The sequence below is a fragment of the Agelaius tricolor genome, unplaced genomic scaffold, assembly GCF_023055355.1.
Source record: "Agelaius tricolor isolate 1412-34295 unplaced genomic scaffold, bAgeTri1.0.p SCAF_8, whole genome shotgun sequence".
Lineage (NCBI taxonomy): Eukaryota > Metazoa > Chordata > Aves > Passeriformes > Icteridae > Agelaius > Agelaius tricolor.
The window spans coordinates 845,951-906,898 of record NW_027269268.1 but is presented as its reverse complement, the minus strand read 5'-3'; the positions used below and the strand labels follow the sequence as shown (position 1 = coordinate 906,898).

Here is a 60,948-nt window from a genome sequence, read left to right as displayed (position 1 = left end):
GGTCATTGTTGGATAGAGAGCTGTGCAATGTTCACTCAAGTCAACCTATGATGGGACCTTGGAAAAGTCCAGCTGTAAACACTGATCCAGCTGTAAATACTGCTCAGCCTAATCACAACAGTCTGGCTCTTATTGACATCAAACCTCCCCTTCTGCCTCACCAGTGCCTTTGGAAGGCTCCAAGCAGCTTCCACTTACCTGGGAAAGCAGCCCATGGTAGCTCCTTGGCAGAACAGATAATGCTCGGCCAGTGATGTCACATTATAAACAGCAGGGGGAAAGTGTTGATTTTTCCATCAGAAACACCATGAAAGAGTCTTCCTCTGAAATATCTCTGTCTGACATCCCAAAACCAAAACCACCATGGCAAATGATTAACTGAAGTGCAGAGAATGGAATAATATGTTTCCTCCAGAACAGCAGACATGTTTCTCACCCTTTGTTCAGTGGTCCCAACAGATGTTGTTCCCTGAACTGGACTCCCCCCACTCTTCTGAATTTGTGGTTTCACTGAAGAGCTGTCCCACAGGATGACTCTGTTGATTGAATTGACAGGTTAGCGGTGATCTGAACTGAATCTACGTTAAATCAGCTGGTGATATCCTGGGTCTCAAAATAAAGAATAGATAAAATATTGGTGAAGGTAGGTTTTCATTAAAACATTTTAGAATAAAAGCTTTGTCAAATTAAAGCTTTGCACAATTTGTAGAACTGATCCTCTATAAATTGAACCTTTAGCACTTGTTTTAAAATATGCCTCTACTATCTTTTTTCATACTGTGAAATCTTCCAAGCAATTATAAACAAATTATCATTCAGCAAAAGCACTGATAACAAATCTGACCTGTCTGAAAGCCTAGGGACAGGTTCCCATGGCAGCTCTACAGGGTGCCAAAAAGAGGCAGAAGGAAAACAGACATTAAGGAGGAGCTTTCCCTATCCTAGAAAAATCCCAACAGGAGAGGCAGCACCCTGTCATTAACTGAAGGCATACCTGTGCTTTATCACCCTTCTTTCCAAGGTCTGGTTTGATCTCCATGTGATGGATCTTAAGGAAGGATGGGTTGAGCTGCTGCCTTTACAAGGGGAGATGAATGCAGCAGCTCCACCAGAGACAGATTCTCAGAGTTAGGGAAGTGTTTGGGGCCTGAGCAGCTGGAAGGGTTTCCTTGCCCTGTGGCTAGATTTCCATGTAGGAAAACCAGAGAAGAGAATTCACTTAAGAAGAGCTGCTGGTTGGAGAGTCTCCCTTGGAGGTGCACTCAGCAAGGCAGAAGCTGTGACAGAAATCAGCTCCTGTCTCTGTGGGCACTCAGCCTCCAGCCTTTACAGCCCATCTGTCCCTTCCAGAAGCAAGCACAGTTTTAGGAGATTTGTGTGACAAAAGCCTGCAAGGGAACTCCTGTCTCTTTTCATCTCTCTGTTCCTTCTTCCAGCCCTGCTAGATTTCCCCCATCTAATCTAATAATCTATTAACAAAGACTTTTTTATTTAAATTCCCCCCAGAGAATTTAGTTCTCAGCCTCTGAGAGTGGCAGCTGATCCCTAAACCTGCCTTCTGTTCCCTGAGCAAAGGCCAGGCTGATCCCTCACCCACCTGGCCAGGCTTCCTGCTGTGAAGAGGCTCTCCTTGGAGCAGAGAGCAAAGAGCATCTGGACCTTTGTACACAGTAGTGAACTTTGGGCTGGGCACAGTGACCTGACCCAGGAGCAGCTCAGGAGCAGCCTCAGGGGTGCTCTGCATCTCAGGCAGCTGTGGGAAATGTCCGTAAGTAAAAAAATAAAGCACAAAATGCTTACACCCAGAACTGAGCTAAGGCTCCCAGGAGTTCCCAGGTCACCAATCCTGTCACTGATTCCTGTGCCTGATGTCCCAGGCTGAAAGCAGCTCCCTTATTTCCCACCCAGACACAAGTGGGGCAGTCCCTGCTGTCTGCAGGAAATGCTCTGAGCCCTCTTCCCCTCTGCCACCACCCCAAATGTCCCACCCAAACCACAGAGCTCCTCTGGAGTCAGAGCTGCTTTGGGGCCAGGCTCTGCATATCCAACAGGAAGTGTGGAATATTTCTGAGGGATGAAGTGTCCTTGGCAAAGCCAACTTTTGTACCACTGGGTATTAACTGATTTTCCATAAAACTTCATTTGTTTCCTGTCTAATTCTGCCTAGCACAAAGAGTTTTAAACAACCTACTGCAACTTCTCTACTTGCTTGCCTTTCATTTTCTCCAGAAATTAAATACATTGCAGCAGCATATCCTTAATGTTTATTATAGAATAAATGACTTATTCAGACATAAAAATACTTTGAGCCCTGTTGTGATATGTACAATGGTATAATAGATAACCCAAATACAGACAGTAAATGTGATGCCAGAAAATAGCAATACATATTTTATTGGGAGAAACTTGTGCTCTTCAGATGTGGCTTTGATTTAATATCTCTTTGGGCACTGTAGTTTAGCTGATTTAACTTTTAGTCAAGAAGATGAGTAATAAGGATTTAAACTATATGGTTTTCAAACTGCAAATTAGTTATCTGACTGGTTTTCACTTACAACAATGTAAAAGTACTGCAGTATTTAATTTACTGGTATAGCAAACAGTGCCTTAATCAATTTAAATCTCTTCTTCTCTTTTCATTCTTTCAGTAGATAACAGAGTTGTATAAACTGATACAGTTCATTCTACTTTGAGCTTTTAGACTGAGGGAAAGGAGGTGACCGCTCAACGTAAATGTGGGGGGAAAAATTCTTTCTCAAATTACGAGCTCTTCACAGATCCTGATCTGATTTGTACTGTTGCTGAAATCAAGCCTTTGTAGACCAAGAACATTGTGATCACAAGATGAACTTCTGAGAAGATAGTAAAATTAAGGCATGCATATCAAAAAAATGAATCAGGCATGTCCTTCAGAATGAAGATAATGGATGAAACCTACAGTGATCATTGGGAAACCTCAGTGAAATAAGAATATTTTCATCCTGGAGCAACACATTTCTAATTTGATATTACTTTCTCGGTAACCTTGACTAAATATTACAGACTGCAAGGTGGACATCCTCAAACATTTGCCTGTAATATGGAGAACAGACTGTGCCCATTGGAGGATCTGAATCAGTGCAAGATCCTTTCCATTAGAAGCACATCTGGCATTCCCCATGGCTGCCAAGCAGATGTTTTAAGGAAGTCACTTGAAGGAAGGGTGAGAAGATCCATTTTGGCAATGGGAGCCCTGCCCAAAGGGTAAATGAGCTGCTGGGCAGCCCTGTACACACACTGCTGAGCTCTGCACACTCAGAGCCCTGCCAAGTACTGGCACCAGCCCAGGTGAAGGAGCCCCTGCTCCATCCTGCCCTGGTGATGGATGCAGGCACACAGAGGGGCACAGAGGTGAGAGCCAACAGCCCCAGAGCTGCATTCATCCAACATCCAAGCACAATTCCACTCTGCATTCCCTGCCTTGTTACCAACTGAGCTGCTGCGGGTGTAAATCCATGGGCATGGCTGATTCCCCAGGAACTGAAATAAATGGCTGCTCCTTTCCTGCCCTGCCAGGGCTGCACAGCCAATGGAGTCCTAGAAAAGGGAGCTGCTTTCAATTCTGGCCTACCAGCACTGGCATCAACTCAGCTCTCCCTACAAAATCTTCATGGCTGATGAGGCAGAGAGCAGCAAAGGCAGAGCTTTGGCTTTCAGACCACAGACGAAGCTTCCAAAGGTTTCTTCTCTTTCTTTTGTCTCTGACAATTAAAAATAGATTAAAGCAGAGTCACTGTAAGCAGCATATCTGCAAGCACAAACCATCTTTATGCTGTACACAGGCAGAATCCCACTTGGAGATGGAGCACTGAGACACAGAGTCCCTTCTCAGAGCCTGTGTATTTTAGAGAAGTGTTTTAGAGAGCTCTCTCCACCCCACTGATGGCATCTCTGACACGGCATCCACTGCCACAGCCTACTTTCCTGCTGCTCTCCCTCTACTGTGTCTGACAGCATTTTTAGCATTTCACTGACCTAAAAATGGCTTCTGCCTGTTCCTGAAAATGCAAAAAAAGGTTCCACTAAAAACAGCACTTAGGGGGAAATGAGGATTAAAGAGCAGGTGGCACTTAAACCATGTAAATGTGAGTGATGTCAAACTGACTGCAGTGACAGAGCTCAAGAGCAATCTAATGGTGCTTTCTGCTCTTTCAAGTGAAGCATTTAAACATTGCCATGTAAGGCTGTTTAAAATGCACATTTTGTGACACTTTAATTCAGCTACAGTAGTGGTTTGATAAATCTCCTATTTCTGATTGGCACACAGCAAAAGGTCTCCCACACCTCTATGTGTTGAGTCCTGTAAATTTAACAGCATTTTTTTTTACACTGTGTATCCTGCAATATTTCTGTGCTGGAAAACCTCAACTTATAAAATCAGTGTCTCTAAAATTTTTGCTGTACCCTGCAGCCAGACCATAACATGTGGCACATTTGAAGGCCTAAAATTTGCAGCTTTAAAATTTCTCTGACTGGAATAATTAGATACTGCCTTGTATGTCTGCTACAATGTTTTGCACTTAAATTACTTATAAACCACTGTGAGATTCAAAGATGAATTTGACAGGGAAAAATAGGTATTAACTCCTGTGAGTAATTCAGGCATGTCAAAACTATAAATTGTTGCCTCACTTTTTTCTTTTTATGACTTGTGACACAAGAATGGATTATCTCTGCACACTGTTTTCTATTTAGGTTATGATTTTTGTCATTCAAATAAAGGCAGAGCAAGAAAGAATGAAAATAAATTATTATGGCTCACTGTAAACTATTTGCTGATAGTCTTAAAAAGGAAATTAATAGAAAAAATATATTCCTAAATTTCAATTCTAGTATGAGAACTGTAACTTTAAGGGAAAAATCATGTAAAATTAACTAATGTATATCTAGTTTTGGTACAATTATTTAATTCTCCATGCTGCAACATCTGACAGCAACTCACATACAATGACCTTGAAGTTCTAAAAATAATGAGTAAAATTTTTACCTTTCCTCTCCATTGTTACAGTTCAGTGTCACTACAATTTACTCACCTGGTGCCATTTTCCCAGCTGGTTGTAATTCTTGTCACAGAAATGAAGAATTTGAAACCTTTTCCAGATCACTTTTAGCATTCTGCATTTGGTTCCATTGCTAATTCTATCCCCACATTCATCTACAGGCACAATCTCTGAATACATTTTGTAAGGGTTCACTGAGCCAACCAAGTGAAATATGGAATAATAACAAATTGAAACTTCTCTTTCCTTGCTGAATGGTGTGTCACCACATATCACTAGAAGACATCCCAATTCTTATAAATCACACTGCACTAGACATAAGAAAGGGGAATGACTCAGGAGAAAAGGAAAAATATCATTGGTGTGCTCTTAAAGTAATATCAGAGTCACTGATAGATGCCTGCAAGTGTGACTGCACTGTGACATACAGGTGTATTTCACTGGTTGTGCAAGAGATTGTATCAGGGTACTCTATTTTAACAGCAGAATGATGCACTCCAGTAACTCTGCATCCCCATTCTGAGCCTGACTCCAAATTCCATCATAAAGCCATCATTCCATGGATTCTGTTGTACAAAGGGTCAGCAAACTCACCATGCCAGTCACACAGCCTGGTAAGATTTCCTGAGGTGACTTTTCCTTCAAGTACTCAGAAGTTTCAGGAGGAAGGTCAAAGTCCTCTGGTTTGCCAGTGAATTTGTCCTTCAGCTCAACCTGTCCTTGCAGAGAGGTTTCCTGCAGCACAGAGATGCCCCGTGCCCCTCTGTGCCTGGCAGAAGGTCCAAGTCTCTCAAAGCCCAAATCTCTCAGGGACAGAATTAATAACAGACTGCCAGGAAGTACCACAGCCCAGTTCCCATCCCTTTTCCCTCCAACACACCTTCTCAAGGAATGGTACATGCTGCAAACACAAGCTGAAACATGGGGAAATGCAAAATGTGGGGAGCCTGTGCTACCCTAAACACAAATTTAACTGCCTGGGGCAGAACTCTCTGAGAGGGTTTGTGCTCAGCTCAGCACAGGGAGAGGTCAATGCTCAGATGAATTTTTTCCAGGCAGGCAGAGCTCAGTGTCCTTCCCTGTGTTCAATGGGTGCCCCCAGGCTTCCTTCACTCCCCCTATTCACTCCCCTGAATGCAGAACCCAGAATGATTCAGGGCCACTCAGCCACTCAAACAAACAAGGAGGTGCACATTGACATCTGGGAAAAAAACTCTCACAAGTGCCCCCCATCATTTTAGACCAGGATTTTTAACTGGAAGCTTCCCTGAGAATTGAGTTGCTTCAAGACATTTTCTCCTATTTAAAAATGTTACTCATCTTTTGTGTGGAAGAAGGACTTTTTAAACCCTGTTCATTTCTGGCTTCATTGGTAACTCTGGTGTGAGGGATTTGAGCAATGGTGTAATACTTGCCAACAGCCCTGTGGGTCCTGAACCCCACACAATTCTGCAATCTCAAAACTTCATGGACTCATTTCAGTATTTTCCCACCATCCCTCTGTACAGTGGTGCAAAGCACAGAGCATCTGAGAATTCAATCACACCAAGAGGTGTCATTTGTATCACAAACCAGGTTTCAATATTGGAAAGGTTTCAATATTGTTATTCTTCTACTTAAAATGCTTCTGGTTTTATGTCTAACATGAGATGCTGCTTCAATAAGCCAGAGAAGCATTTGCAGTTTCTCTGCTGCATCATGAACTTTTACGTGTACACAGATCTGTCCATCCAGGCACCTCCAAACCTGTGTAACAACTCTGTCATTTCTCATTCCATCAGAGCTCCACTACTTATTCAAAGCAATGTTACAAAACTGTTTTCTACTTTTACTAGATGGATAACTGCAGAAGGTAAACAATATGAATTTAACTTTCTTTTTCTAACAGGAGTAACATACACTGTTGTACTAAAACCTAAAAAAAATAGATTTACTGATATTTGAGATTCACTTGTAATTCTATTTCTCCTCTTAGCAAGGACAGAACAGAGCATCATGGGCTGGGAAGTTTGCCTTTCTTTTCCATTCCTAAATATTATCTTTGCAGTTAGAAAAAGTGTAGTGTTTAAACAACACAGCACAGTAGCTGTGAAATGTGGTATTGCATCTGGGCACCGTCCATTTTCAAGAAATGCCATCTACAGGACTGAATTTGGATCTATTTTGGGGAGAAGCCAGGATTTCCAACACTCAGTTTAATATTTGGCTATTTTTCTCTTCCTTTGGTTATAAAATCATGTCGATTTATGGGAAGAAAAAGCTGTTCTGAACGTGATGTGTTTATAATCAATAAGATGGTCTAGAGAGATTTGGACTTTCAGACATTTGGATTGACTTTCAGCTGTGTGGCAGCACAGTAATTGATTATCTCAAAAGTCATTCTACCTTCACCTCAAGTCTATCAGACCAGAGAATTTAAAATGTTTTTAAAAGCCAGGCTCTTTTAACCACTTTGCAGAATGCCAGTCTACCAGATGGAGAAAGAAAACCCTAGCAAGGAAATAATGGGATTATTACGTTACTTTAGACCGTGGAGGTCTCTCCATAGATAAAAACATCTGCTGTGTCTATGTGTGTGCATGTGTTTAACAAAAAAAGGCTGGCCTGTCTGTGTGCACATGTGTACATGTCTGCACACAGTCTAACAGCTGAAGGCTTTGTATTTGAGAAAGCTATTTCAGAAAAAAAACCAATTTTTTTTTTCATGGTTATATAGATTTCACTGATGTTCCCATGGAAAAAAAAGATATTAGAGAGTGAAAGAAGTTCTGCTAACACATGAATTAACAAAGTCCAGATTCTTCTGAGTTTAGTCTGCTTGTTCCTTATGTCAGAGCCAGAGAAGGTCTGGCCAACATCTTCCCAGCCATTGAGAACAAAAAGGGACCTCTCTCAACCAAGAGGGAACAACAGCCAGTGGCACAACAATGGGGTGACACAGACAGACAGATGGACCCCTTCCCTTGCTCCATCTCCTCTGCCATTGCCCTGTATGATTCCACAAGTCTTGTTTCCACAGGAAACCACTCTACAAGTCTGTCAGGCACAAACCTGGACTCACTGTTCCCCACGGGCAGCACGTCCCTGCAGAGCGGCCGGGACGCAGTGGGGCAGGGTCATCCTCTGCTCCACAGGAGAAACAATCCACAGCACAGGCACCTTCCCTTCTTTTTGTCCCCCACCAGCAACTCTGGGGAGAGGAAATGCATTAAATATTCATTTAATGGTGAGAGCCATCACCAGGATCAAGGATGTTCATTTAATGGTGAGAGCCATCACCAGGATCAAGGATGCTCATTAAATGGTGAGAGCCATCACCAGGATCAAGGATGCTCATTAAATGGTGAGAGCCATCACCAGGATCAAGGATGTTCATTTAATGGTGAGAGCCATCACTAGGAACAGGGACATTCATTTAATGGTGAGAGCCATCACTAGGACCAAGGGGAAATGAAGATTTAGAGCTGCAATCCAGGGAGGAACATTTTCCCTTCCTCTTCCCAGCCCAGCTGTGCTGTGCTGGCAGCCAAGCCCTGCCAGGGCAAGGCCTGGGCAGTCCCTGGCACACATTTCCTCTGCTCTGACCCTGGCAGTGCCCACAGCTGCATTTTGGCCTCTCAGGACACTGCAGGGACCCTTCTCAGGCAGGCTGGGCTCACCTCCCTGTTTGTGAGGAGAGCTAAGCTCCATGAGCCTGGGGGATCTTCTGCCTTTTGCCTGCTCCTTGTTCTGCCTCCTTGCCAAGGAGGCTGAAGTAATTTAATTTTTTTTTTTGTCACATATACAAATGCAGGCTGCAAGTCCAGCTCCTAAGGCTAACACCTTGTGAGAAAGTCCTCTTCTACCACAGGTCAAGTAAAGCAATTTGTTCTGTACTCACTCAGTTTTCGGAATGTTATTTTAAGCCCCAGATGGATCACTGAGATTCCAGGCTGTCCTGACACAGAGGCAAAACCACCCAAACCTGTGTCAATGAGGCACATATATTAAATCTCCTGCTTATGTGAAATATCCCTTTTGTGTAGCATCTTAAATCTCAGCCTCAGCCAGAATTTCAGAGGGTAGTTTCCTCTGCATCAGGGCTCTTTCTATTTCTTTATCACAAAATGTGCTCACCTTCACACCCTCTTGCAGTCAGAGCCAGCATATTCCATGGGGTTTAAGTAGCTGTGTAAAAAACAGATTTTTTTGGAGTAGCACAGGTGTGTCAGTTCCCCCAGACTGTGACACAGTTTATTTCAATTGAGCTGGCCTCTGCTTTGGGTAGGACTGCAGCTGGTGGGTCTTAATTCCAAGCTGAATCCAGCAATGCCAGCTCAAAAATGTGGCTGGTGAGGATTGCTTCACACAGACTCCAAAGTCATACACTGTGTATGGGACTCATCAACTCCTGACCATCCCAATTCTGGATAAAGCAGGTGAATGAAAAAAAAAAAAAAAGCCACTGGCAACACAAGAAACCGGGCAAGGCTCTGGTCCAAACTGATCTCCACAGACAAGACTGAGCCAAAAGTCACATTCTGTGGCCAGCACATCTACAGGACTCCAGAACTGATTGTAATTAGGGTCAGGCACAGATGTAAAGAACCCTACAGAATTAATAATACTGAAATGAGTTCCTTCAGTTTCAACTTTCAGCTGCAAAATATAGCTATTTAATATCCACGGACACCACTAATATTATTTTGCCTTTTCTTTCTGAAAGTCAGTGAAAGAGATGGGAAACAGAACACACATCCCAATCTAATGCTTGCAGTTCAAATAATCACAGGCAAACAGCTGTGTGCATGTCCACAATCACTACAAAAAATGTACAGAAAGAATCTCAACAATGTTTCTCCTGACCAGTATTACTCAGATTATACAGCTGTTAAAAGTAAATGTTATATTTATCTTTTACCTGTGCTCTCTGGGGAAATTTAAGAAAAAACATGATGAACAATACCCTGGGTTTAATGAAGATAATAGCACAGATGTAGACTGACCTGATTTTAGTCATGCTCTGCACATTTGAGAAGCATTAAAAACAATCAATAGGGCTGATATATCTAATAGATAAATTCAAATTTCCACTACTTTCCTGCACACACCAAGCAAAAGCTGCTATGGAATAAAAAATGAAATACGCAACAAAAGAGGACTTTTTAATTCCTAAAGAATGCAATATAAAAGTCATAAGAAAAAATTAAAAACAAGAATAAATTCATTTAAAGGACTGTTATTCTAGGGTTTTGCCATTAGCATCCAAATTCTGAAAATAAGAAATAGCAGATGCTTGGAAGCAGGATCTGAAAATAGAGCAGCATTTTACTTCAATAGGAGGTTGAAAATGTATACATTAGTGCTGAAACAAGAGGAACACTTTAAGGAATATTTTTACTTGATGCATTTTGCCAGTAACACTACAGAAATTCAGAACAGGTGTCAGGAACTCAGTGGAAATGCACCTCTTAAATCTACATTCACATCTGCCCTCTTGCTTTCACACACCAATTGTTGACAGGGAAAACTCTTAAATACACATCCCAGTGTCCAGGTCATTTCTCAGACAGACTTCCTCAGAATTTGGATCCACAGAGACTCTGATTTGGCAGCCATACACAACAGCATCAGGAGGCTCTGCTGGTTTCACCTGGAATGAGTTCAAACATCCCCTTGCAAACAGCATCCAAAGGAATGGGAGGACACTTTTAATTAAGAGTTCTACAATTAAATATCAAACAACACATCCCAGTCTCAGCCTGACCAGGAAGTGATGCTTGGGTCTCTCTTGACATCAGTTCTTTCTTCACCTTCTGCCTCTCCTGTCCTTGTCCTGCTCTCAACCACAATTTCCCTCAGCTAATGCTGCATGCTGCAGTGTGCACAAAGGCAAAATGTGTTCCAAAGGAATTTAATAAAAAAGCTCTTCCCCTGCATTTAGGCACCAGTATTAACCTTCTCTAATTCTTTTCATGTACTCTTATTTAATTAAGGATTTTTTAATTGTACTATAATGTTAAATGTTCCCCATCTGTTCAGGAGGGTGGTGCCATTCTCCAGAGGCAAGAATGAACTGAGAGGGATTTGCTCTGGAGGTGACTTTTGGGGCTTTGCTGCTGCTGGCTGATGCTTCCATCACAAGCACTGTATAAATATCACCAATTGTATGGGGCACTTGGCAACAGATAAAGGAATGGCACTGACTGGACCCTATGGATAATGTGTGAATGTCCTGGAATGAGACAGTCTGCTCTGTGTCCCAGAGCAGACTCTTCCTATTAGTGATATTGGGATAATTTCCATCATTATGAGGAGTTCATTGTGCTAAGGCAGTAAAAGCACACACCCCCAGTTTTATTTATTGTCTGCTCTAATTTTGTTATTTCAGTTTAACACATTTATGTTCCAAGTGTAATAGTGGTTTGAATTCATGCCCAGCTTACATAATAGAAATTCATTTGCTAAAAAGGTTTTCTTTTAGTATCTGGTGTCTTCTGAAAGGACAAATATAGCTCTGGCATCTCCCTTCTCTAATCATGTTACTGAAATACATAAAAAAGCCCTTTAGAGATTAATGTGATCTGGTTGTGCAGATATGATAGAGTTCTTACCACCTAGAACCTTCATTAAAAATCCACATAACAAAGGAGAATGACAGTTCTCCATAAATCCAGTTTGATATCTGAAACCTCCATGGGGAAAAAAAAAGCATCTATCACTAAGAAGCAACAAGAAAAAAATCTGTTATTTTCACAGTATTTCAGATAATAATTTCAAGGATAAAAACCTGTTTCATACAGAAATATTGGCATGTCTTCCTAGCCATTCCTTCAATTTGCATCATTAAATGCATTTACTATATTCATAACACATAAAATGTGTGTCCATGGATTACAGGGCTCAACAATTTAAAGCTTCAAACTTTTGCTCTAAAATAATCAAATTCCATGCAACACCTTCCCTCAAGTGTGGAAGTGCAGCTGACATTGGCAGTGCCTCCCTGACACCAAAGCCAGCTGGCGAATTTACCCCACCTCTGCATTCCCCAGTCACATTTTGTAACCTGGCTGTGAAGCCCTTGCTCTGTTTGGGCTGGAACTGGATGTGCAGATGAGCTGGCACAGCACAATCAGCTTTTCTCCTCCAGTCTGCACCCCCTGCTGCCCCTGGGTGATTTCCCTGGCCTGTCTGGATGCAGGGACTGGTGCCTCAGGCTACACCCTGGCCACAGACTAAATATCCCAAAAATCTCTGTTCTCCCTCTCACCTGGGAGCTCATTGTTCACAGAAACTGCCCGAGGCCCCTTCCCCTCCACAGCAGCCCAAACCCAACTGTGAACAGAAATTCCTCTTGGCAGCCTGCAGGGACTTCTCCTTTCCAGCCTCTGTGCTGCTCCTTCATTTCTGGGGCAAACCCTTGGGATTGATGCATGTGGTTACATGGGTGAGGAGACTGAGGTACAGGGAGCAGAAAGTCTGGATAAAACCCCTTCTGCCCATTTCTGATATTCCAGGCCAGTATCTCCCTTCCTGAGGAAAGGCTCAGAGAAGGAATTTGAGCCATTCTAACTCCCTGTCAGCACACACCTGGCATTCAAAGCTGTCTCCAGCCCACAGCACCTGCTCACAGAGCTGTGCTTCTGCTCGGGTTGTTAAAGCTGTGTAAACCTCAGAAGAAGATGAACAATATGCCAAAAGATATACAAAAGCAAATTAATTAAATTTGACTAACCTAGCCTGCTAAGTCTGGTTTGCACTGAAAATGTCTGGCTGCTATTAGAAGACATATTTGTAAATTACCCACACAATTTTCACCAATATAATCTTCCTTTCCAATGTCTACTTTAAAGAAATGCAATTCTTTTTTAATTAAAATTCAGTAAAACCAAACAGACCCATTTAAAGCTTGTCAATACTGTCCCTCATTTCAGGCAGCACAGTTTTAGACAACACAGATACATCAGGTGTCGTCAGACAGAAATCTCCAATCAAGGTAATTTGTTAAAGATCACAACCATTTATTTAGAGGCCCTTGTTTAATCACAGAGCAGTTTCAGGAGCTATAAAGCACTTGTTAAGTTCTAAACTGTAGTAAAACACCTTCAAAGAAATATGACTTAATGAAATTAACAGTTTCACCAAACACTCTTGCAGCAGAAATGAAACAAAAACACTCATTTGGTAGGACAGAATTATATATATTTAATTATTATTTTTTAATAGTTGAAAAGTCTAATTCACTGAAATCAGGACTGATCTTCCCCTAAAAATCAGTGACTCCCATACTGCCTACTATAGAGGATCTGGAATTTCTTCTGAACTACTTTCAGGTACCAGTGCACATTCACTGAGTCTCTGCTGGTAAAAAACTTACCAAAATAAAGCCATTTTGAGGAAAAAACAGTTCCCACTCATCCAAACACACCTTTTGCTACACATGCAGTAATTTTTGCAAACCCTTATTGCTCACATCAAGAGTGAACATTTGGATTAATTTTGGCTGGGGCTTGTACAGAGCAAAGTGTGAATCCTCACACGCTGGTTTTGGAAAGTTTTAAATGTTTTCCATTTTAAATTTACCACTGTAAAACGGTCACAAAAACCCTGCAAGATCACAGCTAACAGAAATTACAGCTGGTATGCCTACATCTGGTGTGTAGGGAGTTTGTTAAATTTGCAAGAATTCTATCATTTAATTGCATTATTTTCTAATTCTCCAGCAAAGCTTTTCTGCAATGTTCAGTCTAAGAAAGAAGTTTAGTCTCTTAAATGCCTGACAATCTTCCAGAACTCTTCTGCTAAAGCTTTCATTCAGAACTATGTTGAAAAGAGAAGCTGAGTAAAAGAGAACAGAACTGTGAGTGCTTTGAGGCATTTCCCCAGTATTTCTGTGTTTATCCACATCTTCCATGAGACATAAATCAGTGGTAAAAGTGCAGCTACCTGGTGCTATTGGCCAAATAAACAGGCTCTAACTTTTGATATTACCAGTGTGAAATCTTTCTCACATCCTTTTCTGTTTTGTTGCTGAAAAAAAATAAAAAACAAATGTCAAGGAGCCATTAAAACTTGTCAGGCTGGAAAGGTATCACAGGAGGAGAGAGAAAACATGCTGTGAGCAGCACAGGGTGTTTCTCACAGTCAGAAATGAGGGTCAGTCGGAAGGAAAAGAACTGTAAGCTCCAAGGAAAGATCAAGATGGAACTAAGTTAGGCATTTAGTCATTTTTACCCTTTTCTCTGCATGCTTTGAGCTTTGGGGGAATGGAGGGGGCAGGGAGAAGTGTTTGAAGATGCTGGTTCAGAGTCAATTTAATCAACTTCACAGTTCCTGAGATTTAAAGCACTCACAGGTACAAATTTCAGCTGGATTGATGGTGCTAGAATAAGCAGGTCACATCATGTCACCCTCAGCGAGATGCCAAATGTCAGCCCCATCACTGGAGGCCAGAAGGAACATGTGAGCACAGAGCACACACAAAAATTGCCGTTCTTGCTCTCCAGGAGTCAGTTCAGCCCCCCTGGCTCAGTCCCAGACACCACAGGCGGAGGCGCCCCGCACAGCCCCGACTTCCAGAGCAGAGAGAGAGAGAGACCCCCCGCCCCGCTGCTTCTGCTCTGTGCCCCAGGAGCTGGAGATTTCTGGCACCTTCCAAACCCACATCTCCTCCGCTGCAGCCTGACATTCACCCCTTTAAGGAAAGGCAAAGAAAAGGAATCACTTGTCCTCTCCCATCTTTCTGGCTTAGACCTTTCCTTAGACCAAAGAGAGGTGGAGACCCTCGTGTAGAGCAGCACGATCACCCCGACGAGTGAGAGTTGTTTTGGGCAGCTGATTTCACAGTTTATTTAACGACGGATAGATCTGAGTCATTCTCCTAACACAACACAACAAGCGGGAGCCCGAAAAAAGCCTGGAGCGAGCAGAGCAATGACACAAACACCGATCAGGGAGCACAGCCCAGATCCTGCCCTCGGGAGCTGTGGGGGCACCTGAGAGGCTCCCTGACCTGGAAGCCATTCCAGGGCCGGCCATTCCAGCTCCAGCTGCAGCGTGTGCCAGAGCACCTCATACTGTGGATCGCCTGAGAACAGCAGGGGCAGACACATGGGGAAATATGGGATTATTGATAACTCTGCTTCAGAGACAGAAGAAATAATAATGCTGCTTTCTTCCAGCTGCCCAGTAAGACAGCTGAGTTCATAAACAGAAAGTTCATAATCTGACTGTAATAGATTTTGCTTCCTCAGGCAACACAAGGCTATGAAAGTGTTTAAAATGGACTTTTCTCTGTGTAATCAATAAAGCTTTCACAGAGATTGGTTCTGTTCCAAAGGCTTTTCAGCTGCTTGCACAGGACTTCCAAACACCAAATAAGCCTTTTATCAATTTCTATTTTATAACTTTCTCCTATTTCTTTATAATCCCTCCTCAGAGTACACAGAATGTAATGGCAAAAGATTTATTTAAATCATGATCTAAAAAAAAACCCAAAAAACAACTCATCATTTCTAACTGAGATTGTCACTATGTGCAACTTCAGTTCTAGGGACAGAAAAAGTATTTGTATTTTATAGTCCTCTCCATGATATCTGCATTTGAAAGTATGTCCAGGCTCAGAACCTCCTAAGGGCCATTGAGTGGGTATTGGCTTTACATGGATTGCCACCAAAAACAGGAGGTTTAAATGGTTAACATCACCAAAATCAGGATATTCACCTTCTTATCCAAATAGATCAATTTACAAGGATTTCTTTTTTTTCTCTTTATCATAAAATGTTACTTGTCACTGTAATCACGTGGCAGAATTTTGACTGGGCACACCACACCTAAAATTATAAAACCTTAATTTGGGCTTTTGTGTACAGCACCTCTGCAATCAGTTCAGAGGGAAATGCATTAACCCTTCTCCCACAGCAGTGTTCACCCTCTAACCACTGACCACAGGCTCTGGCACAAGTAATTCAGGGGCTGGGCATTTGCAATAAATAATCAGAATTTTTCTGTATGTATTTCAGAATAGTTCATCTGACTTTCCATGACTTTCCATGGCTTCTCCTGTGGTTGCAGAGGTTAAAACTCCACTGCAGGTCTGTGTACAACAGAACCAAAACCAGCTCTCAAATCACCCATCCTTGCCCATTTTCCTAGCCTACATGGACTTTCTCCCCCCCCTGGAATCAAGCTGAGTACACTGCCAGGCAGAGCTTTTGCTCTCAAGGATTCTCTTCCTCTGCAGAAATCATTATCCTGAATTTCACCCAGAGAAAATGGTCCAGGGAAGAATTGAGTGGATGCCTTACCCTTCATTGCACAATGCTGAAAACTGCCATGCAAAGTTGACTTCACTGCTTTTGCAATGAACAGCAAGGGAAGCTGGATAGTGCTAGGACTACTTAATGTGTTCTCGTAACATTGGCTTCCCTCATATACCAGCCATTTTCCCTAACAGAATTACAGCAACAGGGACCCTGAACATCCATTTCTCAAGAACTGAAGATTTCCTGCAGGTGCTAAGTGCCCCCAACTCTCAGAGAGATCATCCACATTCTGAGATTTTAACCTGCTCTCATTCTTCTCTTGACTTCCCTCGCAGGAGCTTGCACAAATGAGGCATAAGGAACAAGACCAGACTATCTGCAGATGGAAGCCATGGGGAGATAAATCAGGGAGGGAATTTGAAGTCTTGTAGTTGTTCTCCACTACCCCCCTGTGTGGCCACATTTAGTCCATACAAAAATATTCCTGGTGTGGGAATTACTGTGCCCACAGTGGAGCTACTGCAGAATTGCCACACTATGGGAACTGGGGCTGCTCCACATATTTTATAGCTGGGCCCATGCACTAATTCCATTTTATTCTAGATAAGATGTTTCTTTAACCTCTAAGTAAATACTGGGCTTTTTTTCATTAGCAGCAGTCAATGAGTGGTTACCTCATATTTATGATCTGATATTTTTAACATCTTAGCACTGACTGTCTTATTACCTTCCCCTGCCAAGCACAAGCTCTTGATCTACCACTTTGAACTCTGAGGGTCTCAGAAAAGATCAATTTTTTTTTTCTCTGATCTGTGGAGAAACTATTAAAATTGTATATAATCTGCTCTGAGAGGTGCCAGGGACTTGAAGACCTCAAGTATTTTTTTCCATCTGAGAAGATGTGGTCAGTGTTGTCACAGGAGAAAAAACAGACAATGTTTGGTATCTGTAGAACTTATGTATTAACAAGGCTGAATATTTAGGCAGTGAGAAAGTAAAGTGACCTAGAGTAGCAGTTTCAATTTATTTCAGCTGCTGATTTCCACATCCATTTCAGCACTCAGGAGGTGCTGTCTGCAGCTGTGACATCCTGATAGCACATTTCTGAACTCTACCCTGAAGTGCCTCTGTCCCTCCTGTTCCAAATGTCACCATCAGTGTGTTCCTCTCCCCTGAATTAACAGCCAAGGCCCTGAGCCCTGTGCAGTCTGTCAGGGTGATGGAAATGCAGCACTCAGGGCTGGCTGTATTCCCAATGACAATCCAGTTACTTCAGATTCATTAAACAACCATGAAAAAATACCTTTGGATTGCTGGGCTGCCACAAAAATTCCCTATGATTCTGTGATATTCCCTGTGATATTCCCTGCCACAGAGAGCCATTTTGTCTTAGCCTTCCATTGCCTAATACATTTTAAATGTACTCTTTAAAATAGATATTTCTTTTACAGTCCAGAAGATTGCAGCAATGCTAGTGACTACTGAACCCAAAGCAAGTATTTATGAGCAATGTGGGCCAAGGAACACTCCTACCAAGACACAGTTATTACAAGTTAAATCATAAACTGCTTGCAATTCACATCTAAGATGCTTACACAAAAAGGACAAATGCTACCCATGATTATATTAACAATAACAGTTTGTCTCAACCAGGACAATAATCCTCCTGCTCTGCCTAGCAATGCTCAGGCTTCAGCAGCAGCACTGATGTGATTCAGTTTGGGACGTGACATTTCAAAAAGACAAATTGAAATCCAAGCAGATGAGAACAACAGAGATGACAAAAAGGCTTAGAAAATAGGATTCAGATGGGTTTATGCTTTGCATTCTTTCCACATGTATAAAGAAACTGGGGCTTGAGAAATATCCCTCAGAGAAAGATGGAGTAAGAAAAAACCGCAGTTTCACTGAATGCTGAAATTGCTGCGTTTATCAGTTTCTGTTTAATAATTTGGGTGAAGACAAGAAAAATGAATGGGCAGACAAGTGAGGTTATTTTCCCATTTGTTATGGCACAACATCATATGGAGGTGTCATAGTTGTGGAATATGAGGAGGTGCTCGCCGAAGGTGCTCTGACTGCAGGAGTATTTTCATGTCTGTGTCCTGTGGTGCTAAGTGAACACTTCTTCACTGTTTAATTACCTGCCCTCACTCTGTGCCTAAACAGAGGGCTGAACAAAAGGCCTTGTATTTCCTGAAAGGGCACCATTTCTTTCCTAGTCATTCAAGTTCTTCCATCATGTTCAACACTACAATTAAAATGGTAGAGAAAATAAATTTCCTTAAAAATAAAACAAATAATAAGGCCAGAACACACTTTTGTTCTCCTCCTTCCTTTCCCTAGAAATGTTTTGCAGAAGAAAAACAAAAAGGAAAGGCATCCAAAGCTATCCAAACTAGACCCTGAATGTTTCATCCTGTAGTCCAGAACTGGTGACAGCACGAACAGCCAAGGTGGGTCACAGTCCCTGGGGTCCCAATCCCTGCAGGAGAACAACTGCAGAGGGAAGGAGAGAAAACAGCAGCAGCTCACTCAGAGGCTGCATTTCTGGAGAAGGTTTAGTGCCCAGGGCATTTTCAGAGACTGCAGCTATCAAAATCCACATGTTTCTAGTAAATGTCTGTAAAATGGGATTTTTCAGAGGCTGGTGACTTGATAGGCAAATTTCACAGAGACAGAAAGAACTCATCCCAGGCAAAGATTGTTCCTCTGATCTCAAGTCTCTGCTCCACCATGCAGAGGATATGAGATAATTTGGATTAAATGCTTATGTGGTTTTATTAGCATGGCTAGTAAGACTTTTTCCTCAATTCAGTTTCAGAAAATGGCTATTTCAGCTGCAATAGCAGGGAGAAGTTATCTGAAAGGAGACAGTGGCAGGGGAAGGAGGGAAGGTCACAGGCACTTTGAAGCTACAAACCTACCTGAAAATAAGGTCTTACAGTAACATGTGCTGGGGGATGGTGACAATAAGGGGCACTAACAAGCCCACCTTCCCTATCTATGGAATACCAATTACCTGATGTAAATACATAACCCTCACCATCTTTTCACACTCAATAACTGAAAGGAAACAGCCTAAACTGAGTGGAAATCTGACTGCAGTTTAGGAAGCATTGACCCAAGGCAGCAATATTCATTCCTGGTTTATTGGGAAGGTTGCTTGGGGATTTTTTCAGAAATATACTTATGCAAAACCAATATATGCATTTTGAAGTATTTTTTTTATTCCAATTTTCATGTTATTTATATGTGAACTTCCACGGAAAAAATGTTTTCAGGAAGAGAATTCAGACCTAATTCTGTAGTCACACACTGTCCCCCTCCTCACCCGTGTCCCTCCACACTGACACTTGAATGATGTTCCCTTATTTACCTTTGGCTGCCAGAGGGGACAAGAACATTATGGGCTGCCAATGCTCAGAGTAACAGCAGCAAGAGTTGTTTATTGCTTCGGAGGAGTCTGCTCCCCCAGCGCTAAATTGTCTTAAAATAAACAGATAATAAACCAGGAACACCAGGCCATAGATCTGTCATACCTAAAACACTGTAACCACCTGGTAATTCCTGCATGTTTATTCAGGGCTGACACTGCAAACAACCTGATGGTGAATGTTTGTATTCATAGTATCCAGAGCAGACAAGTAGCTCTGAGGCATCACAGAGTTCAATGAATAAATGTCTGACTGCAGGGCCTGAAAATGAGTCTCACAAGATGAAAAGCTTAACTTTTGAGTCACTCATAAAAGGTTAAATATATATAGTAAGAGAAGCTAAATCAAGAAATTGACAATTACTTAGCAAAATATAAAACCTTTCAGTTACTGCAAACTTCAGACTTGGTCAATTTCTGCAATTATTTCAATGCTCTTTTTTGAGGACTGCTGCAAACTTTGCCACATTTAATGATCAGAAACCCACTTCTAATTTTCAGAGTTGATTTACGCACAGTTAGTTGAAAAACTGGTGTTTGTTATAGTTGTTGGAAAACAGGGTGTTAGTTCTTCTGCCTCTAGTATCCACACTTCTGATGCAGTTTTAACATGTGTTTAATATTGTCTGTCTGTCTCCCCTGTGTGCCAGCCTATCAAACACTGTTCTGCTCATTTTCCATTCCCTCCTTCCCTCCTGGGCCCTCTGCATCCCTCCAGCCCCATCCTTCCTGTGTGGGGGACTCAGACTCTACACGGCTTCCCAAGTGAGATCCCATCATTCTTTTCCAATAGTATCAATATTTTTCTGTAGTAATTACCTTGCTGGATGTGCTCCACAACCACATCTGCCTTTTCCTCACTGTTTTGGTGTGTACCTTCTGGCATTTATAGCTGGTCCTTCTCAATCTCTAATTTCTCCAGTTCATGTCTTCAGTTCTTGATGTAAATTCTTGTTACCTTGTCATCAAGAAAATATTGCCTCGTTTCATAAATCCCAGTATTTTAGTTTTGAAGATAATTCAGTTTTCTCTGAATGATTTGCTAATTTTCTATTTGATAATGTCCCAGATTTTATTCTCTTTTTATTTTCTCTAGATTAGAATACACTTGTGTCTCAGTTTTGAGACAAAAGAGAGGACACTCTGCAATGAGTAATCTTCTCTAAAGAGTTTCAACGATTCCCTTCCACCGACAGAAAATGCTAATGAAGTGAGAGGAAAAAAAACAAACCCAAACCCAACAGTTTATTAATAACTGAAGCCAGAGAACGTGGCAGATGTTGAAGAAATCTCACTTGTGATGCGCCGGCTTTCTCTCTGAGGGAAGCGGCGCTTCCACAGTGAAACACCCTGCGGGAAATGGAGCTTCCACGGAGCTTCCCTTGTCCCTCCGAGGGAAATGGAGCTTCCACGGAGCTTCCCTTGTCCCTCCGAGGGAAATGGAGCTTCCACGGAGCTTCCCTTGTCCCTCCGAGGGAAATGGAGCTTCCACGGAGCTTCCCTTGTCCCTCCGAGGGAAATGGAGCTTCCACGGAGCTTCCCTTGTCCCTCTGAGGGAAGGGCAGCTCCAGCCCGAGCCCAGCACCTCCCAGGGCTCTCTGCTGTCGAGCTCCTCTCCCGGCAGCCAGGGCGGGCGGAGCGGCGGGGCTGGAGCCTCTCCCTGTGTCTCTCCTATCCCTCTCTCCCTCCCGGTGCTTTCCCTCCCCGGCTCAGCCCGGAGGCAGCTGGAAGATCGCTCCTGCAGCTCCTCCGAGCCAGGATGGGAGAAGCTTTTTGCTCGGCTCAATAAAACCGAGCTGGCCGAGCCAAACCGCAGCCCCCGCTGGGCCCTGAGGCTTTCAAAGCTCCACCGAAAGAGCCCAAAGGCCCCTCACGCACGGCCGGGGACTTAAGGATCAGCAGCCATTGGGGGCAGAAAGCTGAGGATCCTGGAGCAGGCTGCCATCAGAATCACTCCAAAACAACTTAAAAACATGTTTTAATAATCTTTATAAAATCCGACTTTGTTTCACTTTTGTCAAATCTGGTTTCAGCCCTATGTTTCTTGATCTCCAAACTTGACCGTTTTCTTCATCAATCTAGTTCATTCTAGTCTTTGGGCGTTCTTATTCAATCCTACACTTTTCTAGAAATAACCTTCTCATTATTTTTAGAGTTCTTTATACACTTTCCCTCCCCTTTCCCACACTTTTAATATACATTTGTGATAGATTTTCCTGTTTTAACTCAAAGTCTTTCCCTGCTTATATCCACACAACTGACTTCACACTAAGAGCTCCTGTGAACCAAAATATGTTCTATTAAAAGTGACAACTTCAGTGACAGATATGTTTTTGCCTACAGCTCTCACTTATAATGAACCAACTCATCCTTCATCTGGATTCTATATACTTTTATCACTGCCATTTTCCTTCCCTGTACTATGCAAAACCTTCATGCTGTGGTATGGATGTTATTCCATCGTGTTGCTTTTTGCAGTAGTATAAATACAGAAGTAGTTTTCACCAATTTATCAAGTGCCTTCACTTTGCTCCTTGAATTAAAAAGCAGCTTCTTTTTCCTGGTGACACTGCTGGGCCTATTTATCCAAGTACCCTTCTCACCATTAACAGGTTATTCTGCCATACAGAAATATTTCATTTCCTATTGTCAGAAACAAGCAGAAAAATCAGTAACAGCTTTTCCCCATTACCAGCCTTTATCTCCAAACAGGGCACACACCCCTCAGCCCCGTGCCAGGCCAGGGCTTTTCCCAAAGCTGACATCCAGTCACACAAACAGGGACCTGGGGCCAGGCAGGAGCACAGAGCTGGAGGCTCAGAAATGCATTGATCAGGCCAAAGTCACAGCTCAAAGTGGCATTTACAAATAAACCAACAAACTTCAGGCTATTTCATCTAGAAAAAAATCTTCATTTTGTTTACAGCTGAAAAATAATTTTATCTGTGAAAGAAAAAAGATTCTTTTTCACTAGAATTTAGAAAGCCAGTGAGAAGAGCAGAGAAAAAGATATCAGCAACAAAGCAAAACTACACTGCACTAAGAGATTGTTAATGGCCTTGCCTGTGAACACACTGATCTCTGCACAATTTTTCTGTTACCAGAGAAACAGCACTGTTAGGTTCCCTTACACTAAATTCAGCTTGGACTGATTCTTTCTTAGCAATGTTGATAATAGAGTCTGGTCTGATCACTCAGTAAAACCTAACTTTTCCCCTTTAAAGAAAACAAATACATTTTTTAAAAATTGGTGCAAGACAGTCCAGATAAAACATTGACTTGTTTTTTTTACACAAATGTTTAACACAGGTAAAGGAAATTTCTGCCAGTGCCAGATACTCTATTTTCATATACACGCTGGGAGTAGAGAATTAAATTAAATTAGAACAGCAACAGCTGGAAAATATCTGTGGATTTGCTTTCCTCTTTGATGTCCCCATGGTTTGAATAGTGTGTGCTGTATTTTTCTCTGGTACTTTTTAAGTTCTCTCCTCATCATTACTGGGCTCCTCATTCATTCCCATGTGCTGTCTCTTACCAGCTGCCTGCTGTGATGATCATTTTTGCAGTATCCATCTCTGCCATGTCCATCTTGAGATTATTGCAGCAAAATACGCAACAAAACATACAAAACTGACCAAAGCAGCAAACAGGAATGAGACACATGCTAGAACCTCAGACTCATGAAAGAACAGGCAGGATTTGATGGAAATCTGTTTTCTTTGATTCATAGAAAGCTACAAAAACGTGGTCACTTCTGTTTCAAATGTCCTTTGAGAGAGATGTGACTTTATTTAACAACACAACCTCCCCATTTCTGGACTTGGCATATCACCAGCCCCACTCTGCACTCCAGTCTGCCTCCAGTTCTGTTCTTTGCTCATTTCCCGTCTCCTGTTCCCTCAATGTCAGTAAAAATCTCTTTACATGGACACATATTCATTGTCCTACATACAAAGGAGAAACTGTTCCCTACTTCTGATGCACTTCCTGAGATAAAGAAACTGGAACTGCACACGTGGTTCTAGATGTGGACATGTAATTTCATAATCTCTATTCCTTTCCAAATGACTTTTAGTGATGGATTTGCATTTTTACCTTTAACTGATGAAGGTGATCAAAGGAAACTAAAATCAAATTGCATTGAAGGCTTTTGTAATGGAAACTTAAGAGAAGTGGGAAGCAGTCATTTCAAAATTGGAGTCCTTAATCAAAATTCAAGACTCCAGAGCTATCAGCAGCCACAAATGTTTTTGCAATGGATGACAAGATGGTATACGATCAACAGATACTCTCCTCTACTGCAAAAACAAGTGTCATTTATTTCAGAGTGGCACAGCCAGCAGACTGAGCAAAGTTATTACATACTCAAGGCAAAAGAAGCCAAGTGTGCTTTACTTGCTTGGCAGATTTTAAATTCTTTTGACAACAGAAGAGAGGCTGAGAATAGAACTCAATTTGTGGAGCTGATTGTAGCATTATTTATAAGCAAAGAAATAACACTGACTGATTATCTATACATTATCATAAATTTTCCAGCCTAACTGGGATACTGAAAGAGGGCAGAGCTCCTTTGGTTTAAAATCTTCACTATCCCAGGGATAATGACCAATGCTGTTTCCATGGAGAGAGTCCAGAACCTTTCCCAGCTCTGATTTCCTGTATAATGTGAACATTTAAGGCAGCAGTGCAACTTTAGGGATTTAGACTGAATATTGCTTCATAGATTAGGTAAGAAAATAGTGTGACTTTGTATTATTCAAATGAATGTGAATAGGTAATGTCTTCATATATATCCAGGTAAATTTTCTGGCAGATTAGAATAATTTGACTGCAAAAACCTTTAAAATTAACCTACAGTTACTCCTGCACTAATGAAAGAACTTTCTCTCCAGGGAAAGAGATTTTCATTAAATTCTTATCTCATAAAAATGAAAAAACACATTTTTCAATACAGAATGAGAGCTTCAGTGCCCAGAAATCCTGCTCAGTTTGACTATAAGGAATATTTCCTAAAGATGTACCCTTGATCCTTGCTACAACTACCCAGATTTTTCACTGACTCAAGTGGTAGCTCTTTTGCCACTCTGAGAATTGACAACAATGTACATGTCAGAAGATTCTAGACATTTTATTTCTTATGACAACTTCTCTCTGAGATAAGAAATATCCACAACTGAGGAGCTTTGCCTGCTGCTTATCTCATGTGTACAAAACCCCAGTTAAAAACTGGAACTTCATTCCAGGCAATGGAAACTTCTCATCTCTTCTAACAGGGCCAGGAATCCACCCACACACTTTTCCTTAACAGACATTCTGTAGAGTCCTCCAAATAAACCTAATTACATTCCTCACTTGGAATATGCCAGGACAGAATGGGTAAGAATTCCAAGAGCCACGTTCATACTTAAAAAGCACAACGGATTGGTACAAAACCTTACCGATGTCACGTACCTGATGGAAAAGAACAATTAATGCTCTGTCCTAAAATTGCTGGTGGAACTTAGGCATCACCACAGAAGTCTATTGGATTTAGGTGGATGCTCTTAGCTACAAATATTTTCCCTAATTCAGTTGCCATTATGGAACTTTACTGTAGCAAAGAGAGGGAATTTATGGGTAAGTTCTAGAAAAGAAAGATCTAAATATGACAAAGTGTGGGCAACCATTTCATATACAGAAGAAAAGTACTAGTGATGACCACATGTTAAAAACCCCACACAACACAGGATAATACCAAAAACTGCACAGAACTTTCTTAGGATACAGGTGGGTCAGTCTGAGGCAACACAAACCCCATGTGCTGGGGCAGGAGGGGCAATCACAGATGGAGCCAGTTCTGTTGGAGCTTGCCAGCTTAGACAGAGATGGGAAAATGGCCCATTTTTTTTGGAGTTCACTGCCTGTGCAAACTCTGGGCTTGATAACATTGCCCATTTTTCTTGCTTTATGCACATTGATTTCCAATCCACAAAGCTTGGAATGTTCTCATTTGTCTTCCAAGGGAAAATCTATCAGAAATCCTGTTGTCCTCTCCTTTGAGGAAAAGGAAGAAAGATCAGCCATTGCCTTTTTCTTTTAGTTCCTTCCCCTTGCAAGTTGTTCAAGGGTAAATTAGAGAAACTCACATTCATTTATAGAAAGGAAGATGTGGCATGGTTGGAGTTGGCTGCTGATGGTTTAGGTTTTTTTTTTAATTGCAAGAAATGCAGTGTTCATTGCAAAGTTCACTGATTTCAGTGGGAAATGTGAAAATGGAATAACGACAGCACTTTTTTTAAAACAAGAGGAAGTGTGGCAGGAGAAAAAATGCACCAAAAGCATCTGAATTATTGTAGCAGAACTCTCAAAGAGTTGTTTAATGAGTCTTTAAATATATTTCAAAGGTGAAAACACAGAAAGTTGTCTTAAAGCATGAAGAAGTTTTTCACAGCCACTTAAACTGTAATCTGGTAGTGAAAGCAATAGTGACTAAATAGGATTCTCAAAGCTAAGAATAATGGCTCAGCTGAAACCATTGGGGATGTCACTGAGATCAGGGCTCAGAGCAGCAATTTATAAAACACTAAAATATATTAGTTTGCAGCTTACTGCCCAGTGTGGCTTTATTCTTTTCTTTGATATTTGAATTAAAATCTTCTATCAAATACTTCACCAAATGAAGCCACAAGGGCTAAAATATTCATCAGGAAAGACAAGGAAGGGAAGAACGTTTGGGCTAAGCACCTAATGCTTGAACCCAAATTATTTGGGTCTGAATCATCTGGCCCACAGTTCTTTCAATGTAATTTTGACAGTGAGTTTTAAGAAAATTCTATTCTACTCTGAAACTCTTCAGTAAACTGTCTTCATTTAAATATAGCAAACATATTTTTGCTAGCAGCCTACAGAACAGTGATTAATTCTTTCAAGCTTTCTGTGAGCACCATCTGGCTTGTCATGATTGTTGCTATTTTACTTATCAAGATGTTTTAACACATTTCCTTTTGACCATTTAGTCTCTGCCAGTGCCTTTGTGACTGAGAACAGGGGGCACCTGGTATTCTCAGCACATTCGTGTCACCCACAGCAGGTGCTGGAGCCTGTCCAGCGAGATGAAGAATGCAGGGCAAGGTTTGTGTGGGGAAACAATTTCAGATGGGACTTTCTTGGAAGGAAGGGAGATCCTTCCAGCTCAGAAGGGGAGGGCTCTTTCTGTAGGTGCTGGAGTAGCCCCTGAGTGATTCTCAGGAGGCATTTCTTCCTCACTGAATAAAACCTGCACTGAACCAAAACCAAAAAAGCTTTGGAAGAGATGGGAACACCCATGTCAGAGTGGTCATTTAGGCTTAGGAGATCCCCAAGTTGGAGAAATAATAAGAGGACTCTGAGAAATTAATTTTTAGGAAGAAAGATCACCCATCTGAAATACAAGTAGGTGAGGAAGGAGAACTTAAGATAATGTGAAATTGCAGAGGAATGCCCCATTAAAACAAATAATCTTGGTGTTGAGGATGGATATGATGTCTCCCTTGAACTAATATATACCAGCAGGAGTCTGTGTCTATCACAGATAATGTTTAAATTACATATTTCAGGGAAAAACTCCACACAACCAGCCATCACCTACTGTTACCAAGGCACTTGGCATCAGCAGGGAGAATTCAGAAAACAGTGAAGAACAGTCTAGAAAACACAGAACAAGTGCTGGGTTTAAACCTCTCAAGCAATTTACTTCCTCAGCATCATGAGGCTTTGCAGCAAGATTTCAGAGTTTTTCTAAGGCACTGCCTTAAAGGTACTGTGGAATAAAAGCTGCTGTTTTAAACCTGTTTGATGACTTTATTCATCTCCTCCTGTTTTTATGATCAGCTCAGCAGCAGAACAATTCCCCCATTAGCTATCATCCCACATTATCAGAGGAGCATGAGCCTCTTGTGGAGGATAGATCATAAAGATGTACTGACAAAAAGCAGAGTTTGGATTTCCTTTTTCTTTTACATTTACCTCCGTTTTGTGTCAAAACTGAATTCTATCAGACTACTCCAAGTGAACCAGGTCAAAGTGGTTCAAACCAAATAAAATTAACACATGGCTGTGATTTAACCCAACAACACAATGAGAATGTCTTCGGATTCATTCAAATGCACAGGGACCTTAGTGCTACAGAGCATTTGTGTCATCTTTTTGAAGAGAATAATGCTTTACAATAAAGCTGGAAAAATGATAGCTTTTTAAAGTTCTGATTGGAAAAAAATTACATTTTTAAAATGTAAAAAATTACATCTAGGTTAAATCAACAGATGTAGATTGGCTTGAAAAAGAAATGAAACTGATTCAGAAAAATAATGTTTACACATATTTGTTATTTGAATATATTCACCCATCATGAAGCTAATTAAGCAGAAGTTGATTTTGTATTTCTGATACAGTCTCAAGATCATAAAAATTCTCTACTGTCCTTCTGTAATTCTCAGCTGGGCTCAGAGAATCCGTGTGACATCAGCCGGAACGGCCAAACACGACAGCCCCAGGTGTTCAGTAAGACACCTCTGCCCAAAACCCAGAGGAAGAAATATTTCCCTTCAGACTGGGGGCATTTGACATAAAAGCTTCCTCACTTGCCTGCCTGCACACCATTTCTAGAAAACCAAGAGAATAGCTTTTAATATCAAATTACTGATTCTGAGCATATTTCTTGCACCAAATACATCTTGGAAAAGAGCCTTCTTAAGAACATATTTTAAAAGATAAAAGACTAGGGATTTCAATGATACATACACCAGATATTGAAATATCACATATATTGAAATATGAACAACACATTGAAAAATCACATATATTCAAAGGCCAATAAAACCAAGTGTTTAAAAAGCCTCATGTAATCCCAAACTTTTAATGCACAGGCACTTTCTTTGAGCTGTGCTGGAATGTGGTTTTAGTGAATACCTGAAATAAGCAGTTCTCTTGTACTTTCAGGGCTCAGAATTTTAACTACTGAACTTGTCTTTGTTTTAAAAGTCTGAAATCACAGGTGTCTCTCACTCATAGCTGCCTGAGGATTAACATCAAAATTGACTTCAATCATTTGCATGCTGATATTTTTCTCAAAAACATGTTAGGAACTAAAACCAGAACTGTGTTTGATGATACAGATTATCCAGGATTCCAGTCCTGAGCAAAAGTACCTCCTGTGGCTCATATAAAGGAATTTAGAAGATAATTGCTATCCTATTTCTCACTGTACATTGAACTTTCAACTGCTTCAACATAATCAGCCTGATTATGCTTGAGCATTCAGTTGGGCAGACAATTAACTACTTAAAAACAATCTGACCCAAATATTGCACACTGCTGTAGCCATAGACTGCAAACACTATCCAAATAATGCAGTTTTCTATCCATTTAATTTCTCTTCTGCAAAAAAATCACCATAGGCTGCTTAAAATTATTTCAACTAAACAGAACAAAAACCACAAGCAATGGCAAAAAAAAAAAAAAAAACCCTCAAACTGTTTGAAACACCCAGAAGGTTTCAGCAGTGCATGGTGAAGAGAGAAAGGGCTGAGGAATATTCAGCAGAAGGGCTGCCCTTAGAAAACAGGGAAGTGTAGAGATACTTTTCAAGTGCTTGGTGCAAGACTTCCAAACTCCACTGCTCAGAGTCTGTGCAGTGAGGATCCAGATTTGCCTGCAGTTAGCCCAGCCTGAAATACTGCAACAAGTCATCTACAACAGCTTTTCTTTCTTGCTTCTCTGCTGAAGTCATAATTAAAGGCATGTACCATGGCCCTGTATTGTGAGCCTTGTGTTGTGAACAAGGAGGAAAAAAGACCTGGTAAATGTATTACAAGTCTCACAGAAGGGTGTGTCTCTTCATATGTCCATTTTTCCATCCTTTATGCTATCCTTCAGCAATGAGTTATGATGAAAAAGAAGTTAAATATGCAGTTTTATCTGAGGAATTAAGTCTTAGAGATTAACAGACTTACCTGTTAATGACACAGTTAACATTTTAGTAGAATTGCTATAAAAATCCAGATCTTTTTGACTGCTTCCTTTTAACATCATTTAACCTTTTTGAATATCCTTTCTTCATCCACTTACCCTCTATTTATTTCTAGTTGAAGATACAATGAAGTCTGCAAGCTTTCTGTTTTTGAGGAGGGTTCAGATTATTTCCTTAAATTTTAAGTGGCAAGGTACCATTTCAACAAAGAAACAATTACAACACTTTCTCAATTTGGGTTTGTTTCTTTGTTTGCATGGCTCTTTTGAGGGAGGAGTGTTTGTTTTTTAAAGGCAAGCTTTTCTAATGGACACTGACTTCCCTAACACACGCAGTGTTAGAAATAGGGCTTGGCATCCTGCTGCACAAGACTTGTAAATCTCTTCTGGCCTTGCTTTGTAGCCACGCTGGAGTTGGAATGCCTCCCAATGATTCAGAGCATCCAGACAGAAATACACACAAAGCCAGATGCCCAGGATGACAGGAATTTTACAGGCAAGCAGCTGGGAAATTGTCTTCAAAGTCAGGTAGGGGAAAAGTGAAGTTTTTCAGCCTGCTAAGGCATAAGGGCTACAGGGAGAAGATGAATAACTGGCCTCACTAGATTATTATCACTTCTCTGGCTCAGTCTAAGACAAGACCTCTTGCCCTCTGTGCCAAATGTCCTTTTCCTGGAGTTAGGAATGAGAATGATGTTACAATGTTTTTTGCTTTGTGTCTGATACCTCTGGTCCCAAATGAAGAGGACTTTTCAGCATGAAGCTGTCAGCAACTAATGGGAAATTGAAAATGCTATATTAGTTGAAGCAGATTATCCCAGTTCCCTTCACAACTCAGATCAGCAATCTGAGAAGCTTTATCATTAAAATTCACTGAAAATCAATTAAGAAAGGCCTGAAGCAGACTGGAGCTCCCACAGGGCCTCTTTGCATTACCTCAAAAGGTAATAAATGTCAAGGGACAGAAGGTGTCAGTCCCAGTAAGCTGGCTCTGTTTGCCTGGGAAAAGTTCATCAGAGAAATTAAAGACTCACACCAAGGAGTAGAGGACCAAAGTAATGGGATTTTGACAGCCAGTTGGTTCAATATTGACTCATATAAAAAACTGACATAGTCAGTGATTTGTTAGGGGTTTCTAGTAATTTTGGCTAATTGGAGGCTGAATCAGAGATAAAAATACAAAATCAACACAATGAAAACTTTATTATTAATATAATAACTAATCATACTCCGTGTGGATAAACTTCTTAAAATAGATCTCTTCATCTGTTGCAAAAGCCAGGCACCAGTTGCAAGAACGGACTTTGGTAATTTTCATGCATAAATCAATTTTGGAGGAGCAAGTGAGACAGATGAACTGTAACTGAGCGAGATTGAGCCACCCCATAGTCTGAGGCAATGTCGTGGTACAGCAGAAGTGAAAAAGCAGATGCTGACCTTGGTACTTACCAAGCACTGAAGGAAGAGGCTTTGTCCAGCTGTCCATGGGACTTTGATGAAGAAAACTCTGATCTGCTGTGATGAGACAAGGTTGTTTTGGTCCACATAAGAAATTGGGATGAGAGCTGTGAAAGGTTTTCCTGTCCACGTGTTGGGGTGAAAAGAATGAGTTGTGCTTCTGTCCTGCTGGAGCCTCTTTGAGAGGGGTAAGCTGTGCTGCTGGCTGCAGGAAAATCAAAAACCACCAGTAATTTGTTAGGGTTAGTAATCTACCTGAGGAATTTAGAAACAATGAACTGATCTGAAAGAATGCTGCTGTGTTAAAGGACTCATTCAGATAAGATCGAATTGTGCCAAAGCCAATGTCATTGGGTGTGAGAGACACTGGACATTTCCCTTCCCAGTGTAAGAAATAAAATTCTCTCGCAGAAAAGGGAGCTCATCATTAGATTTCATAAAAGTACCCAGGAAAAGCAAATGTTCTGGAAACCTTAACAGCTCTGCTAATGCCTTTTCTGAGGTGGATGTGCTCTCATCCCAAATGCACATCTCTGTAACAAGGGGCTGTGAGAGCCATAAATGAGGAGCTCAGTGCTGACCAGCCACTCACACATGCCCCAGCACGGACACGTGGAGCTGCAGGAATGGCATGGCCATGTTAGATGGCTGAGTGTTCTTCCACAGTTTTGAGGGAAAAAAGGAACTGAGCATTACAAGCACAGGTACCAATTAGTATAACCAGGCATATTGTCCCACAGGCTCAATTTAATCTTTATCCTAGCAGTGCAGCAATCACTGTTCCTCCTAACATAATTATGTTCAGTACAGCATTTCCATCTACGTTTGCTGCCTGAGGTATGAGCCAGCACCAGTATTCAGCCAAAGATAAAAGTGCAAAGTGGATTTTAAAGATTGCCAAGACATTTTAATTAAGAAAATTAAATAAGGCCATCTTTTCTATCTCAGTGATTCCATCTGATTAGAAAGCAAAGGTGAGCAGCAGAAGGCAGGTGAGGTGGTGCAGGCAGGGTTAAGGATCAAAATGAACTGTGGTGGTTACATTACCAGTATGGGAAAAGCAGGCAGGACAGAGGAATCATCTCTGAAATTAAGAGGGAAGTTTAGCTTCCTCCTTTTCTGGTAAGATTGACTATAGGGCTGTCTAACAGGATTTCAGACTATTTATTTTCTTTTAGAAACGTTACTTAGATTCGTATTAATCAGCTCAGCCTCTGCTGCCATCAAAATTGAGGGAAATAACATTTTTTTAGCACTGCTAAGAAACAGAGCAGGTAAAACTAAATTATGCAGCCCCAATGAGCAAAGGAATTGTGTCCTATCCACCTTCAATAAGTCACAGACTCCAAAATCTCCTCGGAGCGTCTCATTTACTTTCAGCCTTGCACAGTGAGCCCTCAGCTCATCATGGATCAAAAGATACCTCACTAAATGACAAGAAAAATGACTGCATTCTGTTTAGTTGCAATCCTTTTAGTCATAACAAACCTTATGTGCATCAGCTGAGCTCTAAGAGAATCATGTGCAGCAGCAGCACCCTCCTCAGCGGCTGTTCCAGTACCTTCTCTAATCACTGCTCCAGGACTGTAGAGGACATTTCTCCCCTCACACCTCCAGCAACAAACCTACTCATCTTCCAGATCCTTTTGAAATTCCAGATCCCTCCTGCTTAAAACCACAGGGCTGCCCACTGGACAAAGGTCCAGTCCCAAAGCTGCTTCTCCTCCACAGAAACCCCTCACACACCCTGGGCTGGTGCTCTTCAACAGCAGAACTTGTCAGGAGCACCATTAAACTGATAATCAGGGAAACAATTCCTTCTGCTGTGTTAGGTTTGAAACAGTGCAAGGTATAGGAATGATTTATTATTCATCCTCATGGAATGTCCCTGCCCTTCAGAGTTCCAGCACTACTGCGCAAAGCCTCTCATGGAGCCAAGCAGAAATGGCTGCTGTCCCAAAAAAAAAGAGTCTGGGAGAAATTCCCAGTGTCCTTCATGCCTTGAGAAAATGAATGAGCAGTCACTGTTGGGGTGTTGGGTACAAATTCAGTTCAGATGAAAAATTTTCCAGGGTGATCTCCCTCATCTTTATGTTCTAACACAACTACAAACAAGCAAAATGAGAGATTTTAGAAGGAATTAGGATGTTTAAAAGCAATCTCTGAACTAAGGCTGGGACGCCCACCCAGCAGTTAAACACAGGAAGGCAGGCACTCTTCACCACCTATTTCATGTTAAGGGATTTCTAAACTCTACCAAATTAAGTTAGGAAATTAACCAGAGAGCAATATAACTATATTTTAACTAATTTAAAGGTACCCAAGAACACAGAATGTTTTCTATGAAACTAGGGTATTTTTTTTCCTTATTCAGTGCCTGAGTGAGATTAGCAATAGGAAAAACCCACTGAAACTGCAAATGCATTCTGCCCCAGGACAGAAACAACAAGTAATTATTTAAAAACTAGAAAAAAATCCAATCAGAAACATAAAACATTATGGACCATGTATTATTTTTATCACCAAGAATTCCCCATATAAAAGGCACGGAGGAAACCATAATTCAGACGTGGGAAAACAGAGGGACTGTAAAAGTGAAAGGGAGTTCTGACAAATGATCATGTGTGGAACATGGATTCACAGACCAACAAAACCAAACACCCCAGCAGCAGCAGCAAACCCCAATAGTGCATATTCCAGCTGAAGCGAGGGGGTTTGTGTATATTCATCCTGTCAACTGGCACACTTACCTGCCAAGGCTGCTCAACTTCTTCTTTCACATCTTAAACCACAATATCCCCCAGTCCTTTCACAGGAATCACTTAACCAAATGAAGACGGATCAGAAGTGTTATTTTCACGGTTCACAATAACATCAAGTTCTGTGCCTTAGATACACCACCTTTAAATACAAAGAACAAGCCAGCAAGTGTACAAACCTGGTGTTTGAAGAAGTGATAACAAGACAGGAAACTCAAGCCCATGGTTAGCACAAAAAACCCATTATTAATATAACACAAATGCAGATGGTCAAGGACATAGCTTGCCAGTTTTGGGATGTAATAGGCTGGCATTATTAAAGCAAAAATGATTTCTAACAAAAATTATGTTTCTCAGAATTGAATACCACTTGGGGTGAACACTCCTGATTTCTACATAATATTTCAGGAGTTCAATCAGCACCAACCTGTTTTTCTAGATACAAGCAGGGAAGAAGTTCAGTTCCTGATAATATGCAGTTCTGTAACTTCATTAGAAACCTTTCATCTCTCAATATTTGAAATAAAAGCTAGAAAAGCACCAACTATCCTTAGTAGCAACATTTTGCAGCACACAATCTGAAAAGGTCAACCTGCCAGACAATAATACATCAAGTAAAAATTAAAGTGAGGGCAAGGAAAATCATCTTCAGGTGAAACTGCTCTTCTGCAAAAGCAAAGTGATATTAAGATGCAGCCTGGGAACAACACATTTCTCAGCTATGAGAGAAAGCATAATTCTTAAAAACCTATTCCCTACATTAGACAGAAAATCAACTACAAATCAGGTGTTAGCTTGGTTAGTACTCAGACATGATAATTATTACCACAATATTAGCATAACAATCAAATAAACACATTCCAGATATACATTTTAATTCATTTACTAGTGTCAGCCATGCTCTGCTTTGATTCTATCAATACACCCTGCTGCAAAAAAGTTAAACTGTGTTTTCAACATCATGTGAAATCAGCTCTTTGAGTCACAGCTCAGCACAGACCTCTAAACAGGAGGCCAAGACCTACACCAGTTTGCCTTCCAAAACTTCTCACACATCTCATTACCTGTCTCCTCAGACATCTATTACCTGTCTGTGGGCAGCTCCAGATAATGAGGGCAAAACCATTCCAAAGAACAGTACCAAAGAAATCACAGAACACTACAGACTTGTTCCAGGCATGAAATTTTTAATGGATTATGTGAAATAACACAGAAGCAATTCCTGTCCACAGAAGAGAGTTAAAATGTTTTTGTTTCAAGGACGATCACTGGATGTTTAAAATGTCTGGTGCTGAAAGCTACATTAGGTCCTCAACATTGGGCAATCAATATCCCCACAACCTAAACTGTGAAATTACTACCTCCCCAAGGAGAAAATTTTCAGCATTTGCAACTCATCTCAAAACTTCAGTAAAACAAAACCAGCAGAATTTCCCTGAGATGACATTGTGTTCTATTACCCTTCAAATACTCATGAAAACAGACTTGCTTTCACTAGCACAGCTGTTCATGAAAATCTGGGGTAAAGCCTGTAAGAAATGGCAATGTGCTTGAATGTTCCTTTCCACTGCAGGCACAACCCAATGCTCCTTTGAGTGGCTAAAAGCTGAGCAGCTCTCACTGGCACAGCATCTCCTCCCACACCCAGCGAGTGACCAACACAGCAGCACCAGCTTTCCCAGAGATGGGCGAGGATACCAGAGAGCAGATGCCAACAAGGGTTTGAAGCTGTGCCAAGGGAGGCTTACGTTGGACATTAGGGAGAACTTTGGCCCAGAAAGGGACATTAGATGTGGGAATGCTCTGCCCTGGGGGCGCTGCTGGAGTCACCATCGTGGGAGGTGTTCAAGGGAAGCCTGGCAGCAGCACTCCAGGCTCCAGTGTGCTGGCCATGGTCGCCATGGGCTGGTCTTGACCTCCTCTTCCAAGCCAGTGCATTCCCTGGTTTGTGACATCACAGCCTCTGGGGCAGCATGGTGGCTGCCAACTGTCCCCAGCTGTTCCATGCCCAGAGCCCAGGCAGACCTTGGTGTGGAGCAACGTCCAGAGCCCATGTGGTGGTGGCAGCTCCTTGTGCACAGCACGATGGCTGGCCAGGGCTTCTCCTGGACACTGCAGGTGTACCTGCTGATGCTTCTGGTCCATCCACTCGACCCTTCCAGCTGTCCTGAGTGGGACATGGGCACCTCGGGTCTCCTTCCCGAGGAGCTGGAGCTGCAGGACATAGACCGTGAGGCTGCCGTCTGGGTGGACTTGGCGCTGGTGTCCTGGACGTGCTTCCTGGTGGAGCTGCTGATCATGGGCATTGTCCTGGGATGCTACCTTGGCAGAAGGCTCTGCAGACGCTGGAGAGAGCCTTCTGGAGAGAGGTGAGGGAGGGGGGCAGGTCGGGGCAGACCCCGAGGCTGCTGGGCCTCCTGGGCAGCTCTTTGGCCAAGGCCCCGCGGCGGAGGGGAGCGGAGCCTCCAGGCAGGAACGGGGCCCAAGGCTGAGCCCAGGGACGGCACCGGGCAGGGGCGGCCGGAGCTCTGCTCGCTGCAGCCTCTGCCCTGGGCAGCCCAGCCGGCCCCAGCCTCTCTGGCAGGGGCCTCGGGCCCGCTCCCCCCCTCCCATCGGGATCCCCGCGCTTTGCCTTGCAGGAGAAGCTCTGGAGCCGCTCGGCCCGGGCAGGGCCCTGGTGCTGCTGCTGTCCCAGGAAGCTGCTCCTGCTGCTGAGGCAAAACCGCGCCCTGCTGCGGCTGTGCCTGTGGCACCGCCCTCGGCAGAGACCCAGAGCCAGGAGAGCAGCACTGGGGGCCGGGTGACAGAGGAGCAGACTCCGGCCTCGCTCAGCACCAGGGCCCAGTGACAGAGGAGCCGCAGACTCCGGCCTCCCCCAGCACCAGGGGCAGCGTGAGAGAAGAAGATCTCGGCCACCCTCAGCGCTGACCTCCAGCCCCAGCGCGGTGCGGAGCCTTGCAGGGATGTGTGACCAGCGCCCAGCCCGGGCACTGCGACATCCCCATCTCAGGAGTTAGAGACACCCCGTCCTCAGTCATAGCATTCCCCGACACCTTTTCCACAAGAAGTTGACATTTCCCTCAGCGTTCCCTTTCTCCAAGTATTTTAGGCATAAATAAATAAACTTCTTAACCCGTAGTCTTCTAGTCACCCTGTATTGTAGAATTTGCGAGTAGTCAAGTTCAAGCAGTCAAGAATAAAGTTCACGTTTTCTACGCAGTGCTGTGTCCTTTCCTTGACATTCCATCCTAGAGGGGACCCGGCGAGTGCTGGGTTTGCACGGGAGCTCCAGCCTGCCTGGAATGGAGAGCCCGAGTGCCCCAGCAGGGGCTGCACGAGTATGGAGGGCAGCTGCAGAGAAGATGGTGGGCAATGTTCTCCTGTCTCTGTCTTCTAAGGAAGCTTGGAGTCCACCCCTGTCTGCACTGTGCCGGGGGGGCCCTAAAGCCCTGGGAGGTGTCTGGGTGGCCCCAGAAGGTGCTTGCAGGACTCAGGGACACCAGGGAAGGAGCAGGATCATCCCTGGAATGCTGTGAGAGGTACCCAGAGCAGCCCACCCTGGGACCCAGGCAAGGGCTGAGTTCAGGCAGGCAAAGACATCCAGGGGCTGCTGGGCTATGGCAGCCATCAGTCCAGTGAGGCTCAGTCCTGTCATTCTGAGGTTTTTATATTTATCTGTATTTAGTTCTTTGTATTTATCCTATTGACCTTCAAAATGGGACTAAATTTCATTTTCCTACAAAACAAAACTTAGTTATTTTATTTCTAGGAATCAATCATGTTTACTTCCAGCTTAAATGATTTTTCTGTGGTTTACTCTGCATCTTGCTCCTTTACAGCACCACCAAACACCTCTGTTAAAATACAGATCCCTCACTGCAAGGAGGACAATCTTGCTAATTTCTTAAGAATGTTAACTTTGGTGATGTACCCATTTTCACAAATCTAACAGGAAAAAACCCTACAGATCAGCTTGACAATTTCAAAAGCTAGTTCCTCAACTCTTCCTCATCAATTTCCTTATTGGTGACATTCAGCAGTGATACCAAACAAACACAGAAAACAAATGGAAGAAGAAATGCAGATAGTCAGCAGCCACCACCTATCAAAATTCATTTTAAATAGAGTTCAAAGGTCTCTAAGAGCAAGGTGAGGTGTAAATCGAGATACTCACACAGAAGTACTGCCAGCTGGTATTTTCAACATTTCCTCTGAGTTTCCTCTTCATTTGTTTATCTCTCACCTAAACAAGAGAAAAAAAACCAAACAAATGTGACCTTTCAGGCAGACAAAAAATGTGGTTGGTCCTTAAGAAAGCATTTTATTCTGCCTGTATAATAACCTGTTGGGAACAATAAGAGCTTTTAGCAAAACGTCTCTGTGCTGTTGCAGTTGTTCTGCCACTGTGAGAAATCACAGGCACGGCTGCAAGGCTGCTACAGCTCACCCTGGTGAGGGTCAGAGACCACTCATCCCTGCAGGGATCACTGGGAATAATGATGGTGGGAAATGTGGAGGGAGCTGGATAAATAAATACTTGCTATTTCCTTACAAAAAAACCCTCAAAACAAAGCTATAAAAACAGTTTGCCTCTGAATTAGGAGAATTTAAATTAATTATTTTAGGTCTGCTTTTGGTTCAACATTCATCAATCTCAATTTGAATATGCATAGAGCAAGTAATTAAAGGTAGCTGAAATTTAAGAATAAATGTCTATTTCCTTGTTCATAACCTACATTGAAACACATTAAAAAACAGTGTTTTGCTTTAGAGCTGCTTAGCATTGACTTCATTCAATCTTAGACTCGTCAGGTTATAAAAAACACAGGGAAATATGTTTTTTGTTTCATTAAGAATGCATTATTAATTAGGAAGGCATAGCTTTATCAGAGTCACTGCTGGTACCAACATTGCTTGGCTAAGTTCAAAGTACTGACAGAAGAACATCATAACAAAAGCAATGTTCAACAGAGCCTCAAAGATAAAGACACAGTTCAAAGTTTTTCTGATATCCTACAGTTGCTAAGGTATCTCCAGAAAGATGAGCAAACTGAAAATAGCACAGGAAATTTTAAACCCATTTCTCTTTTTTTTTCCCTTAACTTCCTTGTGGGCAAGAGAAAACTCCTAATACAGGGAATGAAATGCAGTTTGCATACCTCAGTCACGAGTAGTCCCCTCAGTTTCAACCAGACCCAGTGCTCAGTGAAATCTTAGAAAGGGTCAAATCATCAGTATGAAATTCAAATTATATTTGTGAAAGTAGCTATTTTTTCTCCATTCCCCTCCCTCCCCAATATCAAGTGGGAAAGGCTCAAATTGAAAAATAATTATTATAAAATTATACTTTGACCTAATAAGTTAGCTACAAGTTCCACCAGAAAGAGAGAGCAGAATCAGAGGTTATCAAACTCAATATAAAATCCAGCTAATGCTATCTCCAAAAGCCTCATTTAATTTATCCAGGATTTAAAAAAAACCCACCACATAATAAAAACTTCACATATTTTGTTAAATGCTATAATTTCTATCTGAAATATTAATTATTACTATTCTTTTCAGAAGTGAATTAGAAAGTTTTCTGCACCCATCTTCCCCAAATCTGATTCTAAGTGCTTGCCAGTTTAATCCCTTAGGAAGCAAAAGTAGCCCCATGTGTCTCAGGATCAATAGAAACTAAACAGCAAAGCTTGACAAAGTATATTAAATTGTCAATAAAGTCAATAAATATTTTCCACTGTAGAGACAGCTATCACCAGCCTGTGAATTTTGCTAGGGCAGGTTTAGTGAAGAAAAAACAAGGTCTTTATTGCCAAATCAGTCAGGAGTTGTTCTGCTCTACTGCCAGTATGAGGTGAGTGTAAACACCACATTCTTCACAGCATCATCCACAAAGAATTCCTCTTTAAAATGAAGGCTGGTTTTGAGTTTGACCAAATAGATGAGAACTCACTGGTGTAGCACAGTGAAGGCAGCATGGCCAGGCTCTGCAGTGGAAGGCTGAGACCCAGCAGCAGATTCCTGACCAGATCTCCAAGGTTGAGTGTGCAGGGTTGCTGTGGTACCCCGGCCCCCCTGGCCGCACACTTCCAGCCACCATCACTTCCTCTCAGAAGGACAGGAGAGAAAATAAGAAAAGCAGGAACTGGAAAGCTCAGGCTAAAGTCAGGCAGGTCACTGATGAAACAGACTTAACTTGAAAAATCGTATTTATCAGCAATTAAAAAGAGTATTTAATTATGTTATTATGCACTATTATTAGACAGTCAGATAGCCAGCCTGACCCCAAGCATGCTGCAGCATCGAGGCCAGGCAGTACCCATCTTCCAGGAGCTGATTTACCCATCCTTCTCAAGGGAATTTACCTGCACACAGTTCTACAGTGGAGCTGCCAGGCTGCCAATAAAAATATATCTGGCTAAGAGTCAAACCCTAATACATAAACCATATTAAATGAAGAATGAAACCTGCACCATTTGATTGACCTTCAGTGCCCTGAGAAGATTACAAATTTCCCAAGATTAAGGAGTTCCCAAAACACAAAGCAAAGGACTGATTTCTAGGGATCAAATGTTAAAAAGGCCTGTAAAATTGGAGTTCTTAGATTGTACATGAAAGAAGGAAAAAAACCCCACCACAGCCCTCAAATGCAATTTTAGATCCTTCTTTGAAAATCTGATTTAAAAAGAGAGGAATAGATACAATCTTCCCTCACATGGAGATTTTAATGAATTAAAACCATTTCAAGTCTGTGAAGAAAGCCCTACCACAGCCCCTGTCAAATAACATTTTCTTTCATTTTTTCTTCTCATTACTACTTCAGAGCAGACTAAATAACAGCAAATAAGGAAATTAAAGTTGCAATTCCAGCACCAAGCTCTGGAGTCCCACGTTGCCTTCAAACTGCATGAAACCAAAACTTTATGCTTAATACTCTCCAATCCATATAAGCCATTTATTTGCATATCCTTGGGCTGCTGAAGCTCTAACTTGCATTTCCATTTGCAGAGGGGCCTGTTTCCTGCCTTCCCCTGACACATATCAGCAGTGTGGACTCTCACTGTCTGGTGGCACCTGCTTAGCTTTTGGCTTTTCTGTCTGTAACTCTGCCCTTCCTGAACCCAGCCTGAGGGACTGAGCAGCCCCACACCCTCTGCAGTTTGCATTCCTGATACCTGCCTCTCCATCAGGATGCTTTGCAAACAATTCAGATCAAATGTTGCCTGTGTCTGCCTCAAAGAGCAGCTCTCTGGGTTTTTTACTCCTGTTTTTAGAATATTCTCTTTTTAATGCCATGACAGCTGTGTACAAATACATAGAAACACCTTGAAGCATTAATAAACAAAAGCTGTCACATTTCCTGTGGCCATTTGAGGGTGAAATTGCATGTGTGAATATATTGCAGTTATGCAATACACTGATATGTATATGTTCCAAAGTAAATACATTAAAAGTAGATTATGCAACATGTATTTTTTGCCCATTTTAAATTATTACTGGAAGCCAAAGAAAAATTTATTTGATAGCTTCACAGGTCTATCTTCATAATTTACAATGGAGCAACTCCTTTGCTTTCAATTTAAGTGGATTTCTGTCCCCGACAGATTCATCTACCTGGTCACCAGGCTGATACAGAACAGAGGAGCACAGACAGTGCAGGAACTGATTTTTAATTACATTAATGGACTTCTCATGTGGCTATAACTGATATTGCCAAGTCCTTTCAGACTGTGGGCTAACAGCATCCATCCCATGTCCTGCCATTCACCGCTTCCTTATGGCATTTGCAGCCACTGCTTCCACACAAGTCAGAGCAAAACACTTTTACTTTGGTGTCATGTGCCTGCTGGAAGGGCAAAAATGCAGCCACCAGTTCGTATTTCCTATTTCCTAGGTTAGGATTCCCCACAAGTTTAAAAATTGTAATAAGAGGTAAAGAGTCTCCAAGCCTGCTGTAAACAAGAGTGGTTAAGAACCCAACGTCTCCAAGTTCAACGTGCTTCAAACTTTAGAGTATTGACTTTTTTAGATAATAAAGGATTCTCTAGAATATTATGGATTAAAATTGTAACTGCAGGTCTGCATATTGTTCTCAAGTTTGGTGGTATGAGCAAGTTGATGGTCTTCGTATCCATCCCTGTGCTCATCATGATTCAGTTTCTCAACTATCTCCAAGAGGGATTTTTTTTCAACCTGAGTTAAACTATTTTAGAAAGTTCCTGACAGGGAGAATGGCTGCCTTCCATACAAACCAAAAGGGTTCCGTTTTAAGGTGATTAGAACTTTCTCAGTCTTCAGACGCAAATATGTGTGGCCTCTGCGTAATACAGAAGCCCTTAGGAAAGGCTCACTCTGAAGGTGCATAAAAAACCTTCATTCCATAGCACAGCAAAATTCCACCTGAGTAAAATCTCACTCACTGTACAATGAAAGGAAAATATTTTAGTGGTTGCGCCAGGGACAAGGTGAGGATACACAGTACCAGGAAGGATTCTACACTTTCATATGCTGAGTATCCAGAGATAGAAATTCATCATGGAACAAGCTGCTACAAACTGAAAATGTGCTTGGCTGAGGTAGGGTCCACTCCTCCCCAGTCTGTACAAAGAGAGCAAGTGTCTCATACAGAACAGGGGCATAGGAGCTTTTTTACCCTGTCACACAATTAATCAGAAAATTTGGAATAAAAACACTTGCTCTGCCATTTTAAACCACATTCTGAGATTATCTGTTCTCAGAGGTACTTGCTTTCTAAATTTTACTTTTATTTCTTGGGTCTAAAGAACATTACCACAAGTCAACTTCCCCCTGAACAGTCTGTCAGAGAGAAAGAAGCAGCAGTGGTAGCTATCTGCCACCACATTTTACATCCTGACATATAATCTTATTAACACAGGCTAAAGGATCCTTGGGGAAGGGTGAGAGAGATCTCCATTTGTGCATCCCGACAGGATTCTGCACTGGTCAGTACCTCTGTCCAGTGTTCTTGGGTTAGTGGATCAAAGTGACTTCATATCACTGAGGGTGTGCCCTCATTTGTACTCAATGAATGTAGGGACATGACCAGCAGGTTAGAAATACACATTTCCAAACAGATTGCCCCACAGGCTTGTGTTAGTAGCTTTATTTCAGGAGAATTACCAGATTATATGGCTGGAGATATCCTATGGTATCTGTGTTATGAACACACTTCTACATGCCTTGAATAGAGTTCCTAGCAACAGAATATTTTGCATGCCATGTGCAATGGTGACCAAAAAGAAACTTGTCAATGTCATCAAAGCTAAGGGACCCTATCAGCATTTTCAGGAAGCCTTATTAAGATGAAATTCTGTATTTCAGCTCATTGTGAAGTTATTTGACATTTCAGTGTCACATCTAACACTCCTGATCAAGAACATGATGCACTGTACACAGATTTCAGTGAGTGGAAAGATGGGTTTCTGTGAATGAGTTTTCTACTGGAGTTGCCCTATAAGAAACTCTGCTGTTAACCTGTCTTTGGATTTATGTGTCTTTTCTCTGCTTTTGATCAAATCTATGATCATTTTTATAAGATAAAATAGAGAGGCTGGAAGAATAGCTCATCTGAATGCAAATGAGCTTTCTCCCCCCTACATCTATCTCAAGGCTTATCTTTTTATTACTCTCACAGAAAGCAGGACAGTCTGGTTAGAGCCAGGGGCTAAATCAGAAATCACTTGACAATCCACTGGTACCGTGGCATTTTTAGAATATATTCCCTAAGTTCCAGTGACTAAGGATGACTCATAAAATTGTACAAGTCCATCAGCTTAGCATCTGTTTTTTACATGAAGACTTATGAAAATTGAAGTGTACTTTATCACCTGGGACCAACTTTTATCTCAAACATCTACAACACACTAGAGTCATAGGCCAGAAATACAACTGCAAAGGAATATAAATGAAAAAGACTTTTTGCTTAGTAGATCTGGTGTTTTTTGGCCTGCTTTAACAATTTGAGCTCTGCCATGGTGCCAGTGATGCAGTATGAATAGCTGGGTTTCCCAGGAGTCCTATGATGTTTATTTAGGTTCCCTGAGGAGATGTAAGTGAAGAGCTAAATCAATCTGTCACACACCATGGAGCTGGGGGTACACATGAGCACACACCACACATTGAAGCCTTCCCAAACCAGCAGCTCCCTGCCCCACCTCCAGGCCCTAAAGGAGCACCCACACAGAACACCAGAAAGAGCTGATGGTGGCAGATCCTGTCTCTCTGAAGCCCACACTAAGATGTTCATAATTGCACCTAAAATGCATTCTGCATCTCCTGTTAACTGACAGCTGCTCACCTCTGGAGTGTTGCTGCTACCTAACAGTGCCCAGCAACAATTGTATTACAAAATGTATTGATCCTGCAGTTAGCTTTAAAGCAATGGATGGGTTGCTTCTTTTCAAAGCCTGTCCAATTTTTAATGAAAAATAGAAAAATAACCACTCTTCACATGTATCATTACAGCTAAACCTTGTCTATGTTTTCAGCTTCTCTTATTTAACTTTTAGGATAACGAAACCTATTGGAATGGGATTTCAAGGCAGGTGGTAGACAAGGTATGGGAAGGTGTGTGTTGTTTGAGAATCCTAAGTATCAGCAGACAACTTGCTGAAGCTGAATTATATTTTTCCAAGCAAAATAACCACTTAGTGTCTTTATCTTCCCTGGTGTTTCCAGCAAGAACACTGTTAGCTTTGTAAGTGCACAGTTACTGGCTATTTGAACATATACATTTAGCCAACTACACAATATTCAGGACACGCTGCTGAAGCAGTATTTTATTTTCTAAGATATTTTAACAACGTGCTTGATTTAGGAAGGAAAAGTGTTTGAAATGACAGTTTTGCTCTCCTTTATCCTTATTAAACAGCATTGCTTTTTCCAGTGTATGGGAAACGGTTAAACTGAATGTGGCACAGATTTGTTGTTACTGCTGAATATACCTTCTGCCATTAGCAAAAGATGCTGTTTAGGAAAACAACAATCATTTTTCCTTCTTGACCCTTGAGTGCTTAGGTTACCCTTCATCTCTTCTGTTACTCCTCAGTCTCAGAACAGAGCAAGCCTGGTCCTGTTACATCTAATCCAGCTCCAAGTGCCATTTTTTTCCAATTCATTTTCACAACTTACACCTCTTGCAGTTGTGAACTTTTATTCATTTGTAGGTTTTGTTTGTTTGTTTCCCTTCAGGCATAGGTAACAAAAGTTATTTCATGAGAAATATAAATTAGACACATACAGTGCATCAGCTGTGGGGGCTTTGGGTTTCTTTTCCTTTTCTGGATAGTTATCATACTTAACAGCAATTTCCTTCCTTCTCCCGCACAGAAACCAGCACAAGCTTCCCAAAATGCAGTTTTTGACAGGGCATGGATGTTGGATGATAATTACATGTAGACCAGTGGAAGTGTTTCACTAAAGGAGAAGATTAAAGGGGACTAAGTAGCCAATATATTAGCAAAAGGTGACCACCACTAATGGATCAATGGATCAATTTAAGTGCCAGGTGTCCAGAGCAGCTCTCAAGGATGATCATGGATTTTAGAACCACTGCAGAGACAGATTTTAATTGTGCACTATAGCAGTGCTGTTTGAGCCATTATGTGACTGAATTATTACTATTTCTGAACCAACTTGGATGTAAAACTTGACTATGGACTGAATTGCGCCCCTTAAGGGAATTCAGGAGGAAATTAGTTTACACAGTCAACTAAATTAAAAGTATTTTGCATTCCTGGCATCCCCATTTGCCAACCTTACACAAATCCTGTGCCAAGCTGGTTGTACAAAACCCATGCGCTGGTACAGCCTCTGCTATCTTCCAGACAAGGAGAGAAGCAGAAGGAAGCTTCAGTGTGTGTCCTAAGAGGTCCAGATCCATGTGTTCAGCAAGAGAGAGCAGGGAACAAATGAATCAATGAAATAAAAAGGAAAAGAGAGAGGTAGGCTGACATAAACACTTTTGCATAACCTGAGTTATGCCTGGTTATGCCTCTACAAATCCATATGCAGACCCAGGAATCCTATGAACTAATCATAACTTCTCCCTGTCCCTCCCAAGCAAATTAGTAGATCTAAACCTCAGAACAAATAAGACAGAAATCTCTCAAGGTTTAATGGCTTCATCTGTCATAGAATGACTGTACCCCTGGTACACAAAATTCCTGAATCAATATTTACTTCTTGTATTTCTGTTTAAAATTAGAATGCAAGCACCACATTCTTAATGCAATGTTTCTGATATCTAAGAGCTAAGACTCTTCCCAATTAAAATGCAGCAAGCAGATTGGTTTTAACACTCAGTGGCATTCTTTTTATGGACTCTTATTCCTTCACAGACCATATAGCTATAAATAATCCATGCACAGAGCAATTAGGCCTCTTGCTTGTTCTTTGAGTTACAGACTCTTGCCTGTGCAAGTGTCATCAAATATTCTAAAGCACTACAAGGCAACAAAACACATTTAAATCCCTACATTAAGAGTAATTGAATAATTTTGATATTTAATTGCTCTTCTTCTGTCATATGGTTACAGCCTTTTGAGTGAATCACACAATTACTGAGTCCAGACTAAAGGATGATTCCTACACAAAGTCATTTTAGAAAAGGGCATCTTTAGCACCTGCAAATGGCAAATGTGGTGATGAGATAGGACACTGACCAATTTGAGGATCTGCAATTTCCTCACAAACAAATCAGAACTGGAACAACAGAAAGTGACTTCCACACTTGTTATGGTAGAGAAGCAAGAGTTTTGACTAATTCTGAAAGAGTGATCTTGTGTGCTGATAGGATCCTGTGAATGACAAGGGGAGTGAAAGCAGAGAGAAAACTCTGCTTCAGTGGCCTCACACCAAGACTCACATGATTCTTTTGTTCTGTGCAGAACTTAGAAATAAACGGAGGCAGAGGGGAAGCTACAGAAGAGAGATGCACACTTGGCCTTTATTATTTCAAGCTATAATTTCTACTGTGCTTCCTCTGCTCTTGCAGAAATGCTCTTTATAACCTTTATATACTTTATAACCTATACTTTAAACATGCAGTAGGTTACACAGAATTGTGCACTGTAGAGCTGCCTTAGGAGACTTTGCAGCAACAACTGAAATCATTGCCCTCCTCTATCCAGAAAAGATGCAATTTAGCCCTGGGGAATTATATTCAAGGACAGAAATAGAGAGAGAAGATCTTTCTTAATTTTCCAAAATAAATTTAGACTGTGAAAAACTGGGAAGAATATTTATCTGTTTGATTTGTACACCCTCTCTTTTAAGACAAACTAATTATGCAGCAGAAGCATTTAGCACAAAAACACAAGATTTGAAAGGTGAGTGTTAAGTGTAGCACAGGGAAATGAAACTGATAGAAGGAGATGGATAGAGGCTAATTAGACAATGTCTGGAAGAGCATTACCATTTGACAAAAAGTACATAAGATAAAGCACTGTGGGCTTCAGGAGATTATTAATAGTTTGCAAGATTTAGTATCCAATCACCTTTGAAATCAGCTTTTTTTTGCCACCCAATTTAGTCTGAACTACAAAAATGCAAAACAGCAAATGCTGTGTTGATCATAATGAGGTCACAAGCTAATTGTGTTCTTATTTCAAATTTTAGAGTGACAGCCCTAGGAATATAATGCCTTAAACACCAGTTAAACAAGCTATAACTGTAAACAGGAAAACTGTGACCACATGCTTATCTTTCTTGGTTTTTCCTAAAAGGGGAGCATAAATCTTTGTTCTGTGGGTCTCCATCCCACTGAAGGTATGAATGCTCTGGGAGGAATTCACTTTAGTAGGCCTGAGCAGATTCCATTACTGCAATGATTTTTCCCCAAGGAAAAACAGAATAGATGATGTTTCACTCCAGCAGTTTCTCCTTTAGTCACGTGGCTGAGGAGTATTCCTGCTCTCTGTGGGCAAGGCTCTGACACCAGACCCACAAGAAGAGACCTGAGACCTCACTACCAATTCGCAGAGGAATGAATGTAACAGCAAAGCCTTTAGAAATCACGCAGCAATTTTATGCAAAACTAGAAGATGTAAAATCATTAGTTTCTCCATCAAAAGGAAACAGTATTTTGACTATTGGGGGGTAGATTAAAAAGATGAGTTCTGCATTCCCTGACCCCGTATTTTGCCTATTAACCATTGTTAATAAGCAGGAGGATGTTACTGACATTACACATGAGAACAGGGAGTCTGGTAGGGGTGGATGTAAATTACAGACCTATTGAATAAATCTGCAATGCTCTGCTACTCCTGTGAGCCAGGGCTTCTCAGTTACCTGAGAGCCTTACATCCCAGAAAATTAATAGAAGTGTTTTTTCACATTTTCAAGCCCACTAGTTTACTGTTGATCACAAGACAACATTTACTATTATTTGTTAATAATCACACTCTGGGCTTACCACAGAATTACAATCATCTAGCAAGAATCCCATGTGCAGCTGGATACAATACACAGATGTATTGATGTTAATTATTCAGAAGTAAATAAAAAAGCAAAGGGACTAGGGTCTTATGAAAGCTTTGTTTTACATACTAAAACTGTGGCAGGGTGCCACTGGGAATATCCAAAGTAGGCACCTGTAGTTCTGGAACTACAGCCCTACACCTGTGACATCTCTCAAGTGTGTGGGTCTGATTTTTCTATGCAAGTATTAACCATTGACAAAAACCCATTTGATAGAACATTCATAGCAAGAGATTCTATGTAATAGCAGTGTAATGTTCATTTGCAGAGATGCTTGAAACACTTAGGCACTTAATGAAATAACTGAAACACACAAATTCAATCAAGCCATTTTGAAAAGTGACTCAAAAGTTGCAGTTCTTACATAAAATGACTGTTTTCAGAATATGACTAACAAATATCATTCGTCCTCCTTGTTCCAACAATCTGCAGTAGCACACCAGGGAATCAGACTCACACATGGCTTGTCATGACCCTGAAAACAGAAACCAAATACTGGCACTGGAACTACTGGTGTTTTGTTGGTCATGGATAGTGTTTACAATAACTTAAAGCACAAATGGCTGCTAGGAAGAAGAATGGAAGGCAAGGATGATGAAACACAGGGGTGTTTCCTGTGGGAAGTCCAAGAGCTGTTACTCCAGCAGCAACCTCAAGTTAATCAAGTTCTACAAGCAGTGGTTTGTCTGCAAGATGGAATGAATTAATGTCCAACAAGGCAAAACTTCCCAAGGAGTTCTCAATAAAATTAGGATTTTGTGCACAAATAAGTGACAGAATATACTACTTGTTAAGCTAAATATTGAAATAGAACCTATTTCAGAGTGCTTTTTCAACACTGATGATTTGTTTGGAAAACAGAAAAAACCCTACTGATTTGCATGTGGTATTTGCAATAAGTGGATAAAGTGGCAACATCAAGTACGGATTTGCAACTGGTGCTATTTAAAAAAGGCAATTATGCAATTTTGTTTCAACCCTTCCCTAAGGTTATTTTTGCAGGGTTAGTTAGATCTCTAATGCCTGCAATATTATTTGGAGAGGGGGAAGTCGCAGTGTTCGTGAATGATTAGAATTTTTTTTTAAAATGTCTCCATCTGCGTTAATAAAATGTCCCTGCTTTTGTTGTGCTTAGAAACCCTGAAAATGCCAATCATGTGGGCATATTTCATGGCTCTGCAAGGTATAAAATAGTTTGCAAAATGCTGAACCTCAGTCAGTGCCATCCATCAGAGGATCCAAACATGCATTAGCTCTTCAAACTAATTGGTGTTGGGCATCTTGCTTCAAAATTCCACAACAACAGTTTCTATATGAGGTCTGCCTGTGACAAAGTTTGCAGAACCATATCCCTTGCTTTGCATAATTCAATTAAAGTCCTATAGAGAATCAGCTATGAATGATCAGCTATTAATAATCACATTCAGCTTTACCTTTGAGACCAGTCGCACTGGAATTTAAAATTAATCCATCAGTATTTGTTGGGTACAAAAAAGTTCTGCATTACCCTTATGGATGTTTCCCACTGAAATTGTCTTTGCTCCTTAACTGCATAAATTGACTTCAATTGGGCTCTGCTTCTACTCTTGGATTTACTAGGTTTATTGGTTACAGGGCTATTAAATTGTGAAATAGCTGTGATCTCAATTTTCCTTTTTTGATCTCATCCATGGAGATCACAAAAGCCAGGTCAGCCCTACTAAAAGAAGGTTGATCCTGCTGAGATCCTGAATCCAGGCTCTCCTGCTCCACCTTCTGGTACAAAAGTACCTCATAAAACAGTACTCCCACAGCTCATTTTACCAGCCACAACGTCTTGAATACACACCAGGATTGTAGCAAAAACGAGATTATTATTCCTAATCTATGACAAGATCTGGGTTGGTAGTTACTTGATTGCAAGACAGTTTTCTTTCCCCAATTCTCACAGATTTTCCCCATTTCTTCTAATCCCCAACATATAACGTAATTAGTCTCGAAGATGCTTCAGTCTACAGGGACTAGATATGAATAATTTTGGAATTCTATTAAAGATTGAAACTGACTCAAAATAAATCCTAAAATCTTCTGAGATTCACTTACTACAGATGGAGAGAGTCATAACAAATCATTCCCATCTGCACCAGAATAATAGAACCAACCCAAAACCTAATCCTTGACTTCTTAGAATTTAAAATTTGAAGGAATTTCCATGGGTTGAGCCACATAACTCACATGACAATGAACACATTAAGAACAAAACTCCACAAAACCTATTCTCACTTCCTCTGGTAAGCTGTATATGTAAGTGCTGAATGTTCTAAACTATCCCAGTGCTAAAACAATTCAGTGTTGAGCAAAAATAAAACTGAAACACAGGAAAAGGCAATCACTTGGCTGAATCTCGTTCAAACCCACCTTGTTAAAGCAGTGTGTTACTGATGCTCTCCTTAAGATTAGAAAGTGCTTTAAGCTGCTGCTGTTCACACTAACACAGCTTAAAGAAATTGAGCTTAAAAAACCACAAAGGAGATTGCCCTCAGTGCACAAACAGCTCCACTGTGTGTGCCTTTCTGACCTAAAATCAAAGGAAATATTAATTCCCAGGTTTTTAAGGACCTGTACAATTTGAGTCCTTAAAAATTGCAATCTTGGACGTTAACTTTGGAACTTAGACTTCTGTTAGCCATTTTAATTATTTGTGATATTTAAAAGTATTTGTAATATGCACCAGTACTGCAATATTTCTCTACTGCTGCAGCTTAATTTTCTTCTGCTATTTAAGATCATTCATAAGAGGCACCAGCACCACAATATTCCAGTGTTACTGCTACTGCCAATTTAGCTTTAGCAAACTGGTCCTGCTGCCAAAGCGCTGAACTGTGCTGAATTTCACCACTTGGCTGAGAGCATTCCAAGATGCACAGGAAGAGACATGTGAAGTCAAGTTCACCCCAGTTTCAACTCTTGTGTTCCTGCCCAAACCATTGTCACATGAGCTACAGGAGCAGCTGCTGGACTGCAAGAAAAAAATCCAAGTGGCTCTCTTACCTACCTCGCTAAAAGGATTTGTGCTTTGAGGTTTCTGAGTGAAAAACATCACTGAAGATCACAAAGAACAGCCATTTCTAGATTTGTCCAGATAGATGTCTACATTTTCTTAATGGAAGGGCATTTTTCTGTAACAGAGAGTTCAGAGTTCTGTACTTTTAAAACAGTATTTGAAGGGGGGGAAAGAGAGGAGAGTTGAGAATATTTTCTATTTGAATAAAGCGCCTATTATTTTTGAATTGCAAAAAAATTATCATTGTTTAGTTATGGCTTCTTACTGTGCTGCAATGGAAAAAGCTAACTCAGTAAACCATTTGCAATCAAAAAATGTAACAGGGAAAAATGATGGAGAGTAACAATAAAAGCACATTAAACAGTGGGCAAAAGCTTCAATAGAACTTAAAGGAAAACAACTTTCAAGAATTGTCTTCCAGTATGAAGCGTACAGTCGCACTAAATGTGAAGCTTTAAGGTCCTAGGAAGTTTCGTGGCTCCCTGCCTTTCTCTAGTTTACCACACAGTGACTTATTTACATAAAACACAATTTCTTCCACAGGAAAGGCTTGCATGGTACTTAAAAGCCTGAATAAATCAGGGACTTCAGCTTGAACCTATGAAAAATCATCCAAAAAATCCTTTCAACATCTGGATTCTATTACCTTATCATTCCAGCTGTTCAGATATCCACAGCAGAAGTGCTAGACAATGTCTCTCTATGAAGATGTGATGCTTTTTCAAATAAAAAAAAATCCAAACCCCCAATTTGGCACAGATTAACTTTCCATACAAATGATGATGCACTACACCCAAATCCTTGCTATAGCAGGATGCTCACTTCACTCTGGAAGCCTTCATGTGGCACCCTGCAGTAATCAGCTGGTTTCCTGTCAAGGGCTGCAAAGCCTTCCAAGAGCTGGTTCTGGTGGAAGAACCTCCCCAGTGTAGTCACTTGTGGGCTTATCCAGGTCAGGGATCTCAGTTCCCTCTCCTGTGAGGTTCAGTGTCCAGCCACTTGTACTGCTGGAAGAAGAACAGAAGAAACATCTGCCTACAGTGAGGACTGTTCTGGTGGGTAAAGTCCAAATTCTGTTCTTCAGAGAAAAAAAGTGAGGAGTTCATGTCTGCTCAAAATTTCATCCTTGATGACTGAAAGCATTGGAAGAGTATGGGTATGTTTAAAAACAGAATAGTCCTAAATTAAAAATAAAAGTAATTTGATTCCATCACCATTTTTGATTGCCCAATCCTGAACTGGAGGCCAAGAGCAGCAGAGGCAGCAGCCAAGGTCTCACTGCTGCTGAGAGCTCACCTGCACAAGCTCCACTGGAGCACCTGCTGGGGAACAGAGCTTGTTCTTCATTTCCATGTCAAACCCCAACAGTCATACTCCTGCTGCTATTCAGAGAACAGGGATAAACTCTGGGATTTTTTAGGTTTTAAATAGATTCCAATTTCAGGCCTAAAAGAAGGCAAAGTGGAAAATACCACAGGTAATAGGACTTAAAAACAGAAATATGGAAGACCACAATGTTATACTCATGTTACCTGTTGCATTTTTCAGCAGAGCAAAGTCTTTACAAACATAGAAACACGTATCTTTTTCCCCAAATGAAAAAAAAGAAAATCTTATAACCTGTAAGAAAACCTATAAAACCAAAGCAAACCTGATTCCTGTAAGCAGAAAACGTGCTTTAAAAATTCAGTTTGGGGAGCATAAATATTTAATTGCCTTGAGCATGTCTCAGAAGCTCAAATTTACTCAAAATAGTGTCAAGAGCAAACAAAACTGCAAAACAATCTCTTTTAGCAAGAAACGCCTTGTGAAAAAGTAGTATTTTCTTATCTTTCAGTGTTTCACGTGATGCCTGAATCTTACAACTCCAATTCCTACAACAGCATCAGTGGGGAGAGAGACAATGAACACTCCTTCTGTTATTTGACTGACTGCAAGGTTTTGACATGTACAATATTAATAAAAATAATTTATTCTCATAGGGTTTTCTTAGAATAACAAGCTGGTAGCTTGGTATAGGTTTAAGAAAAAACAACAAACATTTAAAGCAGTAGGACAAAACCTTCATAAAAAAAGTATATATGTACTGCCAAGTACCAGATATACATATATATATACACACACACACATATATCTATATATCCAATTTCCCAATGCCTTGCTCTAAGTATCAGACAAGTGGCTACAAAATTTACATTTAATTATTAGGTTATTTATTGACTGTTAAGTGAATCCTGTTTGCTAATTAATGTCACTGGGGACTATTGGTTATTAAATATTCATTGCCCAATCTTTAATAAATCAACTTTAGCAAGAACAATTTTCATCTAAAATTAAAAACAATTTCCAGGACACTTATTTTAACTAAGTGCAACACTAAATACTAAGACCTTATGTACAGTTAAATGACTACTATTTAACTTATATAATCATAGTCAGAGTAATATACAGGTACTGCCATTATAAGTGTTATGACTTCAAGAGTTGGTCTAAATGTAATATCCAAGCATTAATTGCTAAATAACACAAAATAATTTGTCCCATTAAGTCTTTAAGAAAACATGCAGTGGGCATAACTAAGAGCTGAAATTAATGGCACATGCTAGCTTGGAAGGGTAGAAATTTGCTGCTGACAAGCAGGAAGACACACAAAATATTCCTATACTTAACACATGTTGCTAGTACAGACATCATTTTTCATAAATGTATTTCAGATAAAAATTGACAAATGTGAAATGTTTTGCTACACAGAACTTATTCAAGTGACCCTTGTTCTGCTTGACAACACGGGCCAGAAACTGTCCTACCCCTCTGAAATATTCTGTTTCTACTTGGAGTTTTATAAAAATGTAGGATATAAACAAGGCTTCCATTGCATTTCAGCTTGTGTGGCTCTAAGTAACTGTCACTATTATTATTCGTAGCAATTATTTTTGTTTTAAACTACCACCATCTAATTTGGGTAAGTTCCTGAAAAATGCCAACTAACATGAAGATTGCAAATCCCTCATTTTAAAATATGATATTCCAGATAGTTCAGCTCTGTGTGTGCAGCCCCTCAGGGTTAATTCCCGTGGATATTTTCTGAGTTCAGAAGAAATTTGTAAACTGCTTTTAGTTGGGTTGAATTAGACACAGGAGAACCATGCTCACCCCTCAACATCTACACCCACATTCTCAGCAATGATAATTGGATTTTCCTGCACAGGTTATTTTCATTCTAGCAGCAGCAAACCTGTTGGAATGGTGAATCACTTGGTGCTGCTCCCCAGGCACCACTAATCATGGTAATCTCATCTGCTCCAATTAACCCTGTGCAGCAGTTCCACAGACAGTTAACCCTTGTATTGCCATGGGCTGTGCAAATCAAATCCCAGCCCATTACCCTCCTCTCCTGCAGTCTCTGCACATGGCTCCAGCAGCCTGAACTGCTCATAATGATTCCTCTTTTCCACCATCACTCCTGAAATTTGAATCACATCTGGGTGAAATTCTGAGCAAAACAGACACCCCAAATCCCTCCATCACCTCAACACATCCCAGTGCCATTTCCAGGCCAGCTCCGGAGGCGTGCCAGGGAAGCAAGCCCCATTTCCTGATATGCAAGAACAGGCTGGGATGGGAGGACGTTTTCCTAGAATTGACCACGAGGCAGACTGCTAAACTTCCTGACAATCAGACTGACTTCCTCAGGATGTAGATGACTGAAAATTCACTGTCCTGTGTCTACTACTCACGGCTTTGTCCAAGACAGCATGAAATAAGAGAAAAGTGGATTACTTCTAGGTCCAAGTTTGTACAATGTCTCTGTGGTCTCTCAGAACCCCTGGTTTGGAGAAGGATCCAAACTGTATTTGTTTACACAAATACCTGAACTGAAAAACAATAGGTAATAAAATCCCCTCCAAGAGTCCAAGTTTTGTCCTCTGATGAATTAAATTTTCCTGACAATGAAAACTAAACTTTCAGGGTCATGAGAGAGAGAATTTCCCAGAAAAGAGATAAGAGAGAGAAAACAGAGGGCAGAACAAGACACCAAAGGAAGGCAGGCTCTGGTAAAGGGTATAAATGACAAAGTGTTGTCATGACACTTGTTTCATGACAATGTGAAATGAATATTCATCATCCTTGGTGGTCAAGAGACATCCTGATGAGCTGAATTACAGATGACCATAGAGCATCCAAGCCAAGGGATGGGATATGGGAATCTCCTTGAGTATCTGTGTGATCCATAGGTATTGATTTATCATACAAGTAGATATAAAGCTGACAGTAGCTACACACAGTTTGAGATTTTATGGCAGATACGTGAACCCAGAGACACATTTGAGACTGTGGACTGCTTACAAATAGCTCACAGAAAATAACTCTAAAATTACCTTCCACAAATTCTATGGCAAAAACCCTTGAAGTCATGTTCTTCTGTATGTTACACAGAAATTAATTATTTTTAACTAGTCATTCAAAAAAGTGAATTTCTTTAATGTTAAAAGCTTATTTTGCAGGTTAAAATCTGCTCCGTGGTTAAATTAGCAAGGCTCACAGAATCAGGTTTTTAAACTGAGTTTAAAGCCTATCAGATGTTATTTACAGGTAATCATCATATAGCCACAGACCAGGTTCATTTAAACTCTTGAAGAATTACTCATGTAATTTCTTGCACTACACTGCATTGATAACATTTTCATTTCAGTACAAGATACAGAATTACAAAATGAAGATCCACAAAGCCCTGCATTCAGCAGCAACAGGGAATTCAGGAAGCAGGGGCTGTGAGAGCACATGGAAGAGCCCCTTGCATTACAGCTTAGAGGGGCTGGGATGCACGGTTCCTAAGGCATATCTAGAAATGAATGGGAAAATAATGCAAATTACATTTCAACAACCATTTCTGTGCTGCACTTTGATAGGCCAATGCAATGGTTAGCTCTGCCATGCTTTGAGTGACTTCAAAGTCATCATTAGTTGACAGTAAATAACCAGAACACTGCTTAAAATACAAAATAGTTATCAACATATTCCAAATGATTTAAATGGAACAGATTATTTGAAGATCACAGGATAATGGCTGAGTCCCTGGATGATTTTTCCATCTGACAGAGCAGCCCCACACTTTGAGGTCTGACACACAACTCAGCTTCATGCTACATTATCAACACTTTAGGGGCAGCAGGGATATCAAACCAGTCTGAACACATTGATGTGCAGGTTCCTGTCTCACTGTACCTTCAGCCATTCCTTTAAATCAGAAGCATTCACCATTCTGCCATACACAGGGGGAGTTTATGGAGTCTTGTTGAGAGGTTTAAGAAATCTCTCACTGCAGGGAACAGTGGCTTGCAAACAGAGACAGGCAGAAAAGCTCAGCTATTTAAGAAAAACACAAAGTCTGGTTGTCTCTCTGCATTTAGCCTGAGACAGAGATAAGCCCAAATTCTCTTGCAATTACCAAGCTACAAGGAAGAAGTAATGGGACAAGAATAGAACCAATGCATTTTAACCTATTCTATCCAAGTGTTATCACTCTTCCATCACATTATTCTGTGTTAAACTTGAGTATTAAGCTGACCTTTTGGATACTAAAGGATAAAAACCCATTAGAACTTCTTGTCTTTCAATCACAAACACACATCCAAGTTCCTTGTCTTTCATCAGGGACACTTGCTTAAGCCTTAGGTTGAAAATTTTCCTGCCAAACTCCAACAACACACATTTTCCTTCAATCGTCTGTTATTTGTTCTCCCCACAGACCCAAGAGCTGGGATCAGATGAAGCTTTTCTAATGCTCCTTGCTGCAGGGCTCATGACTGAGAAGGGATAACATTGGCCTTAGATGACATTAACCTGAACTTGAATCTACTGAAGGAATTACATCCCAACAACAGGGTTTGGGTTTCTGAATCTGCTCTGGCAGAGCAAGCGCTGCAGTGACTGTCTTCAGTCATCAAGCTCAAAGCACAACAGCCACAAGTATCTGGAGCAGTAAGTCACAATCCATGAGTCTGGGAAAAAAGTGCTAAAACATGCAGCAGAACCAACACAGAGGGACTGCACAACTCCTAGGAAGACCTTAGAGAGCCCTCAGACTGCAATAAGCTTCCCCCACACAGTCCAAGAAATTTGTGGACTTGCAAAGTGTTCTGCACACTGCCTGTAAAGACCAATTTGTGGGGAGGTCTGTTTGGAACATTTGAGTCCCAGATAAGCTGCAATTATGGCATAAGGTGTTCATTTCTTTATGACATTAAATTAAGAACTTCTCCTTTCTCCTGGAAATGTTCTGAACTAATTCCATATTTAAATATGGAATGCTAAAACCATATCTGGGCTGGAGGACACTAAATATCCACAAGAACATGAACAAATCTTACAGGCAGGTGTCCAGTATCACTGCAGCTGTAATCCCAGGAATTCCCCTATCACAGCTAAAACAGAGTTCCTCACCTTCCCTGTTTTACTGATGGGATTATTTGAGTCTATTCCCAGTTCTGGACTCTGCTGTAAAATCCCACAAAAAGTTAGTCACCACTGCAGAGTTCGCAATCTGAAATTCAAGCCAAGAATTAATTAAGCATTAGGAAATAGAACAAAACAATTCAGACAGCTGTGGTCACAATGTTGGGATGCAGTCTCAAATAGAAGCCAATAGAGCTTTGGGATGGCTTCTTTTGGAATAACACCAGAGAGGAGTTACAGGAAAAGATTTCAAGGAAGGTGATTAAATCAACTTGCAGAGATTTACAAAACTAATGGTGAAATCAGGATATTTTCTGCAGCAATTAATAAGTGGATGATGAAGTCTGGTATCACAGGTCTGTTGGAGATGGCACCAACATTTTAATGACAACTGAAGTAAAGCTAAGGCACAGCAGCACCCAGCAAGAGTGGACAAGACCCTTCCTGATACACAATACCATGAGGAGGCAAATTGAAGAGAGCAGAGAGAAGAACATGTGATGAACTGTGATCCCTAGCAGAAAACCAGAAGAGCAATAGAGAGGAGGAGACTGTGTCCCCTGACACTGACTGAGCAGAATAAACAAGTAGAAAACTTGACCTATACTCTCCTCACAGAGGTAGGAAAGATGAGGAACTTTCTCCTTGCAGAAAATATGACCTTGTTTTCTTTATGAGTAGTTTTCATTCATATTGGAATTGGTCAATTAACATTAAAAATGTAAAAGGAAAGGCTATAAAATCTCCCTCGGGGATCATTCCTTTTTAATCATTTTTTTAAATGGCCAAACAAAAGCAAAGAACCAATTTGGTCACACTCCCTCTTTGAGGTGTGGGAGTTGCACAGAAACAAAGCAAAATCTCACAGAGGCTGTCCCTGCAGACTTTGTTCACGCAACACTGGTCTTAATTCTGAAGCCAGTGAGTGTGTGAGGACATGAAGATATTCCTCTCCACAACCATGTTCAAAACAAAAACAGAGGCATTGATTAAAGCTGAGACTACAAAATGTTCTTGTAGGAGGTGGTCCTTGAAAATACCTTCATTCCGATTTTCCACTAGAAGGTCTTCATAAATAAAAAGCAGCTTCAGCTTTTATTATTTCCATAACTACTAATTTCAAAAATATCAGTAACAACTTTTGATCCAAACTCCACATCATTCTAAGACGTTCAGCAGCCAGCTTGCATTGTTATCTAATTGTGTCACAGTTCCTTCTGTCATTAAAGATTGGATATAACGGAAAAGCTCCTCACCACAAGGGCTGTCTAAACCTTTACGGTTGCAGAAACTTTTAAATGCAATTTAAAGCATTTCTTAAAGCAGTGAAGTCATCTGTGATGAGTTATGCAAATTTTATCCAGGTACAAAAAATTTCGAGTTTGATTTAGGAATAAGTAACTGAAAACTGCCATAGCACCCAAGCTTATAAAGGTTCTATTTATCAGAGAGGGTCAAGAAAAGACTCTGGTACTGTCAGAGTAACAAATTTCCTGTCTGAAACTTGAGGAAAAAAAAGTGTTAAGAATTCAGCAAGTTTTTTTCCTTTCTATTTCTTGAACCTAATTAATTTCATTTTGGGTTAAATAACAAACTCCCTCATTTTTTAGTCTTTCACAAAGTACTTAAAAGGAAATCTAAATTTTCTGAATAATAAAAAAATATCAAGTTCCGTTACATTAATTTTTTCTTTTTGTGAATCAACATTAAAAAATACTGATGCAAACAGAGCTTTTATCACTCCGTGTTATGAAAACTCATGTATATTAACCATTAAAAATTCTAATAATCAATGTCTAAGAATAGTTGCTGTCCCTGTTACTGTAAAAGTATATATTTTTTCTCCAAAGAGAAGTTTAGTGGCTATTTTCCAGTTTGGTTTCTGCTGACCACAGATGCAGGATAAACCAACACAGCAGGATAAATAATTGTGGCTGTTTCTGCATAGACAGATAAAGACTCATGATCATTAACAGTAAACAATAACTGCCAACAATAAACATTTAATGATACTCATAAAACTAATTGGCCATTGTGAAGCTCAGCAAATTTAAGACAATTTTGCATTAAATTGGTGGTTGTACATTTAAGAAGACTGTACTTCACTGAAGGACAGCAAGTGATGAAACAGCCACTCTCTCCTGATTCTGGCTGTTTAAAAAGATAATTTCTGAAACTGAGCATTCTGGCTTTTCCCTCCTGCATATTCTCCAAGGGATCACCTTGCCTTGCTCAAAAATGTAATGGATGCTACACTGGCAGAAACCACTTGCAGATAAAGCAAAACAAGTGCATTTATAATTGCCAATTCTGCAACCACGCAGAACTACCACTAATGGTGCATTCAGGGAGAAATTCTGCTCAGTGTTCACCACTAAGTGTGGTCCTCAATGCAAGAAATGACCTTTGCTCAGTGCAAGAAATCACTTTTTTCTCCTCCCAACCCGCAGCACCCGCAGAGCAGCTGGGGGGAAGCCAATTGCTTTCCTCAGAAGATATTTGAACTGAGCAGTTTTTAAACTGGCTCTGTGCCCATCATAACCAGACCAAAGATTCAGACCCAGGACAGGATTTAATCATTTGACAACCCCAGTGATCTCAATGTCCCCCAGCTACCATAGCATTCACAGAAACATACTTTTTGAAGAAAATATGGGAAGGGGTGAATTTTTAACCTTAACACTTTTTAAAGCCAAGAGCTGGCAGAGCAAGAAAATGATTAGGTACGTCCAGCTCACAACACAGTTAGCCACTGGACCATACCTAAATTGATTTAAGATTTCAAATGATGACAATGTGGGTTTTAAGTCTGTGCTTATTTGTACCAACTGCTAAAAATCATCATTCAAAGAGTGGTTTCAAAAAAGACATCTTCAACTAACTTGGCTTACTTGTGTGAAATCCACTGGATGAAACTGAATTCAAAATGCAGAATGCAATTTTGTCCAAGGTACAAAGCTGTGAAATTCCTTGCAGTTCTGTGGCCGTGAATTCAATCAATAAATGAAATAAAAAAGGAATAGATGCT

General features: G+C 40.9%; 1 long non-coding RNA gene across 1 annotated transcript; it reads right to left on the bottom strand.

Annotated features, from left to right (window-relative positions):
• Nucleotides 1–436: 436 nt before the first annotated feature.
• Nucleotides 437–31,265, bottom strand: LOC139592603 (uncharacterized). The gene is made up of 3 exons (XR_011680055.1): nucleotides 31,155–31,265; nucleotides 20,538–20,676; nucleotides 437–536 (listed from the first exon to the last, which is right to left on the bottom strand). It is a non-coding gene; the product is annotated as an uncharacterized lncRNA (long non-coding RNA).
• Between the last annotated feature and the right edge of the window lie 29,683 nt (nucleotides 31,266–60,948).